At 35.2% G+C, this 72,089-nt stretch overlaps 2 long non-coding RNA genes across 2 annotated transcripts in view; both read right to left on the bottom strand.

Moving 5' to 3' along the window:
• LOC145293069 (uncharacterized) overlaps positions 1–12,962 on the bottom strand; it is a 13,903-nt gene extending 941 nt beyond the window's left edge. Inside the window, exons 1-2 of the long non-coding RNA XR_013869652.1 lie at positions 12,083–12,962; positions 1–1,173 (exon numbers count right to left, since the gene is read on the bottom strand). The exon at positions 1–1,173 is cut by the window's left edge and continues 941 nt beyond it. This is a non-coding gene — a long non-coding RNA (uncharacterized LOC145293069). The remainder of the gene's footprint in view (positions 1,174–12,082) is intronic.
• An 18,026-nt stretch (positions 12,963–30,988) lies between these two features.
• LOC145293068 (uncharacterized) lies at positions 30,989–40,475 on the bottom strand. Its single transcript, XR_013869651.1, has 2 exons — positions 40,210–40,475; positions 30,989–34,743 (listed from the first exon to the last, which is right to left on the bottom strand). It is a non-coding gene; the product is annotated as an uncharacterized LOC145293068 (long non-coding RNA).
• Between the last annotated feature and the right edge of the window lie 31,614 nt (positions 40,476–72,089).

Below are 72,089 nucleotides of genomic sequence, written 5' to 3'. Positions count from 1 at the left end.
TTTCTCCCCTGTATGTATTCGCATATGACGCAACATACTTGATTTCTGTGTAAACGCATTGCCACATATTTCACAAGAATGTGGTTTATCTCCAGTATGAGTTCGCTTATGCCGCAACAAACCTGACTTGTCTACAAAGCAAGATCCACATATTTCACAAGAATATGGTTTCTCTCCTGTATGTGTTCGCATATGAAGCAGCATCATTGCTCTGAGGGTAAAAGAAGAGCCACATACTTCACAAGAATATGGTCTCTCTCCAGTATGTGTTCTTATATGCTGCAACATAATGGGTTTCTGTGTAAAAGAAGCTTGGCATATTTCACAAGAATATGGTTTCTCGCCAGTGTGTGTTCTCATATGCTGCATCATACTGAATTTTTGCGTGAAAGAAGAACCACACACTTCACAAGAATATGGTTTCTCTCCAGTGTGTGTTCGCATGTGCAGTGACAAACTTGACTTTTGTGAAAAAGCAGAACCACAGACTTTGCAAGAAAATGGTTTTTCTCCCGTATGTGTTCGCATGTGCTGCAAGATTGTTGATTTATTTGTAAAAGAAGAGCCACACACTTCACAAGGATAAGGTTTCTCTCCAGTGTGTATCCGTTTATGTCGCAGCAAGTTTTGCTTCTGTTTAAAAGACGAACTGCATACCTCACAAGAATAGGGTTTCTCTCCAGTGTGAGTTCGTATATGCAGCAATAAATTTGACTTTTGTGAAAAAGGAAAACCACATACTTCACAAGAGTATAGTTTCTTTTTTCTCTTCATTTCTGTTTGTTGTTTTTTGTTGTTGTTTGAAAAACATGATTCAGACACTACATAACATGTCGTTTTCTTTTCAGATTTTAAGTTCATTTTAAAAGTCGACTTACTAAATAATTTTTATAAAATTTGTTTCTCCATATTTTTCCATATACCACCAGTTTTTCAAAACCTGGACAAAATTATGAAACACTCCAAAATAAAACTGAGAAGAAATGAAATATACTTGACAAGAAAACATTTTCCCTATATTCTTTTACAAAGGTTATGGTTTCGCATTTTAGACTCTTAACTTCAAGTATTTTATATAAACAATAGCAGAATACAATTCCAAATTGTAAGTCACAGAGGAAATGACGACCCATTTAAATAATGGATTTGATATTTTTTTGATGGCTGGAGATTCTGCAAATATAAAATAAATTTCCATGTCAAGAAATAACATTAATTTATATACATCTTTTTCTTTAAAAAAATACTTTTAAATATATTGAGTACATTAATTTTGAAAGGGACAAATTAATTATATATTAAAGCTGTTAAATGTGTAAATTATTATAAGAATTCTAATTAAAAAGTTCACAAATCGTTATTAATGAAATTCAAAATATTAGTCCAATTGTTGTTAATAAAATAAATTTAATATTTCACATAACATTTAACTAAAGATTCTCTAAAAATTCTACATAGTGTTTAACATGTAATAATTTTCCTTTTTGCCTACAAAATGCTATTCAAAACACCAAATGTATCTTCAAAAAATATATATAAGCATAGTTTGTATGCAGCCCAGTTTGATCAATGTTTTCAAAAATATATAATAGTAGAAGCAGTTCTTTTCTTTTAGTCACTTTTATAATTTCGATTAATAGGTTAGATAAAACATCTGATTGGCAAGATTTAAACTATGCATTGGACAAACATACCTTACTTGTTCAACAAAGTCTCTCAATAATACATAATCTAATGGGTGAAGAAAACAGCTATCTCTGCATTTTCATTTTATTTAAACATGGTCTGTTGTTTGATTCAATCAATATTTTCAAACTGAAACTATGAATTTTCCTAAAAGCAAATATAAACCTGTTCCGAGTGTTTTAATGAAAAATCTCATTTTGTAACTAAGTAGTTGAAAATCAGTTTTGGTGTCAGACTAATTTGGGTGTTAAATATACAGTTGATCATGCATATTAGCTGAAATCATTATTCAATGTGTTTTTAGATATATTATCTTTAAAGTTAAAAACCACGATTATTCTTCTTATTAATTTTCTCACCATCATAGAGTGGAGCATTCTACCAAATGCTGACATTCACTCACTAGCTTGTACATTTCATCTGAGAGATCACTTTAAGCTTCTATCCATCTATTTAGGTGCAATAGTTCGTATCTCTGATAGGTTGGAAAAATATTCGATAGCCCAAATTTAGATCATGTATTGGACAAGCATACCTTGTTCAACAATGTTTATCGACTGTATGTATTTGAATGGGTGAAGAAAAACAGCTTTAACATATACTGCTCTTGAGATTGTTAAGCAGGCTATTTGCAAAAGTTAAGCAATGCATAAAATCCACATTTATGTACACACTTTGCAACTGATGTATTTGAGATGTGTAAACAACTCGTCATCACTGAAAGATTGAAATGTCTTAAATCACTTATTTATCTGACATCGATGTGTACATTAATTTACCAACAATGTCATCTTTTGGGGAATGTACAAAAAGCCAATTTAATTAAAAATAGCTTAATTTTCATAATATATGAAAAAAATAATGTTCTGATTCTTCCAGAAGAATGAATTTGCTGACTGGGAATAATTATGTTTTGATTTTCAGTTTGTAACAGAATGTGCACATCTAGTCAACAAAACAAATATTGCACTTCAAATCTTATGCTTTGTCAATCAAAATATTTCTTCCTTTATATTATACTAGCCTGGGTGCCCAGCGTTGCCCAGGTGTTTGGAGGTGTAACAAAGAAAATGTGGTAGTAGGCAGGCAGGCTTGAACCCATGATGCGAAGGCAGAAAAGAAAGTGAAAGAAAATCTGACATCTTACCCCTACTCCATGATGCGATCGGAAGTGTAAAATGTTCAAATTTAACTTAGTCAATGAAAAAGATGACTTGCAAAAATGGCATGGCTTTTAAACCTCCCACAAAGGTTGTTTTTAATGCAGGGGAAAGCCAGCTCCCTCCAAAAGGGGCACTCTGACAATATCCAAATAAATAGTAATTGATATGAAGCGTTTCCTTCACATTGACCAATGCCCAATTGATTAAAATATAATTATCTTGGTATGAAGGGTCTCCCTCACATTGACCAAAACCTTATTGTTTAAGTGAAGGATCATAACAGATACTACACTGTGATCTCTGCCAGGAAGGCCAGGCAGAGACGTTTTCGTTCGATTAGTTTCGCTTTATTATACAAAAAAGACAAATAAACACTCGAAACAATGGCAGGGAGGGAATTTTTTTAAACTCTAACAACAAAAAAAAAACGATATCCGTTTGTGAATCTGAGATATTATGATCTAGGAAGTGTAAGAAAACTTCTGGAATCTAACTGATGGAAGAACCCCCAGCCAAAAAGCCTTTCATGGGCATACACAAATGCTCGCACTCATTTTGCCTTTTATATATTAGATTTTAAAAGTTTGATTCTACGCTGACTTTTGAGATGAATGTTTAAGACATTTCTATGTGCTTTTCAATACAATAGTTTTACAAAAATTTTAATTTGACCAGTTTCTGAATACAACGTAGGCAAAATTCAAAATCTTTTAAATCTCTTGCACAAAGGTAGTATTTTTTGTACATATATATTAACAATACACAAACAACCAGTTTATGATCTTTTTGTATATCTACACCTTAATCTAGCCACTTCAGATATCATTTTACCTTAAGTTAGGTTCGTTTATTTATAGTCTTCCTTAATGCCGACAGAGAAACACATCTACTACATTTAATCTTATTCTTTCAAATCAAAAGTAAGGCTCATGCCTTATGTTACCCAGATGTGAAAATCATTGTTTAAGACAGATATAATGCAATGAAAATGCATTTTTTTCCAAATATGTGAAATCGTTAAATTTTAAGGGATTATCTCATGAAAGAAAAAAATATCAGAATGTAATATTTTTGTAATTTACATTTTAAAACTGTAGGTAATGAGTTCTTTTTGAATTAGTGACAGACTTGTAATTTTGTATATAGGGCATTCAAACATGGGGAAAACTTTTTAATCCTTTTCCATCTGGAAAAAACCTGCTAAGGGTCAAAATTGAAAAATTGGTATGCAGGGGTAGTCGGATTTTTATCTCTTTTCAACTGTTTCATGAATGTGCATGTGTCTGCTATGAAACATTGCAGCTTCTTTATGTTAAGAATAAGTAAGTTGGAAAATACGTTGTAAAGATTGTGTCAAGTTAGGCTAATGGTTATCGTACTTGAATCATTGTCTTTAGGTTTTGGTTTCGACCTCAGCTTGAGTATTTTTTACTTACAAGAAGTAAACTTTACAAAAACATTCTCAGTTTCTGTATGAATTAAAATCTATTATTTATGCTAAGTTTATCACCAGACTATGCCGGACAGCCTGCTAGTAAAGAAATAAAAGTAATACTTGCAATGATAGTTTTGTATTATTTACCTTATGTAAACTACTATTCTCATTTTTATTATTATATTCACAGGGATATGTCACATAACATGCAAAAGTGTTTTGATTTACCATCAATATTATTTTAGAATTTTGAATTCTAGCCTTACTACATGTGATAATAACTAAGGATAAAATAAACACTTATGCAAAGTCATGACTGAAACAATCGATCACATAAAATTAATTGAATTGCAGCAGATTTCGAGTTAGAAAATGATGCCCAAGTTAAAAGATTAGATTCCCAAGTTCCAAAACTAACATCGAAATTTTCAATAGTCAGAGCTCTATTAGTTGAATAGTACCCAGATGAAAAAAGTAAACTGAACGATCCAAATTATCAATGCTTACCTCAAAGATTGTAAAATCTTTTTCTCTATTTTTACACACATAAAAACCTTTTATCAGAAAAAAATTGTTTCTGAATTTAATGTATTCATCAATTAAAAAATTAATAAAATTTAATGTATTCATCAATTAAAAAAATTAAAATTTTCCATATAAATGTATATGATGAATTATAGAAACTCTAATATTCTGGTAGTTTCTACTAGTTTCTTTTCATAATGCAAATTTAATTATCTTTTTCCGTTATATTATCTGTCAATAAATTGAAAAAAGGACATTCACTTGTTTTAATTGGGAATTTAAAATGGGGGTAAGAAAACCAAATAAAAATAATGTAAATACACAGCTATTTCCAGCAGAACTTTGAAAGAAAACTAATCTTTTGTTTAAGGTTAAGTTTTATTATTAGACTACTAAGTAAACGATCATTTGTAAGAAAGGAAAAATAGTATCAATATGTAATTTCCAATATAGTTACAATTCTTAAATTGAACAAACTATGGACCTCGAACGAGATAATGATAACATAAATATAATATACTAGCAGGCCCCCAGCATTGCTCAGTTGCAAAATACACATAAATATTATGTTTTAATTAATATACAAACTGAGGCATGTGCAGGCGAGTATTGCTTTTTTTCTTAACAGTTCACTTCTTATAAGTAAAAAATACTCGAGCTGAGATCGAAACCAAAATCTAAAGACATTGAGTCAAGTATGCTCACCATTACACCAGCTTAACATGACATTTACAAATTGTTTTAAAAAAATCTTATTCTTAACATAAAAAAGTTGTCATGTTTTTCGACCATGCATGTGGAGTCATAAAACAGTTGACAAATAGATAAAAATCCGACAGCTCCCACGTACCAAGTTACTAATTTTGACTCCTTAGCAGCCCTTTTTACCGAATAAAAGTGGATTAAAAAATGTCGCATATTTGAATATCCTATATACCAATATTCAAATCTGTAGATAAAATATTCTTGTGTTTTCACACACACACATTCTCACTTTTATAGAAATATAGATATTATGTAAATATATGCAATTTGACATTAGTAATTTAACTGACATTTTTAATTAGAGACATTAACAAAATAAATTATATATAAACAAGTGAAATTATTTTCCTCAAATACGAATCAATTTCTTTTCTTTGATTATTTTTATATTTGCTGTTTCATTTCGAATTTTTAGTTTCTATTCTCATAAACATTTTCACTGAAATTACTTGATTTTGATTTTAACCAAGAAAGAATGGCACAATGGAAGTGAAGAAAAAAGGTACAGTGCAGGATAGGATGAAAAATCTTTACCAAGTAGATCTACAATAGTAGCTACGAAATATAGGATATCTAAATGTAGTAATAAACATGAAAATATTGGAGCAGAAGAACAAACGTTTTTTTTACATGTCCAAAAAAAAAAGATGCTGAATTTATCGCAAGTCTTTTGTGCTTTTCAATCTTGAAGAATAAAATGAAATTTGGAGAAAAATCTTAAATATGCACTGAAAAGATTTCACTTTCCTTTTATATCGTAATTGTCGAGGAAATCTGTATGTCTTTACTTAGAAATTAGATATTTCAGTTACACTGTCTATAAGGTATCAATTTTACAATTAAGGTAGCAAATTGGGGGCCCTACTTAGTAAATGAATTTTTACTTGAATTTTGATTTTTTTTTTCGCTAATCTTGCTAAAAATATGTACTAAAAAATAATCTGCAATCAACAAAAACTAATTTCTAAATACTAACAATCTTTAATAATAGTCTGGAGGGTTGAGGTTTAAACAATATGATAATTCAAGAAATAATTCTTTAAATAATGAAATAGACTATATTCTATCTGCCATTGCTGATAAAAATGTTAACGAAGAAGTAATATTTGCAGATTGGTAACTTGAAGGACCAGAATGAAATATATGTGGGACGATAGGAATATAATATACTAATGCAGATAACGCAAGTGCTCTAAAACAATACAGCTACTGCATAAAAAATAATGATGATAAATGGAAATATTCCAACGTATTTTAATAGAAATAAAAGGGAAAACCCTCAATTATTTGTGTGTTCAACGTTTTGTCTTCAATAAAAACTTCAAAATAATTGATGTGAAGAAAGTAAATTAAAAGCACAAGTGTACTGTATCACTTGGAAAAAAAATCACATTAATAAAAACTACACTGCTGATATAAAACACATTAGCATCTATATTGTCAGAATTATCTTACCAACTGGTAAGATGGGGTCTAGAAAGAAAATACGTTTAAATTTGCAATGAAATGGCATTGTTGCTTACAAACAATCTTTTTTTGTAATTGTAACAAGTTGGTAACGTAGACGAATTTTCTTTCTAAAATCCGAAGAAGACTGCCAGCTTCTCGTTTTGCAATATTTGAGATTTGAGTGTGTCTTTATAACATGTTGAATCCATAGATAAGAGAGTTCTTTTACTTTCTTGTCGACCCCACACTCTGTAATTTTAATCACAATATCAATTGCTAAAGCATTATTTGTTACCCTCCTTTTACTGAAATGCTCATTTAAAAACAAAACCGTTTTGAATGTTAAACGACACCATAAAATACCTAAAACTCTAAAACATGTTGGTTTTACTGTAAGGTAAATATAGGGTAAAGCGGTTAACGTTGGTTGTTTTGTTTGAGAATTTAATTACATGACAAAAAACACTTTAGAATGTTATTTGTATCTAATAATAAAAATTAATATGGTGGTTTTATATAAAAAAATATACCATAATACACGTTACTTTGGACATCAAGCAGTATCAAATTTTAGTTTCAAGCAAAAACAATAGGCTTCATTATTGATGACGTTATTATTTATCATTATTATTTTATTTAATTTTTTCAATAACTTGGCAAAAAAGTTTGTATCTGATTTCTGCCGTAAAAATAATTTATTACAACTTTTTCCATTTTATAGAATAATCAGAAACAACAAAATTTTCTCAATAGAATACACTGAAAGAATTACTAGATTTTTTTGTCAATTAATTTTTTTTTTTTTAAGTTGTGCTTTTTACGGAGATTTTGGTTACTGTACGAACATAAGTTAGTGTATTTCTATTGTGTTAGCACCACATAGCAATGTTTGCATCACATTCGGTCGCCATTGATTTGAACACTTCTTCACAGTTACAATCTACGGTACTTCTACAGTTTATTGCCGAAAATGGAGACGCCATATTTTTTGCGCACCTGTTATTAAAATCCGAGGGAGAAATCAATATTTTAAACTATGGCCAAAGTAGGAAATAAATAAAAAATTAAACTAGATATTAATTACTTCCGGAAAGAACTATGAAAAAAAGTAAATAAAGAAAGTGAAAGAGACAAATAACATTCTGAAGTGCTTTGTGTCATGTAATTAAATTCTCAAACAAAACAACTAACATTAACCGCTTTACCCTATATTTACCCTACAGTAAAACCAACGTGTTTTAAAGAGTTTTAGGTATTTTATGGTGTCGTTTAACATCCAAAACTTTTTTTTTTGTTTTTAAATCAGCATTTCAGTAAAAGGAGGGTAACAAATAATGCTTTAGCAATTGTTTAATTGAAAAGGTTTCCATTTAATTAATGAAAATAGGAAAGCTTTTCATGAAACATATATGTTTTTTATTAAAAACTAGGTATGGGCAAAAATGGGTGGATAAAGATAGAGGGACCTAGATTTGAAAGTCGATTTATCATATTTTTTTTGTAGGTCTCTGACAATTTTGTATTGTATTTGAAAGATTAGAGACTAAAGTTAATTTCCTAAAGGAAAAAATATTTGTACACGTGAAAAAAAAAGTTATGAAAAATGTTTTCATGGCGAGCTAACCAATTCAGCTAAATTTTGAAGTTAAATAAATTCATTGTAAAAATCCTTTAAAAGATAAATATTAGTTTTCTGGGTCTATTTAAAAAATAATTAGTAAAGTCCTAAGATATTGAATTAAATAATAAAAAACACATTGTTTGATAACTTAATAGCTTAATTAGCCCTCAAAAAGCAAGTAATTCTGCCGTTTGCCAAAACACAACAAATGAAGGTCTGTAAACATGATTGATTATATGGAAATCCAAAATTACAGCCAATCGAAATGTTTCAAAATGAAGTCATGATAGCAAAAGGCCGTAGGGGTGTCAGATTTCTTTTTTTTTCTCCCCCAGACGTGCATCCATACATTCCTATTCTGAACGTTTGTATCAATTTTTATCATTTTTATTTTATTTTTAATGTTCCTGTTTTTAAATTAATTTTTTTAATTCGTGTTTGAGATTATATAAAAATTATGTTATGCCAAAAGTTTCCCATTCATGCGAGCAAGGAAATGATTAAAATCTTGCATATAAAAATTATGTGAAATCTATAATTAAAAAAAAAGTAGAAATATTTTTTTGCTATTATAATTTTTTGTGTCCGAAAATATTTAATAAACAATGCTTAATTCAATGGTAATATCGATAGTTCGAGAAATTCATTTTTCTTTGAGCTATATTGAATTCATTAATATAGGCTTTAGGGGCTTTTTTTATAATGTTCCTGTAAAAATTAAATAATTTTTTTAAAAATTGTCATAATTTACGACACTTTATTTTCATAAAAAAAGCAAAAATAAATTCTTTCATTTTTTTTACTACATCAAACCATAACTTTAATAAAGGTATTTTTTGTTTAAACAAAATAATACATTTCCACTAAGATTTAAATACAAATAATTAGTTCATTATATTCCGTAATCATTATTTTATAAATACTGAAAATTTCATTAAAATTGGTTAATTTCCTGATTTTGGATAAATTTTTAAGTAAAGGGAGGGGTCAAAATGTTTATACATCTTAAGCATTGGCATTCATTTTGTCCGTACCTATTAAAAACAGAAAATGAAATATTCATAATTGTTTAAACTGGGCGAGCACCATTTGAAAACCAAAACATTTATTGCATTAAAATTTATCAAAATAGAATTGTAAAAATATTTATTGAAAAGTTTGCGTAAGAAAATATAATTTTAATAAAACAATTTTGTAATGAAAGCAACATTGAATTTTTATAAAATAGAATTTTTTTTTTTTTTCGAATAAATAAATAATTTTAGGTAAGGGCAAATTGAATACTGATGCTCAAAATTATTTTGACCCCTCCCTTCACCAAAAATCAGGAAATTAATCAATTTTAATGAAATTTTCAGTATTTATCAAATAATGATTGCGGAATATAATAAACTAATTATTTTTATTTAAATCTTAGTGAAAATGTACTATTTTGTTTAAACAAAAAATACCTTTACTAAAGTTATGGTGTTCAGTAGTAAATAAAAAACGTAAGATTTTATTTTTGCTTTTTTTATGTAAATAAAGCATCGTAATTTGTAACAATAAAATAAAAGTAAAATAATTTTTACAGGAACATCACGAAAAAAGCCCCTGAATTCGATATAACTCGAAGAAAAATTAATTTTTCGAACTACTAATATTATCATTGAATTAAGCATTGTTTATTTAATATTTTCACAAACAAAATTATAATTGCAAAAATTATTTCTACTTTTTTTTTTTTACGCTTACATTTTTAACATAATATTTACAGGCAAGATTCTAATATTTCCATTGCATGCAAGAACGTATAATTATCAACGTAAAATAATGTCCATATAATCTTCGAAAACAAATTTTAAAAAAATTGGTGCTAGTGCAGAGAGTGATCCGTGCTATTTTTTAAATCGTATTTCCAAGCTTAATTAAAGTTTTATGATATATTTTTTTTATTCAATTGTAAGGTTGAAGTATAGTATAGGTACAAAACACCCTCCCCTCCCCATGTTAAGAATGGCCTTTTAAATAATAACGTTATTATTTACGTCCGGATCATTCTCTGACTCTGCACTAGTACCAAAAAATTAAATTGAAAACCAGGAACATAGAAAAATAATTTAATTAAAAAATGGCAAAAATTATACGAACATTCCATGTTGGTAAGTACGGATGTGCAGAGTTGAAAAGAAAAAAAGAAAACCAGTCTGTTTTGCCCACCCTCCTCCTCTTTTCAACTACCCACCTGTTTTTGTTCATCAACTTTAAATTTCACGTAAACATGATAAATTTTAAGGCAAGTCTGTATTTTTTTAGTGTGTAATTTTTTCAATAATTATAAATTGTTTTCTTAACCAATTATAATTCTGTATTAATATTAATAAATAATGGTACTAACTTTTTTTTCAAAGAATAAATTGTCAGTAGTATAATTAATGAATTTGATTAACTTTTATGCATTTTTAAATAAATAAATAAAGAAAAAGAAAAAAAAAAAGAATCGCTCGGTATGCCGGAATAATGTTAAATAAAGACATAAATTATGTCTAATTTGTCCTTCCATACATATTTGAATTTTGCCGCTAGAATTTTTTATTTTTTTTTATTTTGAAACGATGAACAAGTCTCGTTCCTATCAGTGATATTTTTGGATAATTATTACTTTTTTTTTTTTTTTTTTTTTTTTTTGCAAAAGATAAGTACATTTATTGTATTAATTCATTATCTTAAGACCTTAACTTAATACTTAACTTGGAAATAATTCCAGAAAACTTATATTTTTCTTGCCAGAAAAAAATGTAAACGCAATTTTTGTCATAATGAATTTTTACGTGAAATGTAGGGTCTTTCAGATTTGAGATAAAATTATTCCATGTATTTTTTTTATTTCACAGACTTTTTTTCTTTGAGAAATTAACTTTAAACTATAATCTTTCACATGCAATAAAAAAGTACTCGAAAATTAAAAAAAAAATATTATGATTAACCGACGTTAAAAACCATACCCCCTACCGAAGCAGCCAACTTTAATGAAACATCTTTTTTAAATTAAAGCAACTTTGAAGAGTCAACAACAAACTAATTTAAATGAAACGGGAAAATCATTATCTAGTTTTATGTATTCATTTATTTCATGCTTTGCTTCTTCGGTCATATTTAAAATACTGATTTCTCCCTCGGATTTTAACGACAGGTGTGCGAAAAATAATGGCATCTTCGTTTTCGGCGATAAATTGTAGAAGTACCCAATTTACTAAGAAAGTAATAAATCCGAAATTTTCTTGATATTTTTGTGATGTTTTAAAAAGCCGTGTGGGAAGTTCTTTGTTTACACGCAAAAGAGAAACGTTGGATTATTTTGGACATCCATATCGAAATCAAAAGTAACAATGGTTCAAAAGGGCCCTTGTAGTATCCCCCCCCCTCCACTCAAAACCACTAAATTGAAATAATACTTACCTTTTGTTTGAAAGTCTGCTTCTGAACGACCTACTTTTTATTTACTTACTATAAGAAAGATGTTTAAATTAGCAGACAAGAAGCGTCAAGATGGCGTCCAGGATAGCAGGTTCGCAGAAAGCGAAAAAGGAGGAAATTTAAATACAACATTTCGTAACATTCTTTGGTAAATTTTATGGATAAAATTAGAAAGCCTAAAATTAGAGTGCTGGTGTATTTAATCAGTACCACATTTGAGCCTTTTGGTTATCTTTAAGTTTCTTCACCCTTTGTTGACAAAGGTTTTTATGCGGAGTTATCGGCTGCAAATAAAGCGAACTTTAACTTTATTCATTCTTTTTTTTCGGTATTATTATACAAACACCGTGACAGCGTTAGGGTTAGGGTTAGGATTAGGGTTAGGATTAGGGTTAGGGTTTAGGGTTAGGGTTAGGGTTAGGGGTTAGGGTTAGGGTTAGGGGTAGGGTTAATTCGCTGTCACGGTGTTTGTATAGTTTTACCTTTTTTTCAAATTGTATGTTTTAAAATAAGGGTAAATGTTACCTTACGCTACAGCAGAACACCGACCACTCTACTTCGTTTTTTATGGGTATTCGAGGTCGCTGACAACGAACCTGATAATCAAACCCGTCGCAAATTTACTGTTTGCATGGTATGGACCCCTGGACCTTGAGACTATTTTGTGCCATTTCACCGCCTTCGGTAGTGGTTTTCTTACATGATACAAGTTGGCGGCCATGAGGCTGTAATCTTTGAAGTTTTCATAATTGCTTAAAACTCGAAAATAAAATAAAATACTGATAAAAATCTACCCAATAGATATCACATGATATTATTGTAAACGGTGCGTCAAGATATGGATTATATCATCTTGTTTTGTATTTTTAACAGTACGAGTTACGTCCCTTGGCATATAATAAAAATGGGTACCCTTAAAGATGCCTCGTCGTTATCACTCCTTCATGTTTACTTATTTGCTCCTACAACACGTATGCACTGACACCCCCCCCTCTCTCTCTCTCTCTTAGGCTTGTTGGTGTAAACATAATACCGAGTTATGTACCCTTGACCCGAGCTCTCCAGGAATAAGAGAGCAAAGCACTGTCATGGCGGACCCAATAAAGGTACAGACGTACACGTACGTTGCTTATCGAGATTAACTACAGGGTTGTTGTCTTTCCCTTATGAGGGAGGCCCTCCATGGTGTCAGGAGTCGGATAAAAACAAAAAATAACAAAACAATGGAAAAATACAACGACCCATCCTAAATAAGAAACATGAAAATACGTACAAAGGACGAAGAATGCACCCTCACCACGTGGTAAACTTTATTCGTTTTTTTGTTTTTTTTTTTGTTTTTTAATATCCACTTATTTAATATCCAGTCACTATGCATATTCTATACACTTTGACACTCTAGTTAAACACAAAAATGTCCAACCCAAACGAAGCTTCATCAAAAACACACAGAAATCCACCCAATTTCTTTCATGTTACAAATGCAACAACAACAACAATTCGCCATGCAAGAACAGATGACGAACCTTATGGCATGCCTTCTGCCCACCGAGCAACACAACCCTACCCCATTGTCGCGCCATTCACGGATGAAACCTGAGCGACCAGTGATAGAACCTGACTTGTCAGACAACAAATGGGTCATTTTTAAGGATGCATGGTTTCGTTATAAAGAGATGACACAGCTACGGGCTGCATGCAGTTCATCGGTAAATGAAATGTTGTTCAACTTCGTTGGTCCAGAGGAACAACTGCTAGAATATATTAAATCCATCGCAGTGAAAACCGTCCATCCTGAGGTATACCATCAGCAATTCTTTGTAATGAAGCAAAATGATGGAGAGACTATTACATCCTTTATTTCCTGGTTGAAATCACAAGCGATGCTCTGCGCTTTCTCTTGTGGCAACCAGTAACGTGCAACGTCAGCAAAATTTTAGCAAGATTACGTCCCTGCCAACTCTAAATAATTTAACTAGACCTGCTGAAAACCGGTATGCATGAATTGAAGGGGAAGCTTTAGCTATAAAGTTTGGATTGGAAAGCTGCAAAATGTTTGTTTTAGGTTGCCCCCACCTGATACTTGCTATTGACCACAAACTCCTTGTGCCGATATTCAATGATCGTAGCTTGGACAAAATAAAAAATCCCAGAATTTTAGATATCAGAGAGCAGACCCTGATGTACCAGTTCAGGGCCATATCAATACCAGGCAACGCCAATGGTCGAGCAAATGCCATGTCTTGTATCCCTACACCTACCACCAAAGTCGCAGCAGCTGAATCGGACAGCATGGAAGAAGCGTTGCAAACTGGAATAGAATTCCGATACCACCAAAAGACATCTCTTATCAAGATGGCACGCATACAGCAAGAAGCCACGATGGATCACCAATACCTGAACCTCGTGGAAACAATAAAAAAGGGATTCCCTGGACATAAGGATCTTCTACAGCCAAATATTAAAGAGTTTTGGAATATGCGAAGCGACCTATACACGGTTCAGTCTCTAGTATTCAAGGAAGGCCGCATATTAATTCCAAAAAGCCTACGTCGTGAACTTATCAACTAACTCAATGTTGGCCATCAGGGGGTCAACAGTATGAGAAGCAATGCCAAGCAACGTTTTTTTTTGGCCTGGTATGGGAGCACAATTGCAGGAAAAGCGCAATCAGTGCAAGCGCTGTAACGAAATTGCCCCATCAATCCATAAAGAACCCGCAATAGAGCCTGTCCACCCAGGCTACCCTTCCCAGTCGACAATAACAGATATTTTCAACATGGCTGGACGGAAATATATGATATATGCTGACAGATATTGTGAGAATTTTGAATTTGTTGACTTGCCGAGGGTAGGTCGGTGGGGAAGAAAAGAGTGCTGGTAGCTGTGACCAACACGGCCGGTGGTCCGTTAATCAAAGAACCTGAGTGCCTATTCCTTACAAGTTAAATAGACATTTCAGTCACGCGTGAATCTCGTTGACTGAGAGTTGGAGTAGATAAAAGTGGTGGCCGCTTTACTGTTGTGGTAGTAGTTGTTGTAGTCTTTTAGACAAATTACACTTCCACCATCGTTACCCATTTGTTACTTTTACAAGGAAAGACTGCTTGTAAGCAGCGTCAACATTTCGTTGCAAGACTTAAACCGTCTTTTCTTCCCCTCCCCCTACTCGTTGGTATGCTAATTCCGACAATATTCAGGTTGGACAGAGGTATCCTCAATGCAACAAGACTCCAGGATCTCCACAGTATGCAACATCTTACGCAGGTATTTTGTGAATTATGGTGTGCAGGACGAAATTGCTTGTGACAGTGGACTCCCATACAACTCTGATGAGTGGAGGACATTTCTCAAAATATGGGGCATATCCCTTCTTCCCCCTTTATTTTGTACATATTACCCCACAAAGTCGAATTTTGATAACTACCCCAACATTCTGAGAATATTTAACAGTGAGACCTTTTCAAAGCAAGTCTTATAAAAAAAAGAAAGTTCCTCCCCCACACGTTTTGAAGTGTTTCTACATATTTTTAAAATGTTTAGAACTTATGAACCTCACCTAACCCCATTTCCCCTTTCTGCTCCACCCCCGCTACCAAACTTGAAAAAAAAAATGCTAACAATTACATATCTCGCTACATCGCCAAGAAGTGAGGTTTCATTTTACGTTAAATTTATATAGGAAAGTGATCCCCGCACTAAAATGTTAAATTTTAATTATTTACAAAAAAAATCCCTTTTCTATATTATTATTAAAGGCCTTTGAAACCTATTATCCAAAAAAGTAGATTTTGATTTTCTTTTAGGATTTAAACTATGCTGTATTAGGTCGTAAAATACTCCAAATATTTTTGAAATATGTAAATTGATTAAGTAGTTTTTGTTTTTTTACATTAGAAAAACATATTTGCTTTTTTGTTGTTTTACAACAATTCCAACTTGAAATGAAAAATACAAATAAAATCATCATAAAGTAATAATTTTAGACACGAAAAAAGCGATTAAAATTTTTTTTTTTAATCAAGTTCCATTTTAAATCACACTCAACTTGGGTAAAGAAAATATTAAAAAAAAAAATATGTAGGTTCACCTGAAGAATCAGCACCCCCCCCCCTTACAATTTTTTTCCTCTTCGTATTTTTTTTTCAACTATTTCTTCAGATTATTGGACGCTAAGCTACTGGATTATAAAAAATAATCGAAAAAAAAAAATCCACATTTAAAGATTTGGAAGGAGGTTCAGTTTTACATACAACGTTCTGGTAAATCGATCCCTCATTTTGGTAAATGATTTACAGCCTCGATTTGACGTTGGCTCCTTCAGCCTCCCACCCCTACGCCATTTTTATTTTCCTTTCTTTTTTTTTTTGCAACTTTGCATTTTGAGGAAAGTTTGGTTTGCCCCCCCCTCCCCACACACACCGTCATTATTTTTCATTTAGTCTACCCATTGACACTTAAAGGGTATGGTGAAAAATGTTCAAAATAAAAAGAGATTTTGTGATTATATTGTCTTGAGAAAACATTTTTTTAAGTGATGAGTGAAAAAATAAAACCCAGGAAGCCTCCAATGCACTACTGCAAGCACTAATTAAAATTAAGGAAGCCATACTAAAAGCACTACTAAAACCAAGTTTCTATCTCCCCATTCCTTGAAGAGAAAATATTTTATAAGGCCTGAAAAAAATAAATTCTCAGAATCCACAGGAGCCCTACTAAAAGCTGTTAACATGGTTATAAATATGATTATAGTTATATATTGCATATTTATATTTAAGTCAGTTTTTTTAAAACTCAACGGGGTTAAATTATATTTATTTGTGAGGAAAACACGTTAAAATAAGTTAAATTGTTTATGCTTTGAATAGCAGCAGTGCCTTTTAATATCGGACTTAAAACAGGGCGGCTATGAAATAGGTAAGCAAACAAATTTTTTGAAACAGGAAGTCACAAACACGATTTAAACGCCCAAAGAAGCAAGCAAGCTGATCTGAGTTTAATAATTATATGGATTGAATCGTGTTCCTTTTTTTTAAATGACATTTTTAAAGTAAATAAACGAATTTTAATATTTTAAATCCATTAAACAACAAAATACTTATTTATAAAGGGTGGAACAATAAAATGTTGCCCTAGAAAAGACGGCATGATTCCATTTCCTTATTTTGTTGCAGACCATCTACTAGTTGTCTAGTTGTGTACAAATCCCAAATGTGATAGGAGCCTTCTATCGTGTCTGAAAGTGACACAATGTTCAACAAGTGAGATTGGAGATTCGCCTCTGTACAACTCATGCTCTCTACCAATCCAAGTTATGACAACAGGATCATAGCGAACACACTCAAAATGCAAATCCGGGCAGTTCAATGAAGTTTCTGGTCACAGTTATAGTCTTTTGTGTGGTTTCAAGTGAGGGCCACATCATCCCACCTCATATCTTCAAAGTCGGCTTGAAAGTCAACACCAAAGTGTACCTGGATGTGCTGAAGAGTGTGGTGATCTCTGGTGCAATTAAGTGGCCGCTAGCAGACCCTGGGTGTGGCAGCAGAACTCGTAGCCAGCCCACAAGTCCAAAGAGATCCAGGCTTGGCTTCAGAAGGAGTCACTGGCGTCACACCTGAGGGGGCGGCATTTTGAGAGGGTAAAAATAGAAGTAGAAAAAATAAATAAAAATAAACAAAAGTTAACAAAAAATATGAAATTTTATACCAAAAAGGTTGTAAAAAAATCGGAATTTTAGAGGGTATCGGAATCAGAAAAAATGTGTCCCTATTTTCTGTGCGTCAGGGGGGCGGCATGGGGGCGGCATTTTGAGATGGTAAAAGGGGAAAATCGAAAAAATGCTAACAAAAAATCTGAAATTTTATATCGAAAAGGTTGTAAAAAATGGGAACTTTTGTAGTTATTGGAATCGCAAAAAGGTGTCTCTATTTTGCGAGCGGCATATGTTAGGGGGTGCATTTTGAGAGAGTAAAAATAGAAAGTAGAATAAATAAATAAAAATAAACAAAAGCTAACAAAAAATATGAAATTTTATACCAAAAAGGTTGTAAAATATCGGAATTTTGGGGGATATCGGAATCAGAAAAAATGTGTCCCTATTTTCTGAGCGTCGGGGGGCATGGGGGCGGCATTTTGAGATGGTAAAAGGGAAAAATCGAAAAAAATGCTAACAAATTCATACTTAAAGGGGAACTTTCATATAAATTTTTATCGAATAGGTGCGAAAAGAAAGTTGGATATTTGGGTGTATATACACCGACATCAAAGAGGAAATAACATTAGATGCGAAAGTTTGAATTCATTAATTTTATTACTGTCCAATTCATGAGGCTAAGACTTTGAAAGTATCAAACGTTTGTTTTTGTAGCATACTTTTTATAACTCCTTGTAAACTTTACAATTGCTAGCTGGGGGATCGGACAAAATCACCCCGGGCAACCCCCACCATCTACTTAAAACAAAAGGAAAACAGATAAAATCTCAAATGAATAAAAAATATGAAAAATCAGTTTTCATATTTTAATTTTAATTTAATTGAATTTAGGAAAATTAGATACCGTAGAACTAATTTTCGCAAGGTATGAAAATTAAGCAACTACAGAATAAATGTTAACTTAATAATAATGGACCAGTTTTCCTACCTAGCAAAAAATGGACGAATTTTCCGGGCACCCAAATGCCGGGGGAGGGCGGCAAATTTTACTACCGCCCCGGGTGGCAAAAGGTCTAGCTACGTCACTGGGCGATGGCGACAACAGCAAGATATTCACAGTAAATTGGTGTCGGCGACGACAGTATATATTCGCAATAAGTTGATGACGGCGATGATGGCGAGATATTCGTAATAAGTTAGTGACGGTGATGATGGCGAGATATTTGCAGTAAGTTGGTGTCGGCGACGACAGCGAGATATTCGCAGTAAGTTGGTGATGGTGACGATGGCGAGATATTCGTAGTAAGTTGGTGATGGTGACGACGGTGAGATATTTGCAGTAAGTTGGTGATGAACATGACGAGACGATCCCCAAGGACAGTAAGACTGCCTCATGGTCGAAGGAGGGGTTCCTATTATAGTCAGTCTTTGGCTCGAATTGGATCAAAAAAATATTTCATTTATTGTGTCTCAATAATTCGCGTTTTCTGATCACGTGGTATATCACCTGCTACGTCTGGGTGGGGAACGCAGTTTTGTTTTTGTTCTTCGCAGAGCGTGCGTGGGTGTAGTGGAAATTGTGTACATGACTGAAATTTTAATGTGCGGCGAAATGTGCACACAATTGCACTTTTTACCAGAGTGGATAATACAGTAATTGAGTGAAATCTGTTATACAGGGTGGGCCAAAATAAGGTTCCTATCTTTAAATTTGAATAACTTCCACAAAATAAAAGTTAAACTCACCAAACTTTATGTGTGTGTAGACTGACCCTTCCGAGATTTTTTTGAAATAAACAAAACAAATTTTGGCCGAAAATACTTCTTAAAACTTACATGAATTTATGAATTTTTAAAAATAGGACCCTTATTTTGGCCCACCCTGTATAACATGCTGGAACCATTGTATGTGCTCTTTATCCATTTTTGCTAGAAAAGGATTACAAGATCATTTTTTAGCCTTCCTGATTAGAAAGTTCTACTAGATGTTACCGGGCTCGTAACATCATAAGCAGGACTTTTCCATGATGTAAACAGGTTCAATACTGATCATTTCCTAAGGCTATGCATCTATCTTCCTGAGTCATACCGGTGATATGGTAAAGTGATCTGACCACTTATGAGAAACCTCCATTATAGCTCAGAAATACTTGACATTATCATGCCCCATGTTGTAAATCATGACCAATACATCTCCTAAATAACATAGCACTGGCATTCTGATTCATGTAGATATAAAATGGAAGCTAATATCCTGTGTTCATTTTTCTGCAAAGTACATTCATCAACCTACTTATATACTATGTTTTTGATAGAACCATCAAGCATACCTGATCCAGTCAGAACATCATTCTATGGTCACAGATAGCAAGCACTGTGTTCATGCCTATGTGAGGCTCTGTTGGAGTCACTACTCAGCCAACCCTAAATTGGCATCATTTCTATCAATCATCTGCTATTTGTAGGCTTCTCTTCAAAATCTCGCTGATAGTGCAAACATACCTGCTGATTTTGCCAACTGTAATGCTTCTAACTACAGTCAATCAACATGCAATCTGTTCCATTTTTGTGAGAACAGGAGAAACCCAATGTATTATGGACTTCACTTGTGGAGACCATCAATAAACCCTCAAAAGCTCACTTACACCAGCTGTTGTGCATGTACAGAGATGTAAAATAAATGGCCAGACCTCAGACAATCACGGGAACAAGTAATGCAGGAAAATCGCCCATCAAAGTGATTTACAAATATCAGAGATGCAAAAAGGTATTTTCAAATTAGTTCAGAACTGCCTTGTAGTTGTTCGTTAGAATTTTCCTCTTCTCCCACAACATCAATTCATAGACTATTGCACTCCCTGTACTAGAAGAACAAAGGTAGACATAGCGATGTGCAAGCTCATAAGACTCATTAATAACCCTAACTCCTGGTCGTTAGGACAAACTTTGCCATCAGCTCCACAATTGTCTACTCAGTCATCCTATATATCAATTTAAAATAGGTAACCCAAACAAAACCAACAGTAAATCTGTCACAGAGAAGGCCATCAAAAACATTAAATGAGAATTCTTCCGAAGAATCCAACTGGTGTACAAGCCGCTGTGGTGTCAGTCTCTGTAGCATGTTGTATTAAAAATGTAAACTGTAAATTTAATGTTGCATTTAAAACATCCATGGCAGAAGGTTAGCATGAAACTAAAAATAATTGAACCGGAATAACATGCCAAAAGAAATGCTTACTGATTTTTAGTATTCCTTACTTTTTTCTATTATTTACAAAAAAAAAAAAACAAAAAAAAACGAAATGTGAAAACCTGTGAGATTACTTTCAGTGAATATATATTGTATATTGTATATGAATGCTTTGTAAATGAATTTACTTTCTAAGCATATATATTTTTTAAAGAATAGATACCACCAATCCGAATAAACCTGGAAGTAATAGTAATTAATTAACAGGTGAGTCAAAATAACTTAATTGTGATTGGATGGAGTTTTGTGCCATATCTATGACCGAATCCAAAAAGAGAGGAGGTAAAAATGTGTATAGGCGAATAAGGTAAGAATGGTCTTACGAAGATTTATTTTTTTTTTTTGTGTGGAAATAATTAAACATATATTTTTAACTATATAAATATGGTAAAACATTTGCATCCAAGAATGAAGATAACCGTGGACATTTAACATTAACTTATGACGCATGTCTGTGCCTTTATTATATGCCTGCCATGACAGTCTACCTCTGCCTGGGAGAGGTGCCCCACATAAAGGTACTAATTCCCCATCAAGGCCATACAACTCAAGTATCATGTTGACACTAACAAATGATTTAAACAACCTTAGAAGTTAATATCCCCAATGGTGCAGGGTTAAAAGATAACAATGGAGCTGGTAAGATAAAAGATAACAAAATACCAAGGTCTTATCAATGACAGGAAAAGAAACTGGAATCTTAGGAAGATCTGTGATTTCAGTAATTATAGGAGCAACCGAACTCAGGAAAAATAATTTTAAAACGACCTGCAAATATACCCAGTGAACTAAGTGCAGGACAGATACAAACAATAGCATTTAAAGGGACTGTTAGAATCTTGTATGAGATAACGGGTGAATGTTTGGTATCTGGTAGGATGCCTTTATCCCCAGCTAGAACAAAAGAAAATTCCCCATTATATTATGAAAAGCTTTATTCTAAAGATTGAAAATGTCTTAAGTGATAAAGTATTCGATTAAAAGAACCACTTTCATAAACGCTTGAAAACAGTGTAAGAAATTGAAGGATCCTCCATTGAAAATAACAGACTAGATATGTGTGTGAATGTACTGGTCTCCAAGTTATATGAAGAGGTCCATGGGGATGAAATGAAAAAGGTGAGAAATGTATCAAATAAAATCGAAAATGATGGAGAAAAATGTTTAGTTTATAGCAATATATATTTGGTGGCAAAGAGGACAGTAAGAAGAACAATCTACGAAGCCAAGGTGAAGATTGAGCAAGTTGAGCGTCCATATATATAACAATGGGGTTAGCAAAAGACTAAAGTATGTAGAAAGGCGAAACAGATGGCAAAAAATAAATATCAATATTGTTAAGGAGAAGTGCATTCGAAATTACAACTGAGGGCAAGATGAATTGTTGTGTTATTGAATGTATTTACAATTTTCTAGTTTACACTTCTCAAATGCTTGCAAAATTATATACACTTGATAATTCCTTTGTCATTGTCTTCAAAATCAACAGACTCATTTTGTCAACATACAAGTTTATCTACAATTCACTGATGGGAATTGACAAAAGAGAGAGACAGAACAGACCAACTGCATTTAGCGGTAAGTGTGTGTGTGTGTGTGTGTGTGTGTGTGTGTGTGTGTGTGTGTGTAGCAGGCGACGGTGAAACTTGTCAGTTACACTGGACGACTTACACAATTCTAACTTCTTTGACCTGGAAGGTAATATTTTCTTTATTTTCAGTGATAGTTACAATTCAGGTCATTTTTATAGGACACAAGAATTATTATAGTTATTATAGTCCATCTGGAATGTGCACCATGTGTGCACACCTACGATTGTATTGGCATCACCGCGACTAAATATCCATCAGGATGCTTGGAAATGCTATTATGATAGATTTGTAAGTACCTAGTTTTCATAAACCCAAGAAAATCTAGAACTTGTAGAAGTATCTGGTCCAGATATAAATATGAGAACGAAATGGCACGAGAAGCTGTAAAATGAAGAAAAGTAAGATTTTAAAACCTTCAGCTGCTGTTAAAGAAATGTTGAAGTATAATAAGATAACTCTGGAGTGATAAAAATGGTAGGACAGCAAATAAGAATCAGAACTAGATGCTAACTCCTTGTCTGGAGCGATTTCCATAAAAACACTTTTTCCATTTTGATACGAGAAAATAATGTCTAATGTTACAGAATTGAAGCACACACATTGATTACAGATTTGATATATTTGTAAGTAATAAAAAGCTTATTAAAAAAACTGTGATGTCACTACAATTGTGGAGTGTGTAGAAGACTAGGATATAAATACCCTAAACTCGCTACAAGAAAAAATAATGAAACGAATTGAATGAAGGAAACAAAGAACTCAAATGCTGGAATAAAATAAACATGTCGTTTATTTTCTGTTGAGAAATGAAAGTCTTGGGTGTACACGTGTTCATTCAGCCGTTGACGACTATGCCCATAGAAGGAAAGGGGCATGCAATAGAGAAACGCGAAGTGGCAAGCCGGCCTGTAGAAAGAGAGGGTTAAGCTCAGTAGAGAGTTGCGCACATGTCTGTTTTGATGGACCAAAGCCAAAGGGGAGATAGAGTGAGTGTAATGTATGTAGGTACACAGGGGACAATAACAGGGGGAACACCGGCAAAAATGGGCGGTGCACAAAGAGACAGCATGTAGACACTTGCGGTTGGCTCTCGTCGGCTGAATAAAGTCTTAAAACAAACTCGGCGTTTGCGTTCTCAGTGAGAAACACCACATAGCGACGAGGATGAGATCATTTCTCATAAAGGGGAAAGTTATTTAAACTTTTTCTCTGAAAAACATCGCATTTAATAGAAAGTAAATAGCGACATATTTCTACCTGCACACACGCATTTTAAAAACATGACGTCTTATGGTAAAATCGACGAATTCTCGCCGAGTGGAGGTGATTGGGACACATACTCAGAAAGATTGGAGTATTATTTCGAGGCTAACGGAATACAAGATCCAGGAAAGAAAAAGGCCGTCCTTCTTTCTGTTTGTGGTGGGGAAACATTTACTCTGCTGAAGGATCTCGTTACACCGCACAGCTTAAGAGACAAAAGTTATGAAGAACTCTCGCTCTCGTTAAAAGAGCACTGAAACCCAACACCGTCCGTAATTGTTGAGCGATTCAACTTTTACATGTGCCGCCAACAACCAGGTCAGTCCATTTTGGATTTTATTGCTCATTTTAAAAAAATTACAAAGTTTTGTGAGTTTGGAAATACGATAGAAGAGATGTTGAGACATTTGCTCGTTGTTGGATTGATGGATGACCGAATCCGTCGGCGACTGCTTTCCAAGAGGAAACTAACATTTCCTTATGCCCGACAGATAGCTCTTGCCATGGAAAGTGCAGACAGGAATGTTAGTGACATGGCAGCCTGTTCAAAGTCCAATTTTACAATACAGACGAAAGTCAACCAGGTTGAACGGCCTACTCCACTATGGAGACAAAAACAAAGACCATGTTTCCGATGTAACAGAAAACATTACCTCGCCTCCTGTCGTTTAAAAGAGGCAACGTGTAATTTTTGTCACAAAACCGGTCACATTTCGCCAGCCTGTTTGACCCGGAAGTACAACGACAGAGCTGGAAATTGTAAAACCCACAAGGTCACCAGTGAAGAACCAGTAGACGAAGATACAGGCAGCGACTGCGCCTCGGTGCATAGGCTGTTTAACCTGCCAGCAAATAGCAAAACCGAGCCCCTGATGGTGTTGGTGGGCATAAATGGTCGCAATGTCGAGATGGAGATCGACACCGGAGCTGCTATTTCATTGATCAGCCACAATGCATTTGAAAAACTATGGTGTGAACCTGATAAGCCGGTACTTAAGCCTATGTCACAGAAACTAGCAACCTACATGGGAGAAAGTATCACGCCGTGTGGTACGTGTCAAGTGTCGGTAGACTATGATGGCCGACAGTTTCGTCTGCCATTAGTGATTGTTCCTGGTTCTAGCCCTGCACTTCTTGGTAGAAACTGGTTACGAGTAGTGCAACTCAGCTGGAAACGCATCCATCAGCTGAAAGCAGTAAATGCTACACCTGCAATTGAAGACATTATTGCAAAATACCCCGATGTTTTCAAGGATGAATTGGGCGCACTGAAGGGTTTCACAGCAAAACTTAGTGTTGACCCGAAAACAAAGCCCTTATTCTGCAAGGCTCGACACGTGCCCTTTGCATTGCGTGAAAAGGTTGACAAGGAGCTGGATCGACTAGAGTCTCTGGGTATTATCGAACCAGTACAATACTCAGAATGGGCTGCCCCTATAGTAGCAGTTGTCAAAACTGACCAAACAATACGGTTGTGTGGAGATTATAAAACTACAATAAACAGATGTTCAAATCTCGACCAGCACCTCAATCCCCAAGTGAAAACAATCCAGAACGCATTTTCACGGAACTAAACATGCCTCCAGATATGGCAACAGAAAATAACACGCATCCACAGACTCCATTGACACATGAGAATTCGCCCGATTATGAGCAGCCAGATAGAGAAGTGAGTGAGCATACCCCACTAGCCCTGCCACGACGATTGGGCCGTACAATAAGACCACCGAATCATTTTAGTCCGGATTGACTAAAGATTGAACAATTACCTTTTATTTTTTCTTAACTTTAAAAAAAAAAAGGGGGGATTTCAATGGTCACATACTGAGGCAGAATAATCCTCGACCACAAAAGGGTCACAAGGGCAGTCTACCCTGACCTTTTTCCATGGTAGATAGACCTTTCGTTTTTGGAGGGAGATGTAATGTACGTAGGTACACAGGGGACGATAACAGGGGGAACACCGGCAAAAACGGGCGGTGCACAAAGAGACAGCATGTAAACACTTGCGGTCGGCTCTCGGCTGAATAAAGTCTTAAAACAAACTCGGCGTTTGCGTTCTCAGTGAGAAACACCACAGTGAGGAAGTCAATTCAGTTCATGGAGAGAGAAAGCATATAAAGTGTACGTACTGTCTGTTGGCTTTTTGTCCCACATAGTAGCAAGTGGTGTGAGGCACGTGCGTGTGCGTGCCTGCCGAAAAGGCACGCTGTCGGTCCGTAGACCGTACAGCTCGAAAGCATGTGTGGATTTCCTTTGAAAGGGAAATGATGTTGTCCATGCGTGCATGTATGTGTGTACGTGTGCGAGTACGTTAACGTGTGTGTATACACGTGAATGTGAGTGTATGTACACGAACGTGAATATATGTGAGTGTGTGGATGCGTGCACATATGTTTGTGTGTGCGTATGTATGTGACAAGTAATATAGCTTGAAATGTGAATGTGTGTTTTTGTGTGAGACTAGAAAAGGCTCGCGCAATACTCCCCTTCCTAGGGGGAAAAATATATGCAGTGTATATATATTTATATATATATATATATATATATATATATATATTTTGTAAGTAATGTTTTCGGCAATTGACTTTTCGTCCTGTTTTTTGTTGTTAGTGTGGTTGTTTAAAACAAAACGTCAAAAACGGAATGTCAAAAACGGAGTGTTTTTGTAAAAAAAAGTATCTACTTGCGTGTGGAAAAGGCGTTTACTCTTTGTTTTAGGGTGATATTTGTTTGGTTGGTTTTTTGTGTGCTGACATGTGCAACGAGTTGCTTGGACAGTGAATCAAATCTGCAAGTGCTCCAAGCCTGCGCTTGATCACCATTTCTGCAGCACCTCTGGTCCTAACTCTCTTATCGCCAGTCACTGCTGACCTGATCCATGAAACTACTGTTGCCGAATCAGATTTGATTTCAATCGTTTTCAATCCCCACTTCAGGGCCAGATTGATTCCTTTCATAGCGGCCTCCAGTTCGGCTACGTTGATATGAGGAAAGTCGTTTTTCTTCCTTAACCACGCCGCATCTTACACAGTTACACCTCCCATCTCTAATACAATGCCCAATGCCAGACTGCTGGCATCACACCAAATCACCCCCATGTCTACGTCGCTGATGTATCATTCTCCCTTTACTGGGTCTTCTTTTGTCACTCTCACGATGATTTCCTGTAGCATGTTCATGACCTCCTTCGTCACACGGCCCTCCCAGCCATCAGTGCCCGTTTGTTGTTTAATAAAGCTGCAAGCTATCCTGAGCCAGCCGGTGATTTGATAGTGTCCCACCAGTCTCCCGCAGACCGAGAAACGTTCTCGTTTTGTCAGGTCGGTTCGGGTATTGCATTTCCTCGTCTAAAGACAAGGCTTCTTTTGCCATCTCGGCATAATTTCAACCCCAACGCCGCTCCTCCATCCAGGGACTCTGCCGGTTTTGCAGTCAACCCATACCTCGTGACATGGCCTCTCACCTTCTCTGCTGTCACCTCTGCTTCCTCCACGAGAATGTCGTCAATGTACGAACTAGTGGTCTTGTCCACTGTACAATCTTTACTCAGCACTGTCTTCAGCACGGCAGTCATAATTTTTTAGCCCAAAGCCTAACCTCGTCAGGCAATACAACTTCCCCTTGTACCGGACCAATTGATGTTTCCAGAGTTTTTCATCTACATGGATCTGGAGATAAGCTGACTTCAGGTCGACAATCTTAGTGGCCTGCTTCATTCTCCCCCACTTCCTCATCACCTCTTTGCATACATCAATCCCCTTTCCAGTGTGGCAGGCTACGTATCTGTTTAATTCTCTGAAATCCAGTACCGGTTCAACTTTATTCTTTGTGGGTTGAACAACCGCCAGTAATGGTAGCACTCATTTTTCTTCCCTTGTCCACGGTTTCAGAACTCCCTCCTCTATCCACCTCTCCACTTCTTCCTCGAATCCTTTTCTTATTTCTCCTCACAGTGTTTTCTCATAGCAGCTTACTTTGTTTTGTAGTTCCTGAGGCCCGGAGATCCATTTCCATTCCACTGTCCACCTCTCACTATCGAAACACGTCAGGAAATCCTCGTCCGTTATGCAGCAAGCCTCTGGTTTTTGTGTTCTGATATTTCTATCACCTTCCACTCCTGCCATTCCTACTGCACTAAGGCGTTCAAAAGTTACTTGGCCCCCTCTCAATGTAGCGCCCCCCCCAGTTGGTTGATCGCACTTACACCTAAAACCACATCACGATCACCAACCAGACGATCCAACACCAGGGCTCGTAGTCCAATAAGCACACCTTGCACCAGTACTTGTTGTCGTTTCTCCCAGGCATTTCACCTCCCTGCCATCCACGGTTTTAATACTCCTGGTTCCGCTCCATGATCTCGCGACATTCTTTGTTACCAACGTCGTGGTACAGCCTGAGTCAACAAGGGCCATGGCTCTCTTCCCATTGACCACTACCGGTAACTGAGGCAATGTTTCGTTGTGCCCCATTTCCACATTTCACTCGTTTCCCTGATCCCATGCAGCAACGCAATAGTGGCTAATGTGCCCCACTCGTCCACATTAGTAGCAGATGACCCCCGGTCTCGGCTCTTTTTAGTCCTTGAGCAAGTGAGGACCCTTACCCTGGAAGCACTTGATAGCAGGCCTCCCCTCCTGTCACCTCACTGCCTGTCTCTCGTCATTCAAGTGGGGCCTCATGCACTTATTTCCACTCACAGCTGCAGCCATGATTGGGCCCTTGACATTCTTGACTAGGACTCTGACGTGGGCCAAGAGATCATCCACTTCCATCGTATTGATCTCAGTGATTCTCTGCATGTTCGCGGAGATTTCTTCTGGGAAGCCACTCACTAGGTATAGCTTTACCGTCATCTCCAGACTCCTCCCCACGTAACCAGCCAATCCTGCTAGTCTTCTGATCTCTGCAGCAAAGACGTCAACAGACTCGCCTGTCCACCTCAAACTTACGAGCTTGCCGAGTGCTTCAAATGGACTCTCGGCGAAAGCCAATTTCAGTCTTTGCTCCACTGAGGCAAGGTCTCCCTTATCTTCATTGTGCATCTGCTGGTAAATAGTGAGGGCTTCCCCCTCTAAGTAGAGCGACAGCAGGGTGACCATGTCTTCGATTTTTTACAACCTTGCCACCATCTTTAATTTTTCGAGCCATTTAATTAGATCATCCTCCCCAGTGAAGGGTCTCAACATCTGAGTTGAGAGTCTCCAGTCAGCCATGTTAACCTGTTTGACTTGCCGAAATAGCTTCTAGCATTATAATCAGGATTCGGTTCTGGGTTTCGGGAAGGAGTGAGTCATTCTCTCAACAACAGCACATTTCTGCCCTCTTCTTTTCCAATCGACCACACCTGGCCTCTCGTCACCAATGTCACACGCACAATCCGAACATCAGCAATACAAAATTCTTTTCAAGAGATGTTCACGACTCTGCTGCTCCAGGGAATTTTTCCCTGCTTTTATATCCTCCTATCTAGAAAAAAAGGAAGAGACAGGAAAAAAATAATAGCTTCTCCCATCATGCTCTGCCTTCCCAAGATGCCCTTCACGTATACAAATATGCTGGCCATCCTTTCCTTCTCCTTTCCCAAAGAGTGATGCAGATATGCCCGGTACGTTTCTTTTTTTTTTTTCTTTTCTAAATGTGTAAGGTTCATATTACAGTCAACAGAAACACGAAAAAATTACAAATTATAACAAATGTTATCAAAGGCAAGATAAGTTACTCTTTTACTCATCTGGAAAAGTTTTTAGTGGTTCTACTCACTTTAAACGTTTAATCAGTTCGAAAATCATACAGTGTTTATCGATTGTGAACAAGACAAATAGTGGTAAACTGTCTATTAAATACATGAAGTTTGGAAAAATGAATTAAAACAAATATACAAAATACTGTTAAAAATCCACCAAATATACATTATGGTAACATATATTCGGTGTATTTTTTGTAGTACCTCTGTGGATTGTTATACAAACTCGATGCATAAGATAAAACATAGAGCTGAGAACTCAGATGTGGACAATGTATATTTCGTCTGCAATGCTATTGAGACTTGCCAGTTCTGTTAACTTTGTGATACAACTTAAACACAGGGTAGTGATGATGTTGTTATAGTTAAAATACAAGCGAATGAAGTAAATTTTGGAAACTATGAGCATTACTAATCAGCAGAATGTTATCACTGTTGGTCCACGGAAATGTCTATCACACATGTGTATAACATGTGATGATGTATGGAAGTGAAACCTAGTCAGTGAAGATTGAGGATGTGTTGCATAGAGATACATCATATGAGAATAATATTTAGATGTATAATATGAGTCTTAAAGATAGACTTAGTTCTGATAACCTTATGAGAAAATTAACTCAAAACAGTATAGAAAAATATATGCAGAACCTGAGACTTCATTGTTTTAATAACAGTGAAAGAATGGATGAGATTTCTTCAGTTAGTAGATGTAGAAGAGTTGAGGTAAGATGATTTGTTGGCAGGGCAATGCTTTAGAATAGATTAACGGATAAAGATGGATTTGCAAGACAGAATGATACATAAAGACCTGTTAAGAGTTAGGTTAGTTTGGAAATTGACTTCTAAAAGCTGTGCAACACATGCCAGCATATAAAAGAATGTTAAAAAAAATCTGAGGATACTTTTGTCATACAGCTGTTATAATCAAAATATCCAACCCATGAGATTTAATTCAAAACATGGCCATTATAAATATATATATATATATATATATATATATATATATATATATATATATGAAAAAATAGAATATGCATCAGGTGCGTTTGAAAACCAAATCACAACACAATATTATGAAACAAATATTTTACTTGCTTGAAATTTATAAATTTCAAGCAAGTAAAATATTTGTTTATTTTTTTTTAATATTGCATTGTGATTTGGCTTTCAAGTGCACCCGATGCATATTCTATTTTTTCAAATTAAATCAATGCTTCTATAACGGAACTCACACCCTGGACACACACACACACACACATATATATATATATATATATATATATATATATATATATATATATATATATATATATATATATGCACATGAAAGTATCAAGCTGCAAAGATGTTGATTACAAAATGTTTAACACCAACATCATTATTAGTAATTGCTTTATTTGATTATAAAAAAGATTATTTATATTAGAATGTATCATAGAAAAGACTTTCAAAATATTTCACAATTATATGATTCACATGTATTCTTTAAAACAACTTTGAGGGTTTTGTAGAACATGAATGAAAATATTGAATTTTCCTGTCCTTTTGGATGTCATGCAAAGTATGAAAAAATGTTAAATAAATAAAAGGTTTCGCTGTTTGTTTTTCATATGATAATCAAGTGAAAATTTTTTTTACAACTGATTTGATATGAAGTACCACACAGTACAGAGGAATAACTAGTCACAAAATATTTCATAATCTTAAATTGTCTATTCTTATGTGTCATTTATTTAATAGATAATAGTATTATGGGTTTACAGCAATGTTGTTTCTGTATGTAATAAACAGTGACACGAGAAAATTCACTATTTTCATTGTTCAGTGGTTTTTAACCAATTTGAGAGATTTTAAAAATAAATTACTTATTCAATTTTATTTCCAAAATTATCTAATTTATTAAAACACAATATTTTAATAATTTATTTTTTAGCGATATTAACTTAAAAATGTTGGCCCATTACTTAAGAAAATTATCACTAAAATTGTTTTAATATGAAGCGCTATGCACTTTACAGAAAAAGTAACTTTTTCATTATAGTTGAGTTTGTTTTAAAAAATCAAAGGCCAAATTCTGAGTCTAACACTTGCTTTCTTTATGAATTACGTTGATACCTGAGAGTTGCTTTAAGAATTTACATTGTTTCCTTTTTCTAAATTTTTAATGCTTTCCTTTATTCCCCACTTTTGATTATGAAAACCAGTGGAGACTACTGATTTTCTTCTCCTTGGTATTATAGTCTCTTTTTCTGTTGATCTGTGCATGGTTTTGCCGGATTCCAGACTGGTGGAGTATACAGCTAATTAATTACTTTCCATTGTATGACTCAAGTATGACGTCATGCTTTGTGGACAATCCTGAGACATGTTCTGCTCGTCTCTATTATTTGAATATTTGATCAAGGTTTACCTCTATCATGTTAAGATGTTTTTAAAAATCTCTGAACAGAGAAACTGAATAAACTCAAAGCTAGTGTCTTGTAGGCTTCCAAACTCTTTCAAGATTTCAAACTTTCTTCAATAGATTTTAAGACTCTTTTTCTTTTTAAGTCAGTAAGTTCTCAAAGATCCACTGACTGACTCATAGGGCTAACACTTGATTTCTTTATGACTTTTTTTGAAATTTTACTTCCGTTAGTGTTAAGAAATCAAAGGGTTCCTTCTGGAGATAACACTTTATTATGATTTGAATGTATATCTGAGGGCTCTTTTAAGAATAGATGTTGTTCTCTTGGTAGCTGATATGTGTATTTTGCTACAGCTTGGTCTTCTAGGGACTGTTTCAAAGTATTTCTTAAGAATTATTTTTTTAGGACAGTTGCTCCTATCACAACTGGTAGAATGTTAAAGTCTTTCCGAGATCATGTGGTATTTTAATCTTTTTTGATGTCCTGATATTTTATCTTTTCCCGTTAGGCTTGCAAATTTTCTTCAGTAGACTAAGACTCTTATTATGCCAGTTAGTTCTTATAGATCAAGTGGCCTTCTTATGGTGCTAACACTTGACTTCTTTATGATTTTGAAAAATTTTACTTCAGTTAGATTTAAAAGATCAAGGGATTTCCTCCTGGAGCTAACAGTTGATTACATTATGTTTGGTTTGGCTGACTTAGGTCAGTCATTTAGAATAGTGACATCAATAATGAGTACAGTACTTTCAGATGTATTCCATACTACAATGTCTGGTTTGATGGGTGGCCTTTTCTGTGTGTATTTTCAATTTATCATTTTCTGAGAATGTTTTTTACACACAAATCCGTATACAGAGAAACTAAAGAGTATCTTGATTGGTGTCTTATAGGCTTTTAAACTCCTTCACATAGCCATTAAAACCTTTCAGTAGACTTTTTTATTTTGAAGTCAGTAAGTTATTGTTAAATCAGGAATCCGACTCAAACATGTTTTTTTTTTAATTTTACTTTGTTTAGTTGTAAAAGATCAAGGGAGCTCACTCCTCCTGGAGCTAATGCTTGATTCCATTATGATTTGAATTCATATCCAAAGGCTGTTTTCAGGATAGATGTTGTTCATTTTGTGGCTACCGTATTTCATTACAGCTCGGTTCTCCAGAAATTGCTTCTAAATATTTCTGAATAATTTCTTTTATTAAGCCAGTTGCTATCACAAATGGCATAATGTTAACTTCTTTCAGAGACTATATTGTTTTAAACTCATTTTTGAAGTCCTTATATTATATCTTTCCCCATTCAGCTCTATTAATGCCATAGTCATTTAGGACTGTGACATTAATGATCAGTGCAGCTCTTCCAGGCTTGATGGCTTTGTCTTTTATGCATCTGCCTGCCTGTATGCCTTTGTCATAGAACAGTCACCTTTCTGTGTGTGTTGCCATGAATACCTAACACTTGTTTATGATTTCAATGTATGTGTTGCCATGTGTCTTTTTAATTTATAATTTTCTGAGAATGCTTTTTCACATATGTCACAACGAAAAGGTTTCTCACCAGTGTGTGTTGCCATGTGTCTTTTTAATCCATAAGTGTTTGAAAAGGATGCACTACACATTTCACAATAATAAGGTTTTTCTCCAATGTGTGTTGCCATGTGTCTTTTTAAGGAAGAATTAGTTAGAAATTCGGTGCCACACACATTGCAAGCAGATTTCTCTCCAGTGTGTTTTCGCATATGGATTTTGAGATTGAAATTCCTTGAAAAGGCTGCCCCACACACTTCACATGAATATGGTTTGTCTCCTGTGTGTGTTCGAACATGTATCACCAAATCCGAATTTTGTGAAAATGATGTGCTACACACATCACACGTATATGGTTTGTTTCCCGTGTGTATTTTCATGTGTTTTATTAAGTTAGAATTTTGTGAAAATGCAGCGCCACAAACTGCACAAGGATAGGGTTTCTCCCCAGTGTGTGTTGCCATATGAATTTTTAATGCGTAACCCGTCGAAAATGCTGTGCTACACACTTCGCAAGCATAAGGTTTCTCTCCCGTATGTATTCGCACATGTATTGGTAAATAAGAATTGCTTGTGAATGACATGCCACATACTTCACAAGAATAAGGCTTCTCCTCTAGGTCGGTTTGCATGATTTTCTGAATAAAAATTTTTTTAATAAATTACCTACTACACATGTCAAAACAATAATGTTTAACTTTTTTTTATTTTTCAGTTTAGTTTACTCAACTATAAGATCAATGGGATAACACTTGATTTCTTTATGAGTGAAATTTATATCCAAGTATTCAATGGATGATACTTCCTATTTCTTTAGATTTTAGTAAAAGTAGTTAAAAATAATTTCAATTATTGTTTATTTTCTTGTAGTCTTTGCTTGATTTCACTGGATTTCAAGGCCATAATGTTATTGTTCCTTTATAAAAATCAATTGCAGAAGGTGTGCAGCCATGCATAAGGATATTATTTAAGCTGAATATAGTCAAGATCTACTTCAAATGGAAGTATCCTACTGTCACCATACCTTCTTAGACTGTTCTGCAGACAGATTACACTCAAGGGTGTGTTGCAATATTATCCATGGTCTATACACATGTATTTTTAGAACAGTTCACTGCTAGTTAGCTGTATATGATTATCTATTCTGGACACTTGTTCCTCATTAAAATACATGTTTAATTAATCTCCACTGTAATCTGTGAATGAAAAAGAAATATTATTGCACAAATATTTAATTAAAATAACTGTATTACAATCAATTTATTTATTGAATTCGTTTACTTATTTGATACCACATTTGCATGCAATAAATGAAGAATCTTTTATTTTCTAGGCTTAACAATTTAACAACGTTTGATCAGCACAGATTGATGGAATGCTCAATTTTCTGGCTAAATTAAAAGCATATTGATCAACATTTTATCTACATAATTTTACTGGAACAAATAAGATGAATGCTACTTTATACAAAATTATATGAAATGTGAAAAAATTATAATCCCTGCAAATTAATAGTGACTGATTTGCTTTTGTTTTTTTGAAAAATTATTTTGCCAGTAATTTAGTTAATCTTCAACAATCACTGTATTAATTTATCAAGAATCCACACCACTCATAGCGTTATTTTAGGGATCATCAATTGTTTACCATGAAATAATGGTTCAGGAATTTAATATATATATATATATATATATATATATATATATATATATATATATATATATATACTAGAAGGCTGCCTGGCATTGCCTGGTCGTAAAACACGCATAAAATATATTTTAATTCATTCAGAAACTGAGACATGTGCATGCAAATATTGTTTTTTTCTAAACCGTTCACTTTTTGTAAGTATAAAAAGAAAAATACTTGAGCTGAGATCGAAACCAAAACCCAAAGACAGTGAGTCAAAAAAAGTGTTTTCAAACTACTTATTTTTCTAAAAAGTATTTTCAAATTACTTATTCTTAACATAACTAATCTGCAATCTGAACTATTCATGCATGCACATTGCCTCTTTTTTATGGACATTGAGTAGTAAGAAAGCTTTATAAGCTTGCAGTTCTTGGAAAGAAGCTACTGGAATAGGAAACTGTTTTATAATAAGGTATTAAAACAATGAATTGATTAAGATCACTAGATCAACGAGTTAAATAAGCTGAAAAAAGTGGATGTAATATTAAAGGAAGCAGAGAAAATAGGAGTATATTCTGAAGAACATGTCATAATAGTATTTACAAAAACAACTGAGATTATGAATATCACGTCTTTGAGAGAGTGGTTACAGAGAGGAAAGGATGGGGGTCAATTAAAGATACACTTCTTTACCTTATCAAGAACCTTCAAATAGCACAGAGATTCATCAGCCTTAATATGACAAGAGTACTCCATACATGGTTCGATAATAGATTTGTTGAGATAGAGAATAGCCTCAGACATGAGACAGTGTTTAGAGTGATAGAGAGGAACAATTTTACACGACACAGAAAGAGCAATGGATCTATGTATATGAACTCCAAGAAAAATTTGATAAGGAAAGAAAGACAAAAAGATTTTAGAGTCGATTTCTCATTAATTCAGTTAAATCGCTAATTATTAAATTTTGTAAGATTTTTTGATTCTCAGTTTATTCTACTCTGCTTGATGATGTGCAACTCCATTTACTCCTTTGCAATCAGTTCAAAAGAGTAAAAGATTCACCGAGAGGAAACATATCAAGAACCTGCTGAGTGCAACGGTTTAGTGTTCTAATGAGATCAAGCCTTGAAAAAACGTGTGATGATTGAAAGTGTATGTTGTGATAGTAATAGGACAAAATAAAAAGAAAAGGAAAAGCTAACTACTATGGTAAATTGAAGTGTGAAATATGCAGGTTGTTGAAAATGAAAGAGTGGATTTGATATCAATTGTAATTGGTGCATTTGGTAGAATCAATACTCAATTACAAAAATTGCTGAAAAGATTTAAACAAGACTATGGATAGAACACTTAAAAGAATTGTTATTTCTTGAAACTGCAAAGTTCTTGAACCATCAACAGTCAACTTATGTCACTTTGATTATTGATAGCTGACACTTTCTACCAGCTCCAGCTGATTTATTTTCTGTAAATAATAATAATAATAATAACTAACGGGACCTGTGAAAATTCCAGCAGAGATACATACATATGTAATATATTAATGTTGGCATTGTGTGGCTGTTCAGCGTAAATGGAGACACTTTGATATTATTGTAGCTCTTTTGTTAAAACTGCAAAAGTATTTATCTAAGCTAGCAAGGACGCCCGGCATAACTTGGTCATAAAGTACGCTTAAATATGATATTTTAGTTCATGCAGATTGTGTATGTATTATTAGAGTTAATGTTCTATCGATTTTTATATATTCCCATGGAGATGGGTGATCCCAGTTAAACCTTGGAAATCTACAGAAATAAAATAACTGAATCAGAAGCATCATCATGATTTGCTCAAGCAAGTAATAAATGTGACAATGATGGTGGCTGTGGACAAAAGAGATGCAGCAACCATTTTATGCATCATTATGCATATTATGAATGATGGTTGGTGGGCCTATAATTCCCTGCTGCAACATGTAGTGGTAAAGTACAGATACCACTTTGCTGACCCCAATGCCCCAGCAATACATATCAAACATGTGGAAGGCAGTTGGAGTCTTTGCAAGATAAAATTGGATGCTATGAGAGTATCTCAGGCAAAAAATTTCTAGTCACCTTCAGGAATTTCTTTGGCACCATTGTATAAAAGACAATGTCTTTGGCCATATTCTATATTGGATAACTTACATATGCCTGTTTGCATGTCCAGTTAAAACTTGAAAAATACACAACAAACACCTATGAAGTTAGTAATTTTTTTATATCAGCATTACTCCAGATATATATTTAAAATGGAAAAAAAAAAAAAACTCATTACTTGGAGATCAAATGTCTATTTATATAATTTAATATTATCAAGATGTACACACATCTTTTAATGTTATTATATAAAGGGAAGTAACTCTGATTTTTTCGCATAATTGTTTTCCTTACACACATAACTCATGTCAGCATATGTCCAGAGAAAAGGATAGATGTTATGTTATGTTACACATTTGCCCTGGGCAATGCCGGGTAGAATTGCTAGTTTTTTTATATACTTCAATTTCATTTCTAATAAACATTGTTTGATTTTATTACTTATTAATATTTGCAAAATAAAAATGGTAAAAGGGGAAATCTGTAATATATTTTAATTACATTTTTAAGAAATAATATAAATTTGGTTATTATTTGTTGCTACAAAAATTAGAAAAACAAAATAATACAGCATGTTATTTTGCTTTAACACTAGTTGCAATGCAAGATGAAACCAATCATTAACCTTTGCAACCATTTTATGCTAAAGACTTCATTATAACCAATGGTCACATGTCATTCAAATGCTATCTGGTCGGAGAGTGTGTGAAATTTATACACTAAAAATGTAATATTTTTCAAAACCAAGTTTTTCAGTGTGATTTTTACACATAATCGATAAAGATATAAATAAAACTAAAAATTATGTACTTTATTATATTACTGACTTTCAAATACAACTTTTAATAAAAGTAGAATATACTATTTCAATATATGGTGTTAAAATTAATGTTTTTTTTTGTTTTTTTTAATTCCATTTTCAACCCAAACAAGGCACAGTGCCACTTTGAAGTAGGGGACTACTATTGGAGACATAAGTTGCAGGGATATTATGAAGGGAGATGAACAGCAAGATGTCTGTTCACATTACACTTGAACTTCTGCATGTCAATACATTGGGAAAGCAGAATCCCAGAAGGGAGTTCCAGCTCTGGGGAAGAAACTATTGGAGTAGAAGGATTTCTACACCCACACTGTGTAGGGAATTGGATTTAGCTGCTTGTCAGGCTTGTCGGGGGTATTTATATTGAGGGGTTACAAGTGCTTGTAGTTTGTCAGAGCATTCACCATTAAAACACTTGTAGAACAGGCAGAGGGATGCAACATTCGTCGATACAATATTAGGCATTAAAAATAATTAAATGTTTGGTTAAAGAGAAAAAGTCTACTTGGTTACAACTTTTGGTTTTAAAATCAGAAGTATACAAGCAGTGTTCATCAAAACACAGTCCCTCATATTTTTATGCCGTAGTTTTTTTGGGTTGCATTTACATGCATGAGACTTGCGCTCGCACATACCAAGATCGCCACCAGCTGTAATATATGAAATTACATTGCTTAATATCAGAAAAACAACTTATGTGCGGAAAATTTAAATGCGATATTCGTTTTCAGCATACCCAAAAACCTTTAAAAGCCGCCATTTTAAAGGAAAATGTTATGGTGGAAACCAAGTAAAAATTTACTGAATATGTTAATACTTCCCATACTGAAAGACAATTTCAAACTAATTTCTTAGTACTTATGCACTTTTGTTACTGCGCTGAAATAAAAACGTTATTATTTTTTAAGTCATTCTTAACATGAGGAGGGGAGGGTGTTTTGTAAATATTCTGTACTTCCACCTAACAATTTAATAATAAAAAAAGAAGATATTGTGAAATTTGAATTTAACCTGAAAGAAACTATTTAAAAATAACACAGTAACAAAAGTGCATAAGCACCGATTTTCTTCTTTAACTAATTAAAGAAATTTTGTTCTTTTAGCAAAGGGAAAATTCAATTTTTTTTTTTTTTTTTTGTTCATTTCGTCATTTTGAAATCTTTTATTTCTAGAAGGTAAAAAAATCTTCAATAATTAAGATTGGACAAAATTAATCCATTCCTTTGAAATTTCCATGTAAATTACTAATTTTATAAAAGAGCAATTTGGGATCGTGTAACGTGGGATCTCATGGACTGTCTTAACACCGACCTCGCCTCGTGGTATAAGCATTGGTTAAAACAAACAGGGGTCTTTTCATAGTTTATGGTCTTTTATTCCTAAGATCTTATTCATGTTGGTCCTTCAAGCTAAGCACAACCGACATGTTAATAAAATCATCATTTAATGAGTGTTAGTACATTATGAAAATATATTGCTATACATTTTCATAAATCATTACCTATCTCTACTCACGCATTTGAGGTGATACTGAAAATTAATACATAAATAATATATACGTATTGTTAATGAAATATTTAAGTTATTGTAAGTATGTTCTCCTTCTTTAATTTCACTCCACATTCTACGCAATGAAATCTCACGGTAACTCATATTAGAAATTAAAAATTGTGTAGTTTGAAATATGTAATTCCATGATCGATCTTGACCCTCCTATATATCTGGATGGAGTGTAGATAACAATTAAATGTGTATGATCTTAGAAGGATGTTTTCTTTTCTTTTTTTTTTCTTTGTTTTTCTTAATACGAACTTATTCAATTTATAATTCAGCATTTGACAAAATATAATCATTAGATTTAAATTTTCACACGTCAAAAATCGGATTGTCTTACTTTGTTACCGTCGGCGTCTTAGTCTAGTTCAGTAGTTTTTTGTTCTTATTTCACATATTTTTCCCACTGGCCTTTCAAATACAGTTGATTTTTTAAATCATCATTTATCAAAGTTTTTTTGTTTCTTTAATATTAAAAAAATAAAACGTACTTAACATTAACTAATACGTATATTTCGTGCAATATTTACCCGATTGTAATAGTCGTTCTTCTGGTTGTTCAACTTGACTTCCGGATTATTTTACCCTCACTCATATTAAAAATTTGTGCGTGTGTATATATTATTTTTTAGCTTTTTTTTATTTTTTAAGCACACAGTTTCATTTATTTTAATCAAAGTAGAAGTTTACAATATGTTCTTTGTTGAGTAAATAAACTGAAAGTTTGCTCAAATGTTATAAAAGATTTTAGGCAAACCAGAAAGTTTAGGATTCACAACAGGAAGTCTTACGGAGTCAGGCGGTGATAGTCGAAAAATAGTCACCCAAGTATTTTAGGTAAAGAAATATAGAAATAGAGAAAATTAGGAAAAGTTTTTATTTTATTTTAATAAGTTGCTATAGAAAATAACTAATCAAAGAAGTGATTTGACTTTTTGAGAAAAATTTAAAATGTATTTCTTATATTATAAATATTTTTTTTTTTACAAAAATAACTAATCAAAAAATATATATGGCGATTAAGCTACACTGAATATTCTGTGTTTCATCCACTATAGGATTCGTCAGGCTTATGCGCGAATTCTGTGGTTGCTTCTTGTTTTTATATATGTTGAGGATTTTTAGTTAGCCAATCAGCTTTCTAGTATCCCCCGCGCCTCTTCCTATCAGCCAATGGGCATGCATTTTATCGAACAAAGGATCTGTTTTAGAACTAGCTTAGTGGTTTGAGGTAGACGTTTTCCTTTTTCTTTTTTTTTTATATATATAAATATACCTATGTGTACACACATACATGCACATATATATACATATATATATATATATATACATATATGTGTGATCGTTTATGTATATTCATGTTTATTTAATTTATTTATTTGTTTGTTTTCTATTCTTATTGTTAGTTTTAAAGCTATTTTGTATCGCTATCCTAGAGTAAGTTTTATTTTGTGAACACAGTTGTTTGCTATTTCTCGTCTAGAGTTTAATAGATTTTGGGGTTCTTTAAAGTACAGGATAGCAATTTTTCATGGAGGCATAATTTACATGGGTCGTCTAAATTTCTGCATGTGGTAGCTTGTCTCATTATTTTCCATTCGACTACCGGCGAATGTCCGCTTTCTTTGATAATAATAATAATAATAACAAACCAATCCCGGACAAGAACAACCATACCATAAATAAAAATACTAATAACGAACAAGATAAATGCAACTGTAGACACCGCACACTTTGCCCAGTCCAAAATAAATGTCTAACAAAAAGCGTAGTTTATCAAGCAACAATATTTGCGAAAGAAAACCCGAATAACAAGAAATATTACATAGGCATGACTTCCTTAGATTTCAAAACCCGATACTATGACCACAAAAGTACATTCAAAAATAAAAAACACTGTATAAAAACAACACTAGCGAATAAATACTGGGAACTCAAAGAAAGCGGACATTCGCCGGTAGTCGAATGGAAAATAATGAGACAAGCTACCACGTGCAGAAATTTAGACGACCCATGTAAATTATGCCTCCATGAAAAATTGCTATCCTGTACTTTAAAGAACCCCAAAATCTATTAAACTCTAGACGAGAAATAGCAAACAACTGTGTTCACAAAATAAAGCTTACTCTAGGATAGCGATACAAAATAGCTTTAAAACTAACAATAACAATAGAAAACGAACAAATAAATTAAATAAACATGAATATACATAAACGATCACACATATATGTATATATATATATATATGTATATATATGTGCATGTATGTGTGTACACATAGGTATATTTATATATATATAAAAAAAAAAAGAAGGAAAACATCTACCTCAAACCACTAACCTAGTTCTAAACAGATCCTTTGTTCGATAAAATGCATGCCCATTGGCTGATAGGAAGAGGCGCGGTTGATACTAGAAAGCTGATTGGCTAACTAAAAATCCTCAACATATATAAAAACAAGAAGCAACCACAGAATTCGCGCATAAGCCTGACGAATCCTATAGTGGATGAAACGCAGAATATTCAGTGTAGCTTAATCGCCATATATATTTTATAAATTACTAACTAGCTCTACCTACGTATTGAGCACTTTTGAAGTAAATACTTAAAGTTTACGCATAAATCTATACTTTCGTATATTAAATTTATGTGAGTAAATGAAGTAGTTATATATATATATATATATATATATATATATATATTTTAATTACATTTTCACCCCAAACAAGGCACATTGCCACTTTGGTGTAGGGGGCTACTATCAGGGGCAGCAACTACTGGGGCACTATGTTGGGATTTGGGCAGCAAGATGTCAGTTCACGTTACACTTGAACTTCTGCATGTCAGTACAGTTAGGGCAGCAGGGACTTCCAGAGTCTAGCGGTTCTGGGGAAGAAACTACTGGAGTAGAAAGAGCTTTTGCATCTAGAGATCTCTACTGTGTGGGGGTGGGATTTAGCTGCCTGTTGGGTTTGTTGAGGGTGTCTATGTCGTGGGGGCACAAGTGTCTGCAATTCGTCAGAGCATTCACCATTAAAATACTTGTAGAACAGGCAGAGGGATGCAACATTTCGTCGATGGGACAGAAGCTGAAGCTAAGATGCAAGTTCAGGGCCTATCAGATGGGCGACTCTCTTTTGAACCTTGTCTAGGAGCGAGAGACTAGTAGCAGATGCACCAGCCCAAATGTGACAACAATACTCCATACATGGGCGAATTGTGGCCTTATAGAGGTACAGGATACTTTCAGGTGTCAGTAGTTTTTTAGCACGGTAGAGAGAGCCTACTATATGTAGTTTGTTACAGACTATGCTATTTTTAAAATAGGATTTTCAAGTTAAATTAAACTTTTTACAGTATGTTTTGTTTATTTATTACGTGAAAGTACAGAATAGTTAACAAAGCCCCATACCCTTATCAAGAACGATAGGATTTACTTCCTTACGCAAATATCACATGACGTCAAATTCGATTTATCTCCCTTGTCATAATAATGCGCCTAAACTTAAACGTAGATTGTTTCTCAGAACTGTACGCCTGTGGAAATCTCTTTCGTTTGCCTGCTTTCCAGCTGTTTACAGTTTTGCAGTCTTCAAATCCTACATAAACAAATTCTTGATGAACCGTCAATAATGTTTATCTATGAATAGAATGATTATTTTAGTCAGAAAAAAAATAGAAGGACTGTAATTCAACCTCAATTTTTTTTTTTTTTTGTAAATTTATTTGTTATTGCAGAAAAATAGAGAACCTACTATTCTTTTATTTAAGTCTTGGCTTATTGCTCTTTTACTGGTCTCAGAAGGGGGGGGGGTTACTGTTTACTGCAACAATCCCTGTGTGTGATTTTGTATGCGAGTGGATTTATGTGTCTGTATATTTGTGCTTTCATTCTCTTAAATCAAAACTGCCATTTGCTATTAAACTAGATTCTTACAATACGCGCTCTCTCTCTCTTTTTTCTCTTTAACCCTTTCTCTGTCTCTTTCTTTCTCTATGTCATTGTGTGTCTCTTTATTTATTTCTCTCTTTATTCATGTCTTTCTTAATTTCCCCTATGACACTATTGGTGTCATTAATGCATGCAGCGAAGTATATATTGAGGTGAGAGGGGGTGTTTGACCAGACGGGATAGAGGAAGAGAGGACAGAAGAGGGGGTGTTGATGTCTGATTGGGACAAAACAGAAATGTCTATGGGATTTTGTCAGAAAGAGAAAAAACAAATAATAATTCTCTTTATCTCATTGTCGTTATATATCTGTTAACATGAAAGGTTGTTTTAAAACCTCTTTTGAGAGGTATGAAGAGATCCAGAGATCCTTAGCTGATTAAGGCTGACAACTTAGAATGTGGCTCAAGGGTAAAGGTCGCTGCCAGGCATTGTTCGACCTGGAATGACTAATCACTCCTAATTTGATAATAAGTAAAAACCTCAGTGCAAATGAGGGTTAAAATTTGGTAGAGATAAGTTCGAAGAGGAGGAGTAGAAATTAGGGGAGTAGAGAGAGAGAGAGAGAGAGAGAGAGAGAGAGAGAGAGAGAGAGAGGTGTTGAGTGGACAAGTCGAAGGGTAAGCTCTAAGAGAAAGAAAGAAAGGGTGTTTGTAACCACTCTCTGAAGAAGAGGTGGATAAAAGGGGTTGGATTTAGAAAAAGGAATTCTAAAAAGAGTAGAGTCATAGCCAGCAAACTGAATGGCTGGGCTGCTCAAGTGCTCCCGATTTGGGAGCCCTCATGGCCTGATGTTATGATGTTTACTAGTCTGTGTTAATGGGAAATCTGTGACTTTACTGGTTTGGTCTTACATTGTTTCACTGCTATAGTCAGTCACCTCAATTTAGACAGTAGCTGTTACGAAGTAATGAAATTAATAAATAGTTTGTTATTGTTATAAACCGGAGTTCTGTTTGTTTGTGGTGAGGACTTTTCATTTTGCAGCAAGGCGCAAGGACCAGCGGAGTGATTGATGTACCCGGAGACTACCTACACAGGGTAGGAGACGATTCGATCGAAAACACATTGGGTGAAGACGATCAACAGGCCAACTTGTGACGGGACAATGTACGATCGAGAGAACACCTGTCATATCGGCGGGAATCCGACGAGGTTAAGGACACCCGGTGTGGTTGGTGCAGTATTGGTCTTGTTATACCCCCACTTTTATCTGTACCTAAACCTAAATGTAAATTCCATGAACAAAGCTTCTTTCTTAGAACTTCATGCTCGTGGAACTCAATTCTGTTTGCCTGCTTTCCAGCTGACTACAATTTAGTAGTCTTCAAGTCCAATGTAATCAAATTCTTGATGAAACATCTCCTTAAGTAATCGAATTTACCAAATTTCGACTACTAACAATTACTACGATATTATCCCATTGACTACTGTACATTCATTAACCCTTACACCCAACTGGCTTCCATGCCTTGATAAATGGTGACTCCTTTGTAAAAAAAAAAAAAAAAGAAGGAGTGTGCTGATCTGCATTATAAATGGAGATACATAAACTTGCGCTCTTTTTTTTTTTTAATCTTTTTGGGCTGATGATTACTATGAGCATGCATTCACACACACACACACACGCGCGCGCGAGGACATTATTCTGATATGTAAGAACTTTTCTCCATGCACACACATATGTACACAATACCCCGACTGTTAGAAATTGTGTCGCTGCATGAGGAAAAGAGAGTGCCAGAAAAAATATATATACATATATATATATATTTGTATATATATATTTGTTTTCACAAGTGACGGCACGGTCCTTAATGAATTCATCCATACAATTCCAAACACCACCACCGAATCAACACACCACACCATGAATAAATATCATTGAATCAACACACACATTACCAAGCAGGACCGAACAATCTCGCTGAATCAACACGCCACGATACGAAAATGCAATAACGTGCGACACGTTATCAAAGCAGTATATTTAAAAAAAAAAACTGAATCACTTATCGGCTTGTTCTTTTCATAGCCATTGGGCGAAACAAAATCGTCACTTTGGGGTAAGATGGGTGTAGTTAATTAGTAGACTTGATTTGTGATTGAAAGGTCCTGGGTTTGCTTTTTACCGCAGGGAGGGCTGACTCATATGCTTATGCTCTTCCGCGTATGCTCGGCACAAATTGCACAGTTGATTGTGCACATGGCACCTTCCCCCCTCCTTGACAAAAAAAAAAAACATAGAGAGAAAAAGGTGGGATCGAACTGGAAAACGTAGGGTGATTAGTCTTCCTCGCTAATCATTACGTCATAGCAGATAGTTAAATCAATGAGTTGGTAATTAACTTAAGAATCACACATGCGCAGAAATGAACATTACTTTTTAAATCTGGCCGGAGGCCAGTTAAGCTTCCCGGTTTCTGCTGTTTTATTTATTTGTTTCCCCACAAAAGCATCGTTTTTAATGTTCGGGAAAACCGAATACATAGTAATTGTCTCGGCATGAAGGATTTCCCCTACATTGACCAAGGACCAATTACAGAACTGATACTACCCAGACGAAGGCCGGGAGTTGATGCCAGCATTCAATTAGTTTCACTTTATTTATACAATAAAGACAAATACTTGAAACAAAGGAATTTTTTAAAACTCGATCAAAATAAAGATAGAGACAATGTCCGTTTGCAAATCTGAGATATTATCATCTAGGAAGTATAAGAAAACTTCTCCCGGAATCTAATCGACATGAGGACCCGGACACAAAAAGCATTTTGTGGACATACACAAACACTCCCACCCATTTTGCTTTTTATATAATAGACTAGCCTGGGTGCCTGGCGTTGCCCGGGTGTTTGGGGGTGTGTATTGAGCAAAAAGAAAAAGTGCAGGTAGGTTGGAACCTGTAACATGAAGAAAGTGAAAAAAAAAAGTGACGTCTTTGCTGTTGCACCCATCACCCAATCAGAAGTGATAAATGTTTAAATTAAGGCTAATCAATCGAAAAGAGGGGATGAATTTCGGAAATATTGGCGAAAAAAGCAGCCCCGCCCCCCTGTAGGAAGTGTCCAGTTTAGGGTCAAAGGAATTAATGTTTTTAGCTAATTTTTTTTATATTTGTCATCTGAAGGGAAGCTCCACAATGATATCGATCTCATGAAAATCCGTCACCTCTGTCGAAAGTTTTAGGCAGACATACATACATACATACATACATACATACATACATACATACATACATTTAAACAGACAGGTGATATTTATATTATAGAAGATGATCTCCAAGTTATGATTATTGAATTGCTTTGATTTGAAAACAATTATTTACAGTGTCGGCATCACCGGTCCAGACTGCACTGAGAGAAGAGATATACCAGCCATTTAACAAAGCACCTACTAGGAGAACTCAATTACACTATCTAAGCACCCATCAGAGCGTTAGTTCCAGTAACAAATAAGTGTCTGGTTACATTTTGAAGGGTCCCTCACTAGACGAAGGTAAGAGTATGGCCACAGGATTTTAGGGTTAGCCCTTGCGTTTAGGGACTGGAGACGGGCTGTGTGGTGTTCTCACTGAAAACGCAAACGCCGAGTTTGTTTTAAGACTTTATTCAGCCGAGAGCCGACTGCAAGTATCTACATGCTGTCTCCTGTTTGCACCACCCGTTTTTTGCCGGTGTTCCCCCTGTTATCGTCCCCTGTGTACCTACGTACATTACATCTCCCCCCAAAAAAGAAAGGTCTATCTACCATGGAAAAAGGTCAGGGTAGACTGCCCTTGTGACCCTTTTGTGGTCGAGGATTATTCTGCCTCAGTATGTGACCATTGAAATCCCCCCTTTTTTTTTTTTTAAAGTTAAGAAAAAATAAAAGGTAATTGTTCAATCTTTAGTCAATCCGGACTAAAACGATTCGGTGGGCTTATTGTACGCCCCGATCGTCGTGGCAGGGCTAGTGGGGTATGCTTACTCACTTCTCTATCTAACTGCTCATAATCGGACGAATTCTCATGTGTCAATGGAGTCTGTGGATGTGTGTTATTTTCTGTTGCCATATCTAGAGGCATGTTTAGTTCCGTGAAAATGTGTTCTGGATTGTTTTCACTTGGGGATTGAGGTGCTGGCTCGGTGATACAACGGCGAGACCTGATGTGATCCTGATGACGACGAACCAACCGGCCATCCTGCAATCTGATTAGAAAGGATAAAGGAGATACTCTTTCCAGAATGTGACCAGCCAACCACATGGATCCGGAACCAAAGTTCTGTGCAAATACTGCTTGGTCTTCATCAAATGAACGCATCTGGGCAGATTTGTCATGGTGAAACTTTTGACATTCTTGGTTGTTATATACAACACTTGAGGTGGCGGGCTTCATATGATCCAGATTGGTGCGCAATCTCCGCTTCATCAACAACTCTGCCGGGGTAAGTCCCGTTGTTGTGTGAGGCATTGTCCGGTATGTCAGCAGAAAACGGGATATCTTTGTTTCCAGAGTTCCTCCCGACATTTTTTTAATACCGTTTTTAACCAGCCCAACTGAGCGTTCGGCTAGACCATTTGATGCCTGATGATGTGGACTGACAAATTTGTGTCCGATACCATTCCGTTTCATGAACTCTGCAAATTCTGAACTGGTGAAGCATGGGCCATTATCACTGACAACAATGTGCGGGAGACCATAAGTAGCAAAACAGCGCCTCAACCTTTCAATTGTAGTAGCTGAAGTAGCTGCACTTGTGGTATAGACATCAACCCATTTTGAGTGTGCATCCGTAATGACAAGCAGGTATTGGCCATTGTAATCGGCATAATCAACGTGAACCCGCTGCCAAGGTTCAGCTGGCCATTCCCAGGGGTGTAGTGGTGCCTTAGCAGGTAGGCTTCTGGAGCACTGACAAGGGTAACAGTTGTTCACCTTTCTTTTGATGTCAGCATCTATCCCAGGCCACCATACATAGGTCCGGGCGAGGGCCTTCATCTTGACTATGCCAGGGTGGCATTGGTGAAGCTCGTCCAACACTCTCTGCCTGAGATGGTGGGGAATTACCACTCGTGAACCCCACAGCAGGCACCCCCTTTCAACACTTAGTTCGTTTTTACGAGCGTGAAATGGTAAATACGGAGCATCATGTGGGAGATTGCACCCTCCATGTTGTGTGGCTTGAACAACCTTTGAGAGGATGGGGTCTTTGCGTGTATGAGCACAAATGTCAGTCGAGTCAATGGTAGAATTGTCCAGGTGATCCATGAGATGTATGATGCAGCCTGGTGTTGGGACATCTAACGCTTCCTGCAGGGGGAGATGACTCATTGCATCGGCAGTGACGATATGTGAACCAGGCCTATATTCTATCGTGTAATCGTAAGCACTCATCAACAGTGACCAACGTATTATTCTTGGTGGCAGGGTGTCCAATGTTGGCTTTGTTGGGCTAAAGAGGCTGATAAGTGGCTTATGATCCGTAATGATACGGAATGCACGTCCAAATAAGTAGTGATGAAACTTTTTAACCCCAAAGATAATACTCAGTCCCTCCTTGTCCAACTGACTATAATTTTTCTCAGCCGGTGACATTGTTCTCGAAGCAAAAGCAACAGGTTTCTCTGAACCGTCGGCAAAGATGTGCGACAAAACAGCTCCGACACCATATTGACAGGCGTCACAGGTCAGTACCAGTTCCTTCTTCGGGTCATAGTGAACCAGGACATTTGTGGTCTGCAATGCATCTTTGGCTCGCTGAAAAGCTGTTAATTGGGGGGGTGCCATGAACTTGCACTTGTCCAGACGAACGCGGAGACCAGATTCTGAGAGTTTCCCTAACACTCGGTCGAGGGTGCTCAAGTGTTCTGCATCTGATGATCCTGTAATTAGTATGTCGTCCTGATAGCATACGACATGTGGTTCATTTGCCAACAAATTGTCCATACAGCGTTGATAGATACCAGGAGCTGATTTTACTCCAAAACTGAGGCGGTTGAACCTGTAGAGACCCCGTGGTGTATTGATTGTAAGGTACTGCTTTGAGTTTTCCTCTAACGGAACCTGCAGGAACGCTAATCTCAAGTCAAGCTTGGTGAATTTCTTTCCCTGCACCAATTTTGCATACAAATCATCAATCCTGGGGATAGGGTACTGGTCGAGATTTGAACATTTGTTTATTGTAGTTTTATAGTCTCCACACAACCGTATTGTTTGGTCAGTTTTGACAACTGCTACTATAGGGGCAGCCCATTCTGAGTATTGTACTGGTTCGATAATACCCAGAGACTCTAGTCGATCCAGCTCCTTGTCAACCTTTTCACGCAATGCAAAGGGCACATGTCGAGCCTTGCAGAATATGGGCTTTGTTTTCGGGTCAACACTAAGTTTTGCTGTGAAACCCTTCAGTGTGTCCAATTCATCCTTGAAAACATCGGGGTATTTTGCAATAATGTCTTCAATTGCAGGTGTAGCATTTACTGCTTTCAGCTGATGGATGCGTTTCCAGCTGAGTTGCACTACTCATAACCAGTTTCTACCAAGAAGTGCAGGGCCAGAACCAGGAACAATCACTAATGGCAGACGAAACTGTCGGCCATCATAGTCTACCGACACTTGACACGTACCACACGGCGTGATACTTTCTCCCGTGTAGGTTGCTAGTTTCTGTGGCATAGGCTTAAGTACCGGCTTATCAGGTTCACACCATAGTTTTTCAAATGCATTGCGGCTGATCAATGAAACAGCAGCTCCGATGTCGATCTCCATCTCGACATTGTGACCATTTATGCCCACCAACACCATCAGGGGCTCGGTTTTGCTATTTGCTGGCAGGTTAAACAGCCTATGCACTGAGGCGCAGTCGCTGCCTGTATCTTCATCTACTGGTTCTTCACTGGTGACCTTTTGGGTTTTACGATTTCCAGCTCTGTCGTTGTACTTCCGGGTCAAACAGGCTGGTGAAATGTGACCGGTTTTGTGACAAAAATTACACGTTGCCTCTTTGAAACGACAGGAGTCGGGGTAATGTTTTCCGTTACATCGGAAACATGGTCTTTGTTTTTGTCTCCATAGTGGAGTAGGCCGTTCAACCTGGTTGACTTTCGTCTGTATTGTAAAATTGGACGTTGAACAGGCTGCCATGTCACTAACATTCCTGCCTGCACTTTCCATGGCAAGAGCTATCTGTCGGGCATAAGGAAATGTTAGTTTCCTCTCGGAAAGCAGTCGCCGACGGATTCGGTCATCCATCAATCCAACGACGAGCAAATCTCTCAACATGTCTTCTATCGTATTTCCAAACTCACAAAACTTTGTAATTTTTTTTAAATGGGCATAAAAATCCGAAATGGACTGACCTGGTTGTTGGCGGCACATGTAAAAGTTGAATCGCTCAACAATTACGGACGGTGTTGGGTTGCAGTGCTCTTTTAACGAGAGCGAGAGTTCCTCATAACTTTTGTCTCTTAAGCTGTGCGGCGTAATGAGATCCTTCAGCAGAGAAATGTTTCACCACCACAAACAGAAAGAAGGACGGCCTTTTTCTTTCCTGGATCTTGTATTCCGTTAGCCTCGAAATAATACTCCAATCTTTCTGAGTTGGTGTCCCAATCACCTCCGCTCGGCGAGAATTTGTTGATTTTACCATAAGACGTTGTGTTTTTAAAATGCGTGTGTGCAGGTAGAAATATGTCGCTATTTAATTTCTATTAAACGCGATGTTTTTAAGAGAAAAAGTTTAAATAACTTTCCCCTTTATGAGAAATGATCTCATCCTCGTCGCCATGTGGTGTTTCTCACTGAAAATGCAAACGCCGAGTTTGTTTTAAGACTTTATTCAACCGAGAGCCGACCGCAAGTATCTACATGCTGTCTCCTGTGTACCTACGTACAGTACAGGCTGATTACATTAATTGGTCCTGTAAAGCAGGATTGCGACCTCCCCTCTTGTTGTAGCAGCACCAACATCTCGGCGACACACAGTATTTGAAAAAAAATTACATTTCTGGTTAAATATCTAACAATTGTGGAGTTTTCAGTGGGGCTACCCGTTTTTTATTTGTCTCATGCCAGATGCCTATAGGTGTTTTCCAGAGCCTTTGTCTTTAGGCCTGGAGTCTTTCTCCTAGTTCTTATCCCTGCCCTGGATTGTATACTCTAGTCTAAACTATACCACCTATTTTCATATCCAAAGTGGTCATCATGATTGCAACTTAACCCTGCCAATCAAGGCAGTATTTTCCGATTATTCCAGCAATCCATCACTTGGTGCTTGTCAACTCGACACATACAGTATGCAAGTTCTCTTCATTGATGCAAGCCTATAGCGGTGTGGAACATACTATCCCTATCATGAGGCACATTCAGTCCCTCCAAAGTCTCACTCCCAACTCCATTCTATATTGATTCTCAGATTTGAGTTTGGAGATTCTGTATCCACTGTCTCATAGTCCACTAATTTCTCTTTATGTTTTCTGGCTTTCTCACAGAGCGTCTCATTGACTGTTCATTGCAAAACCACAGGCTTTAAGCAAAGTATTCAGTCAACTTCAAAATATCTTCTGTGCGTCTCTTACTCACACAGTCCATCAATAACCACATGGATCAAAATTGCCTGGACTGGGCCACTCGTTTGGTATCTTTATCCAGAAAGGCCGATAATGCCAGTCATTTGAAAACTTGAATTTGGTTAGTAGAATGATAAGTAATGTCTATGGTTTTCTGGATGTAAATCATTAATTAATTGAATTTCCGACTTTTTAATCTTTGTGAATGTCAACATGAATCGACTTTCAATTACAAACATATTTCACGAAGAGTGGTGGATATTGCAGCATGTTCATTCAATTGCTGACTGTCCTCTCAGCTCAAACTAGGAAACTTCTACTTTAGTTCTCAAATTTGCTTAGCACAACTCTTTTTATAAGCCAGCATAGTAACCTAGCTTCTTTATCTGCTTTCAGTGGTTAGAGGTTTAATGTCAACCTGATAAAGCGTGCAATATCTCTCTTTATAGAAAGACTGACATGTGCAAAAGAAGTGGATGAAAAACCCAAATTTTTACACAGATGTACTGTGAGAAATTCTACAATTATAAGCATGCCCCTCATTGGCTGATTGGCCACCCACTCTTTGTTTAGACCAATCAGATTAGTCGAGATTTAACCGCCAAACATTGGGCTTGGCAGGCTTTTGAACGCCTTTTCTTTTTAGTTCCAGACAAGCAGCCGAAGAAGAAAGATGGAACTCAACTCTCTCTGAATATGAGGCATTTGGGTGCCTCTACCCTTCGTCTCCTTGAGACTTTATTTTAAAGCCCAAATGATTAGGCTAAGTTATTATTATATGTCTCCCAGAGATTTTTAAGGTCAGAATTATTGACCTGTCATTAATGACTTGTCCTTCGAATGAACATTCCTTATGAACTTCTGTAAAATCGACTCTAGTCGAGAATTGAATCTTTTATCAGAAGGTATCATACCAACTCCTTCAAACGGCTGTGATTAATCCAATCTTCGAGCAATGCTGAACTAGCAGTGTCAGAAATCGTCAGTAAAAATTTGCGGTAAACACTGGAATATTTAGACTTACTGTCTTTCGAAGCTTATAACTTCTTGAAAAATGTAATTCAAACTCTAATTTTTTTTAATTAAAGGAGCAAAGACCAAAAAATTTAAAAAATAACAGGTTTAATAGCAAATTATGCAATATTTGTTTTCTTTAAATCGGTTTTCCTTAAAAAAGATTTAAAAAAAACAAAAAAATTTTACTTCCTTCGATTATAAAAAATATATATAAATTCCAAAAAATGACTTACCTATAAAAACCAGTATTTGATGAGTAGTTCCATTGTTCATTGTTAAGAATGTACCCATATTTATACTTATATTTCATGTCCTTTTTAAATAAAATACTTTTTTAAACAAGGATTAAAAACAATGGAAAAATGGTGGGATCTTTCTATCGATCCAGTAGATATCTCACTGCTGATGCTATTCTCTATCTATATAAGAGCCAGGTACGTCCAAGGATGGAATACTGTTGCCACATCTGGGCAGGAGCTGCTAGAAAGGACTTGTCCTGCCTTGATAGAGTTCAAAATAGACTTCGTAGCCTCGTAGGAGATGTCCTTTTCTCTTCCTTGCAACCTCTATCTCACAGAAGAGATGTTGCGAGTTTGTCTCTGATGTATCGTTATTTTCATGGAAAGTGTTCGACTGAGCTTCAATCTATGGTCCCCCCTCGCCAAACTTTCACAAGAAACACTCGTCTAGCTGTAAACACTATCAATAATTCCCCCCACTCTTTATCTGTGCCTAAACCTAAACGTAGATTCCATGAACAAAGCTTTTTTATTAGAACTGCACGCCTGTGGAATTGTCTTCCGTTTTCCTGCTTTCCGGCTGACTACAATATGGTTGTCTTCAAGTCTAACGTAAATAAGTTCTTGATGAGCCGTTCCATATAAGTTATCAAATTTAACAAATTTTCATTACTAATGATTATTATATTGTCCAATTTCTACTGTACACTCTTTAACCCTTATCCTTGAGTGGCCTCTTGGCCTTGATAATGTGTTGATACCTATGAAAAAAAAAAAAGAAAAAGTCCAATGTGAACAAGTTCTAATTGAATCGTCCCCTAAGTAATCCAAGTTACAAAATTCCCACTGTTTACTATGCTAAAATCACAATGACTAATGTATACCTATTAACCCTTATCCTCGAGTGGCCTCTGGGCCTTGATAAGTGGTGACTCCCATGTAAAAAAAACAAAAAAAAACAAACGCAAACTCACATTTTTTTTTTTAACTGTTCAAATAAAGAGAGACAAGTCTGATTTTATTCGCCTTTATATTCCAGCGCCTTGAAGGGACATAATTTATATGTCTTTTTAATGCGTGCTGTAAACCAAATTTAGTATTTCGTCCTCCGTACTTAAAAACCGAACATACTCACTTATAAGTTTTTATTGTTAAACAAAAAAACCAGTTGATCGATTTAAAAATTTTTTTTTAATTCTCTTAATGAAATACATGAGTTTTTGATTGATATATTTTAATATGTAGAGGACTAGGATATATAAATCCTAATCCCGTTACAAAAGAAAATAATGAAACGAATGGAATGAAGGAAACAAAAACTCAATTTCTGGATAAAATAAACGTGTCGTTTATTTACTGTTGAAGAATGAATGTTTTAGGTATAACACATGTTCATGTCAGTGCGGTGTCACCATTGCTTGTTGCGGGACGTGTTGTATAGAAATAGAAGGAAATGTGTGTACATCTCACGTTTGGGTCACTATCATTTGCTCGCACGTGGGAAGAGAAATGAGCAATATAGTGGAAATGGGAAATGACAGTCCAGCGTGTAGACAAAGAAAAAGATAGAGGGTTGACATCAGTAAAAGCTGTGCACCATGTTAGCAGTCAGCTATGCGAAGGTATTCTCAGGCACAAGTTGTATATATAGAGAGAGAAAGAGTGAGAATGTCAATCCAGTTCACGTACTGCCTGTTAACGCTTGTCCCACGCATAGTAACGGGTGGCGTGAGGCACACGCCGAAAAGGCACGCTGTTGGTCCATAGACCATTCAGCTCGGAAGCTGGTCTGAAAAGAAAGAAGCTGCTTATTGCTCTTGCTTTATAGTTGTTTCCGGTGGTCTTTTGCGCATGTGTGGATTTCCTTTGAAAGGGGAAGTGACGTTGCCCATGTGTGCATATGTGTGCGCGTATGTGAGTACATGTGTGTACGTTAGCGTGTGTGTGTATATACACGTGAATGTGAGTGTATGTACACGAACGTGAATATATGTACGTGTGTGGACATGCGCACGTATGTTTGTGTGCGCGTATGTATATGATAAGAAATATAGCTTGAGATGTGAACGCATATTTTTGTGTGAGACTAGAACAGGCTTGCGCAAATACTTCTTTAGTGACTGAATTTTTTGTTTTGTTTTTTTATATCTAAAAAAAGAAAACATTGAATTAAATAGAAAAAATTGTTGTACACATCCCATATTTACTTGATATTCTAAGCATAACATAAGCTTCCACTTTAAAAAAAAATTTAACGTGGTTTTAAAAAAAAGGTTTTACACTTTGGACTTTACAGGTAAATTTCCAAAAAACTATTCTTTTTTTGTTTTAAATTAGAATATTTTATTTATTGATCTTTTATCTTCAATTTGTGATATATAAAACTTTGGTACATAAATTAATTATTAAAATTTTAATAGACATGTCCAAAATATTATATTTGGTTTATTGGAAACAGCATAAAAGTTCATATTGACCCTGAAAATATCGTAAAAATTGAACCAATAGAAAAATTTTGATAGATTTTTAAAAAGTGAAAAATATTTAACTCGTAAAATTCAATTGATTTCATTACGTAAAAAAAAAAAAAAAAAAAAATGGCTGCATGAAGGCGCGCCGGCACTTTGTAAACAATGTTTTTTTTTGTTTTTTTTTTAATAAAAAATAATATTTCTATTATTTTTTAAACAACTTTAATCGTTTATTTTGGAAGTATATCCCATAAAGAATATAAACAACCCACTTTAAAAGGAGAAATTACGAGTTTTTTTGTTTTTTTTTTTATATTGTATTCGCAGTTTTGTGCGAGGGGTGTCAAAAATTTCCCTCAAAATTCTAGTGCTAAACCCGAATTCAAGTTCTTGCTATTACCTTTCGAGGAGCTATTCAGAGGCAAAACAGGCATTTCCTTTTTTTACAACGGAGAACAAATAAAATTTGTGTCGAATTTTAGAGGCATGCTTTATTGTAATTGTTGTTAATTTTTTGCCACTGTCTTGGTGCAAAAACAGGTGAGAAGAAATATCTCACAGTACACATGCCTTGCTTGCTCAGCGGGCTTGCTTTGGTATTTCTGAATCTGAAACTCTTTTGTGGTCTCATGCTATCTATTGGTTAAGTGATGTATGTATGAATAAAACTGATTTACCATGTTGGGGAAAAGTTTGTCTTTACATGCGAGCTAACGATAAACCCTTTTTATTCTTACCAAACTAGGATAACTGATTTATTACTTCATTATACTCGTCTCTTTGCAAATAATGGAAGTTTTGCTTTTTTTTTTTTTTTTTTTTTTTTTTTTAAACCATTGACATTTCGCATTTTCCCACAATATCAACCTGGAATTATAGAACGGTAAATACATTGAAAATGTTGAGAAACCATTTTCAGTGCACTTGAAATTTTCTTTAGATACGAAAACACACACACAGCACACACTGCCACACGGAATTGGAAAGTGTGAGTCAATGGCTCTGGCTCACTGAGTCATCTAGTATCAAGTTGCAAGATTCTTTTAGGGGATGGCTACTACACAGCTGTCATGCTGTGTCGTGCATGTAAGAATAAGATTAGAACAGGTGTGAACTGAATAATGCCGCCCCGCTTTATTGATTAATTGCTATGCGCATGCGTGAGTGCATACAAAAGTTAGATCACGAAACCGGAACGATAGAGTCTATATAAAAGTTACTGAAACGAAAGAGCAGTGCTATCATTACATCTCTCTTTCTCTGAAAACAAAGATGGCTAAGGTATGAAAACAAAACAAAGAAAATGGAAAAACTGGTTCAGGGTAGGCTGCCTGAACAGCTACAGCGAAGCAGGAGATTATTCTGCCCCATGAGATGTTTGCTGGGAGGTTATGAGTGTTTGCTCATCATAAGTTCATTTTTGATGGTGGTCGTACCATCGTACCATCCTACCACTACGGGTACGTTTTTGAGTGTTATTTGGTATGTTTGGGGATGCACACACAAGTGGATCCACAGACGTCGCACATTTTTGTGGAGCTGTGTTGGAGAGGTCTTGTGACATTTGTGGGGTAGGTGTCACTGGAATACTTCTTATGTGTTGTCAGTTTCTTCGCAGCACATGCCCATTGACATTCTCCAGGAGATAGGAGCGGTGACCATCTACCTGGGATACTACAGTCGCTGGATCCCAGCTTCCAGACACAGGATTCTGTACCCTTACCTGTTGACCATGGTATAGGGGTGGTAGATCTTCCTTAAGTGCATGTCGGTCAAAATACCTCTTTTGGTTCTGCTGGCGTTGTTGGAATGCACTGTATATCTGATCCTGATCATGGTTGTTGTTTTTGATGTTGGTGATCAGTGGAGATTGGATTCGTCTCTCCATGAGTAGTTGTGCAGGGCTTGGTATGACACTTGAAATTGGGGTGCAGCGCCAGTGCAGCAGTGCGATCTCAGGAGTTGTTCCCGACTGTTTGGCTTTCTTGAGAATATTCTTGATAGTACTTATTTGACGTTCTATGAAGCCATTCCCTTGTTGTCTCTGAGGTGACATAGTCTCATGATGGAAGCCCCATTCTTTGGCGAATTCACGGTAGAGATGACTTGAAAAGTGTGGTCCGTTATCGCTGACTATCTTGGATGGTATGCCAAACTCTGAGAAGATTTGGCGTGTGATGTTCACTATGACACTGCTTGGTGAATGATCAGGTAGGCGTTTGACTATAGGATACTTTGAGTAAAAGTCAGCTATGATCAACCATTGACTTCTGGGGAGATCAAACAGGTCTGTGCCAACTACGTCCCATGGCTTTGTTGAGATGTCATGTTGCATTAGCGGTTCTTGCATTTGGGAGGGCTGATGTTGTAGACAGATACTGCATGACTTTGTAAACTGTTGAATGTCTTTGTTTATGTTCACCCAATGAACAGTGTCCTTGGCAAGGAGTTTTGTTTTCTCTTGTCCTAAATGAGCAGCATATAGTTGTTCTAATATGTCTTTTTGAAGTGTCTGGGGGATGACGATTTGTTGTCCTTTGAGGATAAGACCATCATCAATTGAGAGCTGATCTCTTAGGCCCCAGAACACTCTAATGTCAGTGGGGAGCTGCTTGATTGTCTCTGGCCATCCAGTGATGATGGTCTCTCTCAGCTGGTTAAGCAGAGGATCCGCTGTCGTACACTGTTTTAGCTGTTCGATGTAATTAGTGGAAAAACAAACTGTATCAACCCGGACATCAAGTTCGATAGGGTCCACATTACAAGGTGGTGGTAGGCGCGATAATCCATCAGCCAAGATGTTGTCAGATCCCTTGTTATATATGAGACTGAAGTTGTATCCTTGGAGTTTTATTAGCATTCTTTGCAGACGTGCCGGGGCTGAGGTGAGCAGTTTATCTGATGATCATAGTGAGAGGTTTGTGGTCAGTGACGACTTGGAAATGATGGCCATAGAGGTATGTGTGGAACCTCTGTGTGCCAAATACGATGGCCAGTAGCTCATGTTCGATACATGCGTATCTCTGTTCTGTTTGTGTCAGGCTCTTGCTAGCATATGTGACAGGCAATAGATTGCCCTCCTCATCTGGTTGTAGCAGAGCTGCACCGATTCCATGTAAACTCGCATCACAGTGCATGTATATCGGTTTTTTAGGGTCAAAATAGCGGAGCAGGGACGTTTCAGATACTTCACTTTTTATCTTTTTGAAAGCTTCCTGATGGAGTGGTTCCCACTGGAAAGCAGAATCCTTGCATACTAGGTCACGCAACACTGCTGTCTTGGAACTGAAGTCCTTGACAAAACGAGACAGGTATGCCATCATACCCAAGAGTTGTTGTATTTCCGTCTCGTTATGTGGTTCAGGCATTTTCTGTAGGTCATGTACCTTCGCCGGGTCTGGTTTTAGTCCGGTGTGTGTGTACAGGTTTTCAAAAAAGGATATTTCACGGCATTTGATCTTGCACTTCTCTGAGTTCAAGGTAAGGCCTTCTTCGGTAGCGACCTCCATGAAACGTCTTAGGTTTTCATCATGTTCCTGCTCTGTCGACCCATATATGGTGATATCGTCAGCTATACCACAAGTACAAGTGCATTTCTCGAGTATTCTGTCCATCTCGAGTTGGTAGATGTCCTGACTGACACACAAACTGAATGGCAGTCGTTCAAAACAATACCTTCCAAATGGGGTTTGGAAAGTTGTTAGTGGCTGACTTTCAGGGTCGAGCTTTATAGGCCAGTACCCAAACTTAACGTCCAACTTTGAGAAGAATTTTGCTCCTGTAAATCGGTGGTTGAGCTCCTCGACAGTTGGAATTTGGTGGTATGGCTATATGAGAGCTTTGTTTAGCGCTCGTGGGTCTAAGCAAACCCTAATTGTGTTGTCACGTTTGGTGACATAAGTGAAAGAGCTTACCCAGTTTGTGGGTTCGTTGATGCGGCAAATGATTCCATCTTGTCAAGTTCCGATTTGATTTTTCCACGCATTGTTATAGGTGTCCTTCTCGGTGGGTTTATGTGGCATGGTACATTGGGGTTGACAAAAAGTTTGTGAGTGTTCCGAAATTCACCAATACGGTCAAATCTCTCAGGGTATAGATGCACTAAGTCAGCTACACTATTGATGGGTTGGTGCTGGGCTGAGATGGCACAGTTCATTGTCACTACCTTAAGAGCCATTGATGTTGACATGCCCAATATGGCTACTCCTGGTACATCAACCACATAGAATTGGGTATCCAGCCATAGGGAGTTTTTATACTTGCACCTAAAAGTTGTGGTGCCATAGTAGTTTATCCTGGTATTGTTGTAGGCTGTTAACAGACATTGTGTTGAGGTGAGTGATCCGGGCATTGGGTTTCCAGCTTCGTCTATACTGCTAGGGTACATGTTGCGGAATATGCAGATAGGCAATGTATTTGCTTGTGCCCCTGTATCTACTTTCAGGTTGAAGGTATGAGTGCCTGGGTGGTCCTTTAGCTTGATGCTTAGATCAAGAAATGCCTCATTTCGAAGATCTTTTATGTTTGCTGACTTTCCACTGTTAGTTGTGATGGAGCTAAAGGTGAGGTTCTCCATTGCCGTGCCTATGTCAGTCATGGCTTGGTCATCGTGTTTGGCGACGCTGTTTATTTTCTTGCCAAACTCCCATTGTTGGTTATGACTGTTATGCCAGGGCCTTCCTTGTTGTCTCTTGGTTTTGTGCTTCCCTGAGATGCAAACTGTAGCCCAGTGACCTGTTTTGCCACATGTGTGGCATATATCATTTTTGGCAGGTTCTTTGCCAAAACGGTGACTGCGTCCACAATTTTTATAAGTTTGTCCGCGTTTTCGGTCAATCACTTGCCACTGGTGTGTACCACGGCTTATTGCAGCTATCTGTGGTGATTCCTGTAACTGGTGGAGCTGGTTGACATAAACTGCTGAAGCCTCGTGTGAACGGGCTAATCTAACAGCTTATTCGATTCTGTAACCCTTCAGTTTATTTAACAGTTCCTTTTGCAGTTCGGGTATTGGTTGCTGGCAATTAGTAACTCGACGAGGCGTTCGCTTAATTCGTCGGCACTGAAATCACATTTCTTTGCCAACAGTTAACATTTGTTGATGAAGATGTCTGTTGTTTCATTTGGTCTCTGCTGGTATTTTCCGAGTTCCAGTCTACAAATGTGGTGATGTGTTGCCGGTTCTAGCTGTTCCAAAAAGGCAGCAAAAATTATTCGTGGATCCTTCCGATCATCATCCGATATTGACCAACTATTATACCAGCATAAACCTTCTTCGACGGTCGCGAGAAGTATTAGAGAGACTTTATCCTTGTGTTTCGTCGCTTTGACAGTGAAGTAAAGTTCCATTCGTTGTCGAAATAGTTTGAATGATTCAGCAATACATGTCGAGCCCCAATCAAAACTAATTGTGGCTATTACGATAAGAAAGCATGAAGAAAAAGGGTACAGACAATTTGTGTGGCGTGAGAGGTTAGAAAAAAAATTCGTTCAGCATGCGAGAGATTAAAAAAATCGTTTTTTTTTTAATCGCTGTTTTACCTTTCTTTTTTTTTTTAATTGTCTGTGATGTTATAAGATTGTGTGTTGTATGATTATATTGCTTGCCACCATGTCATGCTGTGTTGTGCATGGATGTGTAAGAATAAGATTTGAACACCTGTGTTTGGTTGGTAAGAAGGGAACTGAATAATGGCACCCCGCTTTATTGATTAATTGCTATGAGCATGCGTGAGTGCATACAAAAGTTAGATCCCGAAACTGGAACGAAAGAGTCTATATAAAAGTTACTGAAACGAAAGAGCAGTGCTATCATTACAACAGCGAGATATGATTGAGTATGTAAGTACTTCCACTGGACTATCTGTAAAAAATTAAACATCGAAATGTATGTGGATGGATGACTATAATGCTCCCTATCTTAGATTGAGCATCTAGGAAGTGATATATAAATTACTATTGGCATATGAAGCGATGCTCTTTGTGTAAACAAATTGAGCTTAGGTAATTTGGACAATGTAAAAACATTGTTAATTCACTGCCTGCATAGCAGCAGCCATATAGCGCAACAGTTAGAAGCTCCAAGAAATGCTATTTGATGGGCTTTAATTGTATAAATTAGGGTTTAAGGACCCCAGCAGATTAAAGTTGTCCTTGGCATCTGCACACACATTTATTCACCCACCACATTTCTCATGATAAAACTTTCCCTATATGAACAACCCATCTTCTGATGAAACCAAAACATAATATAACTATTAAAATTTAAAATAATTATCGCTCGTTTATTTATTAAGTTTCATTTAGAGTTCGGTAAACAAAAAACTCGACATTAAAAAATAAATCTTGTTAGTGAGATACCAAAAAATTCAGTTCTTTTTATGCTTGTTTACAGATGCCATGTGTGTGTATAAAGACTATTGCTTTTATTTCTTTATTCTTCTAGGGCTCTTAAACCCTAATTAATTTGCTTTACATAAATTGGAGCAAGCAAGTCGTGGTGAAGCTTCTTTAAGCAATGTACAAAAATGCTTAAAGTAATGTTAGGTTAAAATCACAAGTAGTGATAGTTTTCATGTTGAAGCACAGAGATCTTTACTACATCTGCAGCTTTTCATTTGTTTATAAGAAGTGTTGCCTAGAGAGTTTTATGTGAATTGTCAGAAAGAAACGCTTCACGCTGATGATTTATAAGATGTGTAAGATAATAGAGACAGAAGAGAACTCAGATGCAGAAAAAGTATAATTGTGATCTCTGATGATTTTCCGATTAGTCACTTGGAAGCATCTTGTCCTTTTAAGCAATGGTTCCTTTTTTTTATTCATCTTACGTCAGTTGGAGTTCTTACAAATCAAGGGACTGTTTAGGGTAATGCCTAATTGGAAGGTGATTGACATTCTTGTGTAGAGGATAAATACCCGTGTCCTCGACTCCGACATTAAAATAGACAACAAAGGACCAATGTGCATATACACAAACAATATATTTATTATGAACAATTGAAAAAAACATAAAATTATGTGTGTGTGTGTGTGTGTGTGTGTGTGTACATATGTGATCAGGCATAGTTCTGAAATATTCATTAATGTTGTTGTTGAAATTAATTTAATTGTTCATTCCAGTCAATTAATTATTATGGTGAAATTAAGTTAGCCTTGCCTCGAATATTTGCAGTTGTGTACAAGAGGAAACTTGTTCTTTGCAGGCATGTGATTTTTGGATGTGACAAGTCATGTGCATTCATCGTTGTGTCGAGTTGGAAAGACAAAGGAAAAACAGAAGTAGGGAGAGAAAGAAGTAAAAGGCGAAATTAGTGTCGCCACCCCCCCATCTACCAACGAGGAGGTCAAAAGGAGCAATAATTTTTCTATTGTTCCCTTTTACAATTTGTGTTTGTGTGTTCGTGCCACATGCGCAAACCTAATAAAGCAGTCATAATAGTTCTTATACCTGAGTGAGCTATGGATATAATTGGATGGGAAGTCTATTAGGTTTGTTAGCTTGGTGATGCAACTGGTATTTTTCTATTGAGACAGTTTCATCAATAACAAGATTAGTTCTTACATATTCATTCCATATGCCAATGCGTGGCTTGATGGCCTTGTTGTTTGTGTATCTGCCTGCCTGTATGTCTTTGTCGTAAAACACTGTCTCCATTCTGTTTGATGATATATACTTTCCCTGCCTCTTATCTCTCACCATCTTATACTCAAACATTTCATTATCTTCCACTCCAAGATATTTTTATACAACATCCTAACCAAGGTATTCCCTAGAGCCGTTGTTTACATTAAGATGCTCTGACACTGCCCATTTTCTTTCTGCATTTGTTAAAATAAAATCTCTGATATCTTCTGTGTAATTTTTTTATCAGAGAGACGAGTTGTTTCTCAGATTTGACACAGTGTTTGAATCAGCTACAAAGACTAGTTTCTTTTTTGCCCTACTAAGGTTGTTGTATCCAGCATTGAATCATTTGCATACATTATCCTTGCATTCTCTGCTGTGTTTTTGCAAATGAGAACTTTTTGAAAATAGTATCCCACACGCTTCTCAAAAATGAGGTAGCATTACTTATATGTGCAGCATTACTTTCGTCTTATGATCTTTATTTTTAAAATTTTCTTCTTTGAAGATTGTAATGCTGGGTATGGGGAAGCCAAACCAGCTACCAATATTGCCCTGCTTTTTATTGAAACCAACAGAGAGCTCTTTTAGTAACCCCGCTGTTCCCTTAAGTGCAATCCAGTGTGTTTAACCATGCGTTTTTTTATATTATATTTCCTTAAAAATGATGTGCCACACACTTCAGAACAATAAGTTTTCTCTTTTTAAAAATTTACTCCAGTTTTACGAAATCAAAGGATTCCCTCCTGAGGCTAACACTTGATTTCATTACGATTTACATTCATATCCAATAGCTTTTTTCAAAGTAGCTGTTGTTCCCTCCAAAGTTTCTATCTGTACTTCTTTATAGCTTGGTCTTCCAAGTATACCATAGTCATTACATGTCAACACTCAGAACCCACACATTGCATGCAGACAGTTGCCAGGAAAGATAAACAAGGAAAGAATTCGACTCACTTCTTTTTTCAATTGAAATAGACATTTATTTCTATATAATTCCAGAATAACACTTTGTCTCTCATTCAAATATCTTCTTGTAATCCAACGTGCTTAACAACACTCTACTCTGTTGAAAACATGGTACTCTCTCTCTGGTGGGCCATATTTAGGACATGTCTTTCCCTGTCGCTCAAGGCCACATGTGTAACATGTCTATTTCCACTCTCTCATAGCTGGAATCTGCTATGTCTCAAACACATCTCGAATACCTCTTCTCTGTGTCCTTTTTATCTCTGTTATCATATTGCACAGCCAGCTTGATAATTTGCATATGACTGCATATAGCCCAGTGCCAGTGGCTCTGTTAAACAGGGATTGTTTCCAAGTTATAAAATTTGTTTCATTAGGCCAGTTGCTCCTATCACAACTGATATAATGTCTATATCTTTCAGAGACCATGTAGTCTTTACATCATTTTTGAAATCTTAATATTTTGTTATCTTTTCTTATTTGGGTTTATTAAGACCATAGGGACAGTCACATCAGGTGTGTTTCATATAACAATGATCTGGCTTGATGAGCTTGTTTTTTTATGTATCTGCTCGCCTGTATGTCTTTGTCATAAAAGACTGTCACCTTTCCATTTGATGTTATTGGTGAGGATTCATGCTCAATCTGCATCTCTCTGTAGATCTTCCAATCGAGGTATTTACATAATTTTTTTGTTGGAAGGCAGTGTAGAGGCCATCTGGTAATAGGATTTAGCATCCACACATTAGAAGGCTATATGTGTTCGCATGTGTATTTCTAAATCAGAATTTTACTCCACAAAAATATGGTTTCAATGAGCTAACATCACTAGAAGGCAGACTATTACTTTCCTCAAACTCCCTTTTTTTATTCATCTTACTTCATTTGAAGTTCTTACAAATCAAGGGACCCAATTCCTGGAGCTAGCACTGGGTCTCTGTATTATATATATAGATATTCGAACATTCTATTAAAGTTCTTTTGAACCTCTCAAACATTGAGCTAGTAAAGAAGTTGAGGACATAATTTTCCTCTCCCTAAACCATTTAAATATGTTATAGTATACTTTTTTTATCTCTTAATCTTAGCAGATTCCAGGATAAAAATTCACATAGTTCAGTGGACCATCCAGCTTCATGCTGTTACTTGAAGAAAATGCACCATTCCTTGTAAAACAAGTGTGAGATAGCCATACTGAGGTGATCTTATTTGGGTCGCGAATACTATGTGATGTTGAATATTTAATATAATTTACTTGTACGGAAAGTATCCTCATGCTAGGTTGCCTTGACAAACCCTCTGTACAATGAAAGCTTAGACACTTGAAGATAGTGTCTAGCAGGCATTCAAGTTCTCTTGCTTGGATGATTTTTTAAAATTTTTACTCCAGTTAGTTTTAAGAGAACAAGAGGCTCCTTCCTAGAACTTACACTGTATTCCATTATGATTTAAATTTATATCCTATTTATGGATAGATAATATTCTCGTTATGGCTCCTATCTGTACTTCGTTACAGCTCAGTATTCCAGGGATTGCTTCTAAGTATCTCTGAAGATTCTTTTTTATTAGGCCAGTTGCTCTTATCACAACCAGTATAATGTTTATTTCATTCAGAGACCAGGGCGTTTTTAGATCATTCTTTAGGACCTAATATTTTATCTTTTCTTTTTTTGTTTTATTGTGTGTTGCCATGTGTTTTTTTAAATTATATTTCCTTGAAAATAATGTGCCACACACTTCACAACGAAAGGCTTTCTCTCCAGTGTGTGTCATCATGTGTCCTTTTAATGTGTAATTAGTTGAAAATGCCATACCACAAACTTGACAAGAATAAGGTCGCTCTCCCGTGTGTGTTTTCATGTGTCTCTTTAAATTAGATTTTTCTGAAAATGCTGTACCACATACCTCACAAGAAAAATCTTTCTCCCCAGTGTGTGTCGTCATATGTCTTTTTAAATTAGCATCGGTTAAAAATGCCGTCCCACAAACTGTACAAGAACAGTTATCTCCAGTGTGTTTCCGCATATGTATCTTGAGATTAGAATTCTTTGAAAATGCAGCACCACACACTTCACAAGAATATGGTTTGTCTCCCGTGTGTGTTCGAACGTGAATTTCTAAATCAGAATTTTGTGAGAACGATGTGCCACACACTTCACAAGAATAAGGTTTGTAGCCAGTGTGTATTCTCATGTGTTTTTTTAAATTAAAATTATGTAGAAATGCTGTGCCACACACTTCACATGAATAACGTTTCTCTCCAGAGTGTGTTGCCATGTGCATTCGCAAATTCGAATTCCTTGAAAACAATGCACCACAAACTTGACATGAAAAAGGTTTCTCTTTAGTGTGTATTACAATATGTTCTTTTAATGTGAAATTCGTTGCAAATGCTGTGTTACACACTTGGCAAGAGTATGGCTTCTCTCCAGTGTGTATTCGCACATGTATTTTTAAATAAGACTTTGTTGTAAATGACGAATTACACACCTCACAAGGATAACGTTTCTCTCCGACTTGTGATCCCATGTGTTTTTTTAAAGGAGATTTTTCTATAAATGATTTACCACAGATTTCATTAGAATAAGGTTTATCTTTAATGTGGTTTTCCATGTTTTTAGTAAAATGATAATTCTTTAAAATGCAAAATTCACAATAATAATGTAACTTTATGTTTCATTTTACTTCGGTCTAAGTTCTCAGAAATCAAAGAACCCCTTTCTTTGATTTCTATATATCGCACATGGATATTCAAATATTATATAAAAGTTCTCCTTTACCTCTCAAGCATTGAATTAGTAAAGAATTAAAAACATTAATTTTCTTCTCTCTAATTGACCAGTTAACTATGTTATAGGATATTGTTTTAGGAGTTCCTTGCTCTTACCGAGTTCTAGGACAAGAATTCATCTAGTCTGGTGGAGTATCCAGCTTAGTGTTGTTACTATAGTAACATCATTTGAAGAAAGTGCACTATTCCTTGTATATACTGAGGGATGATATCTGGCTGTAAATAATGTTATTTTGAATATTTAGTCAGGATATACTTCTAGGGGAAAGTATCCTTGTGTAAGGTTATCCTGACAAAGCCTTGTACAGAGAGACATTAGACACTAGAGGATAGTATCTAGTAGGCATTCAACTTCTCTATAATGTCTATCCCAGCATGTTTTTGTAAGAGAGAATTTTCTATAAGCGACAACATTTATATTTAGAATAAGTTTTATCTGCAGTGTTTTTCCATATTTCTAATAAAATTGTAATTCTTTTAAATGCTAATGTTTGTGTGGAATTTTGTAATGAAAATTTATTAAAAAGACTACATATCAATTAGCAAAGTAATTTACTTGCTCTCCTGGGTGTGTTCTTATATATGTTTTTCAAGACTCTAAAATACGAGATGGATTATCTTTTCTGAACACATGAGCATATTTTTCCGATTTTTAAGGTTGTTTTTATGTATGATTTTAATGCTCTGTGCACACTTCATATGAATAAAGTTTTCCTTGTCATTTTATGGTTAGCATTAAGTCAGTAAACAGTAATTTTTCTCTTTACTGTATTATTATGCTTATTAAAATAACGATTTTTTCAAATGTTGAGCCATGCACTTTTGAAGTATGTTTTTTCACTTGGCATATATCATTTTAGGTTCGTACTGAGTGAAAAGGCTAAGTTACAAACTTCACAAAATCAGCATTCATTTGCAGCATCATCACATATCTTCTTAGACAAAATTATTTTTAATGACAGACGTTTTACAACATACTTATCTCACACTTCAGAAATGTTCCCATAAATCAGGAATACTTGTTACTGGCATTATATGCAAATATACATTTTTATCTCCAATATGTTATTGCATGTTCCTTAATTAGATGTGTTTATTTATCCTTCACTGTAATCATCATCTGTAAACAAAAAAATATTTCCATTAAAAATAACTCAGATATGTATTTAAATCAATTCATTCACCAAATTTGCGGAACTATTTTATATAACATTTCTATTGCAAAAAATTAGCAATCTTTTACTTTTTAGTGCTTAAAAATATTCGGCAGTGTATAACGTCATAATCAGCCTATACTTATGGATAGGGTTGGATCAAATACAATTGTATTTGTATTTTAATTGTATTTAAATACAATTTTAATGCAATTGTATTTGTATTTTAACATCACAAGAAAAAGTAATTTGTATTTGTATTGTCATCCAGGAAAATAGTATTTTGTATTTGTATTTATATTTGAGAGAGAGAGAGAGAGAGAGAGAGAGAGAGAGAGAGAGAGAGAGAGAGAGAGAGAGAGGGAAACTTTCAGAGCTCTAATGATAATAAAATGCAATGAGGACATGATATAGAATGTAATGTAGATGTCAAATTTGGAAGGAAATCTTTTTCTTTTTCTTCTTTTTTTTGCATATTTTCAGATTTTTTTATTACTTTAAAAACGTACTTATATTTGTTTTTGTTTAAATCAGTTATTGTATTTTTATTTGTATTTTGAGATTGAGGAATAAAAGTATTTGTATTTGTATTTTTAGACTTAGGAATAAAAGTATTTGTATTTCAATTGTTAAAAGTCAGTATTTGATCCAACCCTACTTATGGAGTGGTTTATTTGCACACTACACTAACTGTATATATCTCTTATTAACTGAAATTGTGAAATCACACCTACAATTAACATCATAAGATCCTACAATTAACATCATAAGATCCTACATTAAATAATTATGTGAAGAGTAACAATATATATATATACATATATATATATGTATATATACATGTATCTGGATACATATATATATATATATATATATATATATATATATATATATATGTATCTGGATATATATGTATGTATATATAATTCTTTTAAAAGTTTTAATTTGTTTTACATATGGAAATATTGAGATACTTTTCTCTTTTACTTTGTTTTAAATTATTTAAGTTAATAAAACAATGATCACATCAGTTTACTTTGAAAATGCGTTCAAGATAAACGTTTATATTGCTCAAATGAAGAAAATAATTTTTATTCTGTTTTTGTCATCTGGAATATTTAATTATTTTTTCGTGAAAAATGAGATGAATTCCTCAATCATCTTATATGCCTACTAAAATTTAATTATTACTGAATTATTTGATATTACTCATCCATAAAAGAAAATGTAATTGATTTATATATATACTCATTTGGAAAAGGCATTGGGTGAGATCTCGTTAAATATTGTGAATAAATAATTGCATCACACTTCCTCCTTTGGAGGATGCCAGTTCAACATGCTTAAAGTGAATATTGTTTGTCATTGTTGTCATGTCAGCAGCTATTTGAATTAGTGGCTATTAAGTTTCTTTACGAATTTTGGATTATTGATGGTTTAATCCTTATTGGTGTAGTTTGTCATTGTATTAGTGGGTTCAATGGCTGATTGAGCATTGGAAGGGTATTGATACTAGTACTTAAACTGAATCAACTTGTTAAGCAGAGTGTATAAAATAGCCCAAGAGGTATATAATTATACTCAAGAGACATAATCCCAGTTAATACAGTGAAAGCTGTTAGACATCACCTCCAAAGAAAGCAAAAGGGCAGTCCTCCACTGGCAAGGTCATGCTCAAGGTCAGTCTTCTGGGACCAGGACGGAAGAGTGACAATAGATTTTCTGACTAAGAGTACCACAATTACAGGAGTCTATTATACTTCACTTTTGAGTAAATTAAAAGAACCTTTTAAAATCAAGAGGTAGGGTAAGATAAGCAAAGGTATCCTCCACCTACTAGATAATGTTTCAGTCCATAACGTGCATGTTGCCAGATCAAAAGCATGAACTTGTGTCGATGAAATCCTTCTCCATCTTCCCTACTCTCCGGAATTTGCAGTCTCTGTCTTTCAAATATTCCTAACTATGAAATTCTTTTTGAAAGGAAGATGTTTCCCAGAAGAAGCAGCCTTGATTTCTATGGTTGTAGGACCAATATGAAATATTTTACAAAAATGCCCTCAAGATTGCATTAAATGAGGGGAGGAATGCATAATTCTAGATGGTTCCTATGTAGAGAAATAAGGGGGTCAGAGGCACTACTTATAGAATGCTTACACATATCTTTTTCTGTTTGTTTACCCTGGTAACACATATATTTTGATTGCATTGAAATAATTCAAGTAAAATAAGCTTTCATAATTACATATGCATTCTTTTTTAGTACTAATGTCTATTGTATTTTGTATATTATGTCATTTAAAATATTATATATCAAATAATATACATATTTCTCTTAGATTTGTCTGTGAGAATATACGTATGTATATGCAAATATTACCTATTTTTTGTATTACTTTCTTCCAACAACTATGTTTACAATAAAACACGACATAAAATGTCAAATGTCTGTTTAAAGAGAAACCATAAAACAATAACACTACAACATTATAGAAATAGAATATCAAATATTTTAATTCTTCATAAATTTTTATTAAGTAAGTAAAGATTTTTTAATCACGTAAAAATAAAAACCAGAAAGTGCAATAGACACATTTTTAATAATATATTGTATGAACATAGGAAAACTAATGTAAAATTCGTTCTTTGGGAATTTTAATATGAATTACTAATTTTATAAGAGAGTAGTTTGTCATGTGGTACTACAAACCAATCTAAATGTTAATAATTTCTTATAAGTAACGTTGACATTGTGAATAAAACTAGAAATAAATACACATATTAAAAAAAAGAATATTAAGGTTCTAATAAATGAAAGACAATATGAAAGTACAAGTAACATGTGTTGGCTTAAAGAGAAATGAATTACTGCTACGGGCTTGTAGAATTATACTCTACTAACAATATTAATACATTAAATTAAATAAAAGAACATTTACAGATAAACACATTTTATTCTTACTGATATAAGAAGATTTGCAGGCTAATATTAAGTTTATAACGTCTTAAAGTGCAAGGGAAATACCTATTAACTTTGAAATCAAATGCTTATAAATGAAATCAGATGAGTTTAAAAGAATAAAACTTTGGTCAATGAGAAATTATAGAGAAATCTTTGTATTTACCCACAATTCAATTTATTAGTTGATGCTGAGAATGACATTTTTTTAAGTTTCTATCATCCTAGAAACATTACCAGAGTTCAAAAGAGTCGTTAGTTCTTAGGTTAACAACTGTTTATGAAACTGACTCGATTGCAAGCAGTGCATCCTTTTATACAGAACTTTTGGATTACTCTAGATTGTTCTTATTAGATTGAAAAAAAAAACACTTTTGTATTCTCTCGAAAGTCTTTCTAGATTGTTCTTAAAATTAATTAAAAAGAACATTTATATATTTTTTATTTAATTTATTTATAATTATTTATGAATTATTATGTTATTAATTATTATAATATCTATATTATATTATTAATTATTATTTTATTATGCATTATAAGGTAAATATTTTGATATTTTTTTCATTTTCATAAAGACAAAGAAAATGGCAAACAATTTTTATAAGGGATATGTTCTCTCATGACAAATATGTTCTAAGTAACAGATTTCTGGAGGTTGAAAATTCAGTTCTTAGTATCAGAAA

Source organism: Euprymna scolopes, chromosome 14, assembly GCF_053919585.1.
Source record: "Euprymna scolopes isolate OS-2025 chromosome 14, ASM5391958v1, whole genome shotgun sequence".
NCBI classification, from domain to species: Eukaryota; Metazoa; Mollusca; class Cephalopoda; order Sepiida; family Sepiolidae; genus Euprymna; species Euprymna scolopes.
The sequence above is the reverse complement of the archived record's forward strand: the minus strand, read 5'-3'. Positions and strand labels throughout refer to the sequence as shown.